Here is a 72,089-nt window from a genome sequence, read left to right as displayed (position 1 = left end):
AGGACCTCCTTCCTTTGGGCCTCCGACAGATCAGGGTTTATCACTGCTTGGTCTATGGTATGAGGAGTGGCCATGGCTAGGGATACTGCTACTGGGGTTCTGGGAGGGGGACCTAACCATTTCTTCAGGATGTTGATGTGATAAATTTGAGTCCGGGAAGGTGTTATCTTTAGTGCATAAGTGGTTCGTCCAATCTTTCTCACTATCGGGAAGGGTCCTTGCCACTCTTTGCGTAGTTTGTGGGTGGAAGTGGGAAGGAGAACAAGAGCCCAATCACCGATGTCCAATTCTCTCCACTTCTTTCCTTTATCATAAAAGAATTTCTGTTTCGCCTGGGCTTTTTCTAGGGTATCATAGGACAAAGTCCTTAGTTTATGTAGCCTGTTTTTCAACTGTTGGGCATAGTCCATTAGCTCTTGTGCATCCTGTGCTCCTTCCTTTTCCCAACTGTCTTTTGTTATCTCCAGCAAGGTGCAGGGTTTCCTCCCAAACAACAGTTCAAAAGGGGAGGCTCCCAAACTACTCTGGTGTTGACTCCGTAACACAAAGAGGGTCAGTGGGAATAATTGATCCCACTGTTTCCCGTGCCCTGACAGGAGTTTTTTTAATGTGGTCTTAATCAGGCCGTTGTAGCGTTCAACCAACCTGTCGGTTTGCGGGTAGTAAACCGACGTGCGCAGGTGTTTCAACTGCAAAATAGCGCAGACCTGTTTCATGAGTCGGGAGTGGAATGGTGTACCCTGATCAGTGATAAGGTCTTTGGGAAATCCCATTCTAGAAATGAGTTCTACCAATTTCTGCGAAATGGCGTTAGTGGTGGCAGCCCGTAAGGGAAACGCCTCGGGATAGCGGGTGGCATAGTCCACCACTACCATCACGTACTGATATCCCCTATGAGACTTAGGCAGGGGCCCTATGATATCTACTCCTATTCTTTCAAAGGGTTTTCCAATGATAGGAAGTGGAACAAGCGGAACCTTGGGCGGAAGGTAAGGATTGCGTTTCTGACATATTTGACACTCCTGGCAGTATTTCTTTACTTGGGCGTATACTCCAGGCCAATAGAAGTGTTGCACGATAGACTCAGTTGTCTTTTCAGCCCCGGAGTGACCAGCCAATAGGTGGGCATGGGCGTAGAACATTACTTGCTCACGAAATTCCGCTGGTACAAGCAACTGAGGAGTAGCTTTGTCACTGCCCACCCTGTACAAGAGCCCTTCCTTTTTTAGAAAACACGGGTATGTACGTTGTCCCTGCCCCTGAGCGTCCTGGGCATTCTGCCAGGCCGGAGCCAAAGAGGCATCATTCAACTGGGCAGCCCTGAAGTTGGAGTCATTAGCCCAGGGTTCTGTGATTAGCAACCCGGGGACAGCCTTGGTTGGTTTACTCTTGTATAAGGCTTCTGCCATCAGAGTAGGGAAGCATTTATTGTCAGTCCCTATTATAAGGGGTTCGGGTAAGTCCGGGAGGACTCCTACCTCACACTGAACCTGAGTCCCTTTTTCTGTGATGATGTTTACCCTAGCTAGGGGATATGTGCGTATATCTCCATGCACACACTTTATTCTAACGCTGCGATTCAGGAAGACAGAGGAATCAGTTAGGGAACTGTTTTTCACTACAGAGTGGCGACAACCTGAATCTAACAATGCCCGAATAGGGCGGTCATCAAGGAGGACACTTACGTAATAGGCTGGTCCGGTTTCCTGGGCATAGAGGATGGCACGTGGAACATATCCCACCTCCATCGGTTCTTCTTCTTTCTCTTTCCTTTTTCGGCAATGTCTTGCGATATGACCCCATTCCCCGCATTCGTAGCACTGAGGTCCGGTTAAGACTGGGGGTTCAGGTCTTAACGGTCTGGGTTTTAAGGGCGGAAGGTCAGTAGAGCCCTTGACGGGTTTCTTGTCGACTCTTGCGAGGGCTTTATTGGTATTAGGTTTTTCTATTTCCCTGAACGTTGGACGGATTTGAGCTCGGGCATATGAATTGGCCATCTCGATGGCATGTTTAAGTGTCAAACCTGCGTGTTGCCTGAGCCATCTCTGTGTCCCATAGGGCAATGCGTCAAGGAACTGCTCTAAATAAATTTTATTCATTACATCGTCTAAGTTGCCATCTTGAGGTTTCAACCAACGGTCAGCGGCTTCTTTTAGTTTATAAAAGAGCGTCTTAGGTGAGTCATTTGCTTGTCCTCTCTCTTGTTTAAACCTTATTCTGTGACTTTCGTCGTCGACCCCTAGTCTGTCTAAGACTATTTGCTTCACGTGTCCATAGGCAGCGGTGCCTTCCTTATTTGCGAGTTGATAAGCCGCCTGGGCTTCACCAGTTAAAAGGGGCGCCAAATAAAATGCCCACCTTTCCCCGGGCCAGGCGCTAGCATGGGCTTCTCTTTCGAAGTTCAGAAAAAACGAGACAGGGTCGTCTCCTGCCACATATTGTTGTAGGGGTACCACTGCTCCTGGGGGCGCGGCAGCTCTTTGTTGTCCTAAAACAGTGAGGAGCTGGGTTTGTCCTTCTGTGAGCTTAGTGATGTGGTCCGCTTGCTGTTGTATGGCGGCGGCGAACGCGGCCCTATCGTTGTCTGCCTGCTCGGTTGACTGTCCAATGGCCCATTCAAGCTTGGCCTGTCCCTCTGACATCTGGGTAAGTATGGCCTCCATCTGTTCAGACGGATAGCTCCTATCTGGCTCGCCACTTGTAACCTTTGGGTACAAGGAGGGACGGAGCCAAAACTAAGGTTAGGGTCAATGTTTGTTTATTCACAACAGAGCAGGTAGTTCATTAAACAAAAAGAAACACGTTGGATGTCCTAGGGGGCTTCGTTCTTCACAGTGCACCTCCTCCTTGACCTCCTGGGGTACTCCTTCCAGCTTACCCACCATAAAACAAAAGAAACAAATGTGCTGTTAGTACACAGCACCTAGTAGCAACTGATATGGGAAGGGGTTGTGAGGAAGTACGTTAGTGAGTCTCACAGCTACCACCACCAATGTAACGTTCAGCCCGAAAGTGTAGTGCAAAAGACTACAACCGACTCCTCGCCTCCCTCCTACCCGGTCCCTCCCCGCTTGAACCAGAGCAAGGCACGCAAACGTTCACGCACCTGGCTTAGCCACGCGTCCTCCTGCGCGTGGCTCGGCGATAAGCGATACCGGTGGCCTCCTGGCTTTTCCTGGTCGTCCTTTTACTCCGGCTCTCCTCGCTCTGGGATGGCTTCCACCTTCTCCGTGTCGCCGTGGCTCCTCCCGACCTCCGGACCTTCTCTCGGCGAGACCGCTTCAGCTCCCGGGTACTTGCTGTAGACACCGCTTACTCTTGTCTCGTCCTCCGGGTCCTTTTCCGCTGCGCTCCTTCCTTCGTCCGTCGCCGTGCAGTTCCTGGACGCGAGCCGACTGGCGTCTTCTGTGTCTGCCTTTCTTTCCGACGAGGCCGGTTCCGATAGGTGTACGTGACGCTGTGTCACAGGGGCGGAGCTGGCCTCATCGTAGGTCAAGCAATTGTTAAAGGGGCCAGCCCAGTCCTGTTGAGGAGAGGGAAAGTCCGTTACAGGACAGCTCTCGACCTGCTGACAGATGCATTTCTGCCTTCCAAATGAAAGACAATCTGTAAAAAATAAGTCATTTTGAAAAATGACCGATAATTCTCATGCTCATTTTGGGAATGTTCAAACATCTACTGTTTCTAAACTCTATATTTTGTTCCCATTTCAGAAATACATAGGTGTCTTTCATACCGATTTTTCCATGTATACATTTTCCCAGAATAATTGCTATATACCCCGTACATAATAAAAAACCATTGCAAGTCGCTTCTCAGTTTTTGGCTCTGGGTTCGTCGGGATCTTGGTGAACCTACAAGTCCTATATATCCCCACAACCAGTAAGGTCCAGCGAATGTAACGGTATATTGCTTTCAAAGAGCTGTCATAATTAGAAGAAGTTAAAGGTTAAAACGTTGACACAAAAGGCTGTTTATTTCAACTAATTTTCAATGTTTTCTATATTTAATTGTTAGTTTCTATAAAGAAACCTTGAAGGATCTACACAAATGACCCCTTGCTAAATTCAGAATGCTGTCTACTTTTATAAAATGTATAGCTTTCCAGGAACCATTATTGCTTTCATACCCATTTATACCATTAATTGGAAGGAGGTTGAAAGTGCAAAAAATAGCAAAAATAGGCTTTGTCCCAGAAAAATGCCAAAACTGTGTAAAACATGTTGGTTGTCTGACAAAAGTTTGTCATTCCCTAAAAGCTGGGAAAATGGTAATTTCAGCCCCACAACCCCTTTTTTGATACCATTGCAAGGAAAAAAACAGACGCTTTTATTTGCAGCACTTTTTTCCCATTTTTCAGAAACAAACTAATTTTTGCTGTATTTTGGCTAATTTCTGGGCCCCCTCCAGGGAAATCCACAAACCCAGGGTACCTTTAGAATCCCCATGATGCTCGAAGAAAAGGACACAAATTTAGCGTGAATACCGTATATGGTCAAAAATGTACAGGGGCCTAAGCGCGAACTACCCCAAATAGCCAAAAAAGGCTTAGCACAAGGAAGGGAAAGGCCTAGCAGTGAAGGGGTTAAGTATTAATAGACGAAAGAACGTGATATCAGTAGCGAAGTGCACAATGAGTGATCAGGAAACATTGGCTCTAATCTCAGCTTGACCAATTAGTGTGATTCTTGGCAAATCAGTTAAGTTCTCTGCACTTATTCCCCGATTGTCAAATTTATACCACCTTGAAGTAATTCATTTTAAGATGTGTGGTATTCAAAATCTTTTTTTATAGAGCTAAATAAACAATAATGTTTATCTATTATCAATAATATTTCCATACATACTGTGCGCATGACAAACTTGTGTGCCATTCTTGATTCACTAAAACCATCATTGATTGGACAGGGAGTTCATGAATATTTGTAAATTCATGTTAAACTGTAACTTTTTTTGTTCTTTAATTTGTTGATTTCTTCTTCCCACAAAACTTGCTTTAGAGAGCGTACAGCAATCACAATACTCCAGCAGACCATTTTTACTGCTATTAACACCCCTGCTCACCAACCTGCAGCCCCACTAACCATACAAGATCACAATGGCGTTACAGCTAAAACATGAGCTGGTTCCAAACATTAGCCCACTTCTCATTTTCTTGGAACAATCACACACCGACTCTTTTCTGCACTCAAACAGCGTCATGTGCATGCTCTACCATGCCACCTTGCCCTACCAGTTGGGGAGAAACTCGTCTACCATCATGTAACCCAAATCCATTGATTATCAGCTGCAGAAAGCGAAACTGCACAATCCTGACCTCCCTGGAAGATGATCCAACAGGGTTGATAAAGCCGCTATCAAAAGCTCTTCCTCTTGTGTACTAACCAGATGTACATTGTTCAGTTACTAAAGCCTTGGTCTACAATGGCTGATAGCAACTGATTTGAGGAAGAGAAGTGGGGAGCTACGATGAGAGATGAACTGAAAGCAGTTGATAGGCAGGTAAAGTCTGCAGGATTGCATACAAGTTAGTGGCTGAACTGTGTAGATGGCAAAAGACCACAGTGTGACCACTGCAGAGACTGAAGAGAGCATAGTTCCCTCAGAGACCGGACCCCTTAAGTGCTTCCCCTGCTTCCAGTCCATTATCTAGCAGCCATCCATGTAACCAGGGACAGCATCACAGTAGCTCTTAGAAGGTTGGAACTTGCAATGGAGCTGCAGATGGTCATGAACATAAGGGAATTTGTGAGAGAAAAACATCAGTTTAAAAGAAGAAAGACAAGCCAGCAACCAGAGAAGTCAGAGATGAAGCGATGAGACTGAAGAAAAAGGACACAGAGGAAGAATTGAAGCAGAAGTATGACAAAAGCATATACAAATATAAGGTGGAAGGAGATTTTGGTAGGGAAACCTGCCAAGACAGTATGGCACAACATAAAATTCAAGAAATACCACATTTAAAGAAATGTGTCAAAAATACACAAACGTCTAAAGTTGTTGATTGTTTACCAGTTTGATTGACTGGATGTTAATATGTGCTGTTCTCTATCACAAACTGCTACACAAGGTGCCGGCCTGTCTGTGTCCTCCTAATTTAAATAATGTAACCCCTTGAATTGTTTATGCTTTTCATAAGTATTCCAGGAAATGGAAAAAACATTAAGCATTGTTTTGTCTGGAGGAGGACCCTAGACAGACAGGCACCAATAGAAAATATACACCACGGTTAAAGGTAAAAAGCTGGCCTGCTGTCTGAACTTGGTAGGAAACATAGTGGGGTCACAGGGAGTATAAAGACCTCCCCAGATTGCGTTTAAAAAACACATGGATGGGGGTAAACACAAAAAAGAGTAAATCCCCACTTTTTTTTTTTTTCCCAATCTGTTTTTATTGTGAACACAGCGATAAGCCTACAACCCCTCATCGGGGCCGGCCGCGCAGAGAAAAATCGTTAATAGGAGCAGGTAACCAGGGGAGGTGAAGCTTTTAACACAGCGCCCTGCCTACAACCCCTGGGAGGGCCGGCCGCGTGGCTTAAGGGAGCAGAAAGCAAGAAGTAGCCGTGTGCCGGCAATGTGCCACAGTACGGGGGAGGCGCTTATGGAAAGGAGAGCAGTGGTGTCACATTTTCAACGGCCCAACAGGGACCAAACTGCCCCAAAGGGGGGCGGAAGCCAGAGCGGCAAGGCAAGAAGAAAGTGAAAGTCGGAAATGGGGGAGCAGGGGTGGGGTGGAGAGGGGCCAGGGAGGTGTGCCTGCGTTCGTCTACAAGGGGCCTAAGACGCAAACCAGTGCTGGGGGGGAGCGACTATGGGCCTAGCCTGCTCGGGTCGGCAGGGACAAGGGCGTCCTCAAACAGTTGCAGAGCACGGAGCCTGGGAGGCATGTGGCGGGTATAGCTGATGGAGCACAGGTGACGCACAAGAGGTTCCCACACCGCCTTGAAGCACACCCCCCCTTGACTGTATCCGAGCCGTAAGTAGTTCCATGGTCAGGACCTGCCAGAGACGCACGAACCAGGAAGCTATCGGCGGTGGCTCGGCCCTCTTCCAGTACAGGGCAATGAGTTGTTTGGCAGCGCCTAGCATGTGGAGGGTGAGGATCCAGTCGCTGCGCGTGAGTGCTTTAAGTGTGGGGGGTCGTACGCCTAGCAGTAGTGTGCAAACCTCCTCAGGGAGGGGGAAACCCAACACCTCCTTAATGTGACTGAGGACCTCCTTCCAAAAGACAGCCAGGGCAGGGCACGACCACCAGATGTGTATGAAGTCGCCAGTCGCAGCGCCACACCTCCAGCACAGCGGTGAGGAGGCAGGGAACATTTTGCTGAGCCGCAGGGGGGTGTAGTACCATTGTGTTAACATCTTGTATGCGTTCTCCCTTTGCGGGATGCTGCGGTAGGATTTGGGAATGTCGTTCCAGAGTCTAGACCATTGAGACGGCGTGATGTCAGTGCCAGTGGCAGTCTGCCACTGTCTCTGGTAGGGGTGTGCAGGTGGAGCGGCGGGATGCTGCAAGATATTGTAGATTTGGGAGATGAGCCGCTTCAGTCCCCCAAGGGAGCGAGCCAGCTTCTCAAATGGAGTGTGCTCCCTGGAAGCAGCCTGGTACATATCGTCTCCCGTGGTCCAGTGGCGCAGCTGCGCGTACTGCAAGCTGGCGGTGCAAGGGAGGTTGAATTCTTCCCTGCAGTCCGGCCACGATTTAGGCGACCCACCAAGAAAAAGATCTCCTGCAACCCTACAGTCACCCTGGGTCCAGTTCTCGAACGCCCGGGTCCGAGCAGCAGGAGGAAAGTGCGGGTTGCCTGCAATGGGGGTGTGTGGAGAGGGGAACGTGGTCAGACCTTTGGACACTGCCACTTTGTCCCATACCTCAAGAACCGTCCTCGTGGGGACCGCCATGTATGCACTTCTGGAGCGCGCCACCCGCGGCAGCCAGGGCAGGTCCCAGATGGTGCGTCCCGTAACCACTCGGTCCATGTGGAACCAGTGTTTGTCGCTTTCGCGTGCACCCCATTCGATCACGAACCTGAGGTGCGCCGCCCAGTAGTAGTGAAGGAGATTCGGGCAGGCGAGGCCGCCCCTGTCTCGTGGCTCCATGAGGACTTTTTGTGAGAATCGGGGCCGTTTGCCCCCCCATATGAAAGACGTGAGGTCGCGTTGGAGATGCTTAATGCAGTGGACCGGTATTGGGGTGGGGAGACACTGGAAGACATACAGAATGCGGGGGAGGACTGACATCTCGACCGCGTTGAGCCGCCCCAGCCAGGAAACCATCAGGGGCTTCCATTTCCGCAGATCCGCCAGTACTTCCTTTCGGCAGAGAGCCCAATTCCGCGAGGACCACGAGTCGAGGTGGGGAGTGAGGTCCAGACCCAGGTACTTGATGTGGTCATCCGCCCAGCGGTAGGGCGTGGCCCCCTTCAGGAAGGAGACTTCCTCTTCGGGGATAGTGAGATTGAGCGCCCAAGATTTGGTGTGGTTAATTTTAAGGCCGGATGCCCGCTCGAACAGCGTGAGGGCGTCATGTACCGCAGGGAGAGAGACCCGAGGGTTCGTGAGAGTAAGGATCAGGTCGTCCGCGAAGAGCGCCACCTTGTTGGCACGTCCCCCGTGGGGGATGCCGTGGATGTCAGGTGCACGCCTGATTAGCTCCGCCAGCGGTTCGACCGCCAGGGCGAACAGGAGCGGCGAGAGCGGGCATCCCTGCCTCGTGCCCCTGTGGATCGAGAGCGGCGGTGTCAGTTGGCCGTTGACCCGGATCCTAGCCTGTGGCCCGATGTAAGGGGCCATGCACCTGGAGATCATGGTGGGGCCAAGACCCAGCTTCTCGAGGACCGCCCTCAAAAAGGTCCAGTCGACCCGGTCAAACGCCTTTTCCGCGTCTAGCGAGAGGAGGCAGGCCGGGATCTTCCAATGATGTGCCTTTCCCACTAGGTGCGCCAACCTGCGAACATTGTCGGCCCCCTGGCGGTCCCGTATGAAGCCCACTTGGTCCGGATTCACCAAACCCGGCATGTGCGGATCCAGCCGTTTGGCCAGGATCTTGGTGTATATTTTGAGGTCGGTGTTAAGGAGGGCGATGGGACGGTAGGAGGCACACAGATCAGGGTCCTTCCCAGGTTTGGGGATCAAGGCTATTTCCGCCATGCCCATGTCAGGGGATGGGCCAGTGGCGTCAGAAAAGGAGCCGTAGAGGCGCAGCAGATGCGGACGGAGCTGTGTCAGGAACAGGCGATAGAAGGCCAGTGGCAGGCCGTCCGGCCCCGGGGTTTTCCCCACGGGGAGGTCCCCGACCGCCTCTGTCACTTCCTCTTCCCGTAGGGGTTCCTCCAGTGAGGCTGCACATGCCGGGGACAGCGGGGAGCCCCCGAGGTTCGCGAGTACGGCCTCCCGTGCCTCCGCAGAGGTGGGTTCCTCAGCATAAAGAGAGGAGTAGTAATCAACAAACGCAGCTTGCTTGGCCCTTTCAGAAGTGACTCGGGTGCCATCCGGTCGCTTGACATTGGCAATGTGGGCCCTAGCGGCGCGCGCCCGCAGCCTGCCTGCCAGCAGGCGACCTACCTTGTCCCCCCCCTCATAATACCGTTGCTTGAGCGCCAGCAGGGAGAATTCCGCCTTGTTAGTGCGTAGTGCGCGGAGTTGCCCCCTGAGATTGGCAAGGGTTCTCTTCGTCGCCCGATTGGGGGCGTCCCGATCTCGGGCCTCCGCCAGCTTGATCTCACTGGCCAAGTCGGTTTCCAACTTGTACGCCTCCTTCCTCCGCACCGCCGCCAAGGAGGTGATGTGGCCCCGAATGGTGGCCTTAAAGGCATCCCACACCGTGTGAAAGGGCAGGTCAGGGGTGTCATTAACGGTGAAATACGAGTCTATGGCGTCACGGATGCTGGCGACGTCCTCTGGGTCGCGAAGAATAGTCGGCGGAAGCACCCACCGACGTTCGCGAGGGGCACGGGTCCGAGGGTCCTGCAATAACAGCTCCACGTGGGCGTGGTCCGACAGAGAGATGTCGGATATAGCGGTAGCCAAGGAGTCTCGGGCTAGTTCAAGGGAGGTAAATAGATAGTCGATACGGGAGTACGTCCGGTGGGAGTGTGAGTAGAAGGAGTAGTCTCGGGTCCCCGGATTGTGATAGCGCCACACGTCTACAAGACCCAGGTCCGTGAGCTGTGTCTTGAGGGTAGAGGACATCGCCCCTGCGCCGTTAAGGGGGCCGCCCGCGCGGTCCAGCTCGGGGTCCCATACAAGGTTGAAGTCGCCGCCCAGGATTGTAGCAGCGTCGCCCATTGGGAAATGTTCCCGCAATAGTGCCTGGAGATATTTGTCCTGCGACTGGTTGGGAGCATACACACATCCCAGAGTGAGCTTTGCACAGCCTATCTGTACCGTGGTTCGGAGGAAGCGCCCGTCAGTGCTTTTGAAGGGCTTCCCGGGTCCCCGCCTAATACCAGCCCCACAGAGAATTGCCACCCCCGCTGTCTTGGTGTCAGAGGATGCCCAGAACTGTGTGGGGTATCTAGGGTGTGCCATGCGCGTGGTGTCCCCTCTGAGGAGGTGTGTCTCCTGGAGGAGTACTATGTCAGGGGAGTGGTGCAGGAGGTAGCGCCATATCTGCCTTCGCTTATTGGGAGAGTTGAGCCCCTTGACGTTGAGGGAGAGGACCTTCAGGGGAGTGGGGAGGTTTGCTGTCATAGCGCTAAGGCAGGTGGAGGTCGCGCAAGTCCCGGCCTAGCGAGTCCTCCCGCAGGCGGGGCAGCAGAAGCGTCAGCACATCGCCCGCGCAGCAACCCCCGCAGGACCCACCATGCCACCCCTTCGCAAGCGCGGGGAAGGAACAGGAAGAGAAGGACGCGCAAGGGGGAAGTAGGAGGAGAGGAGAGGAGGAAAGAAGAAAAGACACAGAATAGAAACAGAATCATAACAGGCCAACGGGCCCAAAGTACAGTGTCCCAGGTACCAGACATCCTCTACCCAAGGGTTTGGACGAACTCAGGAATGTCACTTCCTACGGGACAAAGGGAGGGAGCGGAGATCTGGAAAAGTAGTGTGTAGACAAGTCGTCTCAGAGCCCGTCCACCCCGCTGCCTCAAAGTAGTTCGGGGGGTGCACTGGGCCGTGGGGTCCAGTCAGCCCGAGCAGGCGCCTACAGGGCGCTGAGGCTCAGCAATGTGGTGTTCGGTCAGGAAGGGGCGAAGGGTGCCAGCCATGTGTGGAACAGTGGGGTCAGGCCACCGTGGTAGATGAGGGCGAGGCCAGGCGCCCAGGTGGTGAGCGTGTGTTCAGGGTAGCTCGAGGTATAACAGCAGTGATCAGCGTCCGTCCGGCGTTGAGGGGCGATCCCCACCCTCCGAGCCAGAAGCAAAGGGCTGGGAGGCCAGCTCCTCGCGATCGCCCTCGAGGGAGCGGATGTGTGCTATGATGTCCTGCTTGGTCTGAGAAGTAGAGAGTGCGTCCACCGGGGGGGGCCTCCTGCGGGGGCGCACAGTGGACCAATCCGGGCGTGGAGGGGCCCTCTCCGGGCGGGAGGGGCGAGCCGGGCTGTGGTCCGGGGACTCCGGCATGCCTAGCAGGTGTGCCGCCTCACGGTAGGATCGGAGAGTCCTACGCTTGCCCTCCCACTTGAAGATGAGAGCAAAAGGATGGCCCCACTGGTAGGAGACATTGAGGGTCCGGAGTTTCTCGGTGATCGGGCGGAAGACCTTCCTTCTATGGAGCGTCGTGGGGGCTAAGTCCTGATAGATCTGGATCCTGTGGCCCTCGTACTGTAAGTCCGGGTTGTCCCTAGCTGCCTTCAGGATGGCCTCCGTCTCGGTAAAGTAGTGGAGTCTAGTGACGATGTCGGGCAGAAGGCCCGCTTTCCCTCCCGCTCCGAAGACCCGGTGTGCACGGTCGAGGCGCGGCGGGGGGGCGTCCTCCTCGCCCCACACCGCCTGCAAGAGCAGGGCCACGTAGGCCATGGTATTAGTCCCTTCTTCTCCAAGTGGCACACCCCGTATGCGGAGGTTGTTGCGTCGCCCCCTGTTTTCCAAATCCTCCTGCTTGATCTGAAGCTGGATGTGTTGTTCCTCAAGAGTCGCCACTCTCTGCCAGATCTGCTCCAGGTCTTCGGTGCGGGAGTCGACCGTTTTCTCCAGGCCGTCGACTCGATCGCCGAGGTCAGTGACTTCCCTGCGCAGTTCCTTAACGCAGGTGTGGACCTCCGTTCTGAGGGATCCGATTTCTGTCTTCAGATCAGCCATGAAGGAGGTCATGAAGGCCTGCGTCACCGGTGGAGAGTCGGCTGGCGGCAGGGGCTTACCCCCCGATGCTGCTGGGGGGCCCCCGGAAGGTGATGGGGAGCCCGCTTTGCCCCACATAGAAGCTACTGACGCCCCTCTGGTCGTCGTGGACGGAGGGTCCGATTTGGTCCCCTTGCCGCGAGTCATGGTCCACTCGAGGCGTCGCAGGGCAAGTCCGTTGCGGGGTCCGTCTGCCGGCAGGGCGCGGGGCGCACTCAAGATGGGGGGTCCTGAACGTTGCAGGGCCGCTGGAGCGGGAGCAGGCAGCGCCACCGGTGAGGCCAGGCAGCGACAAGGCAGGGGAGGCGCGTGGTGCGCAAGGACACAGTTGACCCACGGTAGATCGGGCCTGGGGCCCACAGGTGGTAGCCGCCGGAGATCCCTGGTAAGGCGCAGCCCCTATGTCCCACCAGGGTCAGGGCCAGGTCTCAGCGTAGCGTCCGGTCTGCCCCTTAGCAGCAGCCAGAGGGTGTCCAGGGGGCCCCCCAGGTGTCCCAGCTCCCCAACTGCGGGAGGCCCAGCGCCGGGAAAAGTAGAAGGCCGAGGTTCTCAGGGTTCCCGTGCAGGCGCGGCAGGTGTGCCCGGTCTGCGGCCCACCAGGCTTGGCGGGACCGGGCCTTAGCGAGGGGGCGGCCAGAGGGCACAGCTAGACGATGCGGGGTCCACCAGGAGGCAGGGCCCGCCTGCACGCAGCAACCGGACTGCTCCCCAGGCCGCTGTCAGTATGCGCAGGGTAGACGAGGGCACCCCAGCAAGGTTCCTCCGTGAGTGGGGCAGCCCTCCGCCGAGGGGAGAAGAAGGCGGGAAGGTCAACCGCCAGGCCCCGCAACTGCCGGACCCCCCGGGAAGGCAGCCGGGGAGGGAAAGAGGTCAGCGCGCTGCAGCTCACCGGATGGGTCCAGCGCCGGGCGACGGTGCAGAAGCTCGTGGGCAGGGGCCACCGGCCAGTCCTCGTGTCAGGGCCTACTGGCCTTGTCAAAGCCGGGAGCTCGCGTAGATTCGGCGTCCAGACCGCCGCTGCTCCAACAGCTCCGGCGCGACTCCGCCGGCGACAGGCTGCCCCTGTGCTGTGGCCAGAGAATGTCCAGGGGGGCCCCCCAGGCGTCGTAGCTCCACAACTGCAGGAGGCCCCGGTGCCAGGGAAAGCAGAAGGCAAGGGTCAGCGGGGTCCACCAGGGCTCAGGGTCCGCTTGCACGCAGCGATCAGGCTGTTCCCCAAGTCGCCGCCAGAAAGTTCAGGATAGCCGATGGCGCGGCGCAGCTCGCCGCCAAGGGGAGAAAATGGCGGGAAGGTCAACCGCCAAACCCCGCAATTGCAGCCAGGGAGGGAAGGAGGTCAGCGCGCTGCGGCTCACCGGGTGGGTCCAGCGACGAGTGGTGGTGCAGAGGCTCGTGTGCTTGGGGCACCGGCAGGCCCTCGCGTCCGGGCCTGCGTCCCTCGTGGAAGCCGGGAGCTCGCGTAGGTTCGGTGCCCAGGCCGCCTCTGTGTGCTCCGCTCGGGGCAACCCGGCTCCGTTGGCTCCGGCGCGGTTCCGCCGGCGACAGGGCGACTCCGCTGGGGCAGGGAGTCCACAGATGGGTTCAGGGGTGTTCCGGTGCCTCGCCCGAGGCGCTGTGCCGGGCCTCACCCCGGGAGCCAGTCGAGACGTGTTGCAGAGGGACCACGAGAAGATGGCGGCCAGCGGCCGACCGTGGGGGTCCCGGATGCCGGAGCCGCTACCTCTGGAAGCTCCACAGCCGCCGCCCGCCGCCCAGAGAAGACACCAGCAGGATCGGTGGCTCACGGGGGGGACCCCAGAAGTGGACGACCCCCCGAAACTACGCTAAAACAGGCCAAAGTAAGCAGCGGGGCGACGGAGCTCAAGCGAGACACGTCCGCTCACATCGCTGTCTCGGCCACGCCCCCCCAATTCCCACTTTTTAACCCCTTAGCTGCAAGTACCTACTCCCCGTGCTAATCCTTTTTTGGCTATGTGGCGTAGTTTGTGCGTAATCCACCGTAACTTTTTGTCCACTTAAGGCATCCATGACAAATTAGCGTCCTTTTCTTCCAACATCCTGCGATTTTTAAAGGTACCCAGGATTTTTTGGGGAAAAATAGGGAAAAGTGCTGCAGAAGAAAGTGTATGTTTTATTCCCTGCAATTGGTATCAATGAAGTGTTTGCGGTGCTAAAATTACCATCTTTCCAGGTTTTAGAGACAGGCAAACAATTGTCAGAAAACCAACATTTTGTACAGAGTCATGGCATTTTACCGGGACTTAGCCTATATTTCCTATTTCATGTGCTTTCAACCTCTTTTCAGTTAGTGGTAGAAATTGGTGTGAAACCAAGAATGGATCCTGGAATGCTATACATTTCTGAAAAGTAGACAGAATTTTTAATTCAACAAAGGGTCATTTGTGAAGATCCTTCAAGGTTTTCCCATAGAAACTAACAGTTGAAATAAAAGAATATTGAAATTGGATTGAAGAAAACAGCCATTTGTGCATAGTTTTTCATGTGTAACTTCTTCTAAGTATGGCAGATTTTTTAAATGGACCCTTCTGGTTGCAGGGATATATATGACTTGTAGGTTCACCAAGAGCCCGAGTTATCCAGAGCCAAGAACTGAGCTGCCCTTGTAGTGTTTTTTCATTGGGCACCATGTATACAATTCATTTGGTAAAATATAAAGAGTGAAAATTATGTATCAAGGAAACCTATGTATTTCCGAAATGGTAATAAAATATGGACTTAGAAGCAGTGGTTATTTGCACATCTCTTAATTTGTGGGGACCCATACTACCATGTGAATTTGAGGACCGTTTTCAAAATTACTTCTTTTGTACACACTGTATTACATTTGGAAGGGAGAAATAAATACCTGGGTAGAGACACACATGCACCACATCCTGGATTCCCCTGGGTGTCTAGTGTCCAAGAATGTATAGGTTTGCTTGGTTTCCCTAGGTGCCGGCTGAGCTAGGGCCACAAATCAACAGGGAGGCACATTGCAAAAAAAGAGTCCGCTTTTACTGGAAAAATGTGATGTGTCCACGTTGCCTTTTAGGTTGTTTCCTGTCGTGGGCACTAGGCCTACCCACAGAAGCGAGGTACCATTTTTATCAGGAGACTTGGGGAAATGCTGGGAGGGTGGAAGTTTGACGCACCTCCCACATTCGAGACCTTTCCATTACCGAAATCTGAGGAAAACATGTTTTTTTTATACAAAGTTTGAGGTTTGCAAGGGATTCTGGGTAACATAACCCAGTGAGAGCTAGACAAGTCACCCAATCCTGGATTCCTCTGTGTATTTAGTTTCTAAGAATGTATGGTTTGCTAGGTTTCCATTGTTCCCAGCTGAGCTAGGGTCTAAAATCCAGAAGTTAGGCACATGGCAAAAAAAGGGTCAGTTTTCACTGGAAAAATGTCATGTGTCAACGTTGTGTTTTGGCCTGTGTCCTGTCACGGGCGCTAGGTCTACCCACATTAGTGAGGTAGCATTTTGATCAGGAGACTTGAGTAATGCTGGGTGGGTGGAAGGTTGTGGCTCCCCGCAGATTCCAGAACTTTCCATCAGAGAAATGCAAGGAAAATTAGCTTTTTTGACAAAGTTTGAGGGTTGCAAGGGATTCTGGGTAACAAGTCACCCCATCCTGAATTTCCCTGGGTGTCTAGCTTTAAAAAAAGTACAGGTTTGCTAGGTTTCCCCAGGTAAAGGCTGAGATAGGGACCAAAATCTACAGCAAGGCACTTTGCAAAAAAAAAGGTAAGTTTTCACTGGAAAAATTTGATTTGTCCATGCTGCATTTTGGGCCATATCCTGTCGTGGGCACTAGACCTACCCACACAAGTGAGGTACCATTTTTATCGGGCGACTTTGAGGAACACAGAGTGGTAGAACAAGTGTTATTACAAATTGTCTTTCTATGCATTTCTGCCTTCCAAATGTAAGACATTGTACAAAAAATAAGTCATCTTAAGAAATGTCCTCAAATTCACATGGTAGTATGGGTACCCATAAATTCAGAGATGTGCAAATTACCACTGCTTCTAAATTCCGTATTTCGTTCCCAGTTCGGAAATACATAGGTTTCCTTGATACATAGTTTTCACTCTTTATATTTTACCAAAGGAATTGTATACATGGTGCCCAATGAAAAAACACTGCAAGGCGCAGCTCAGTTCTTGGCTCTGGGTAACTCGGGCTCTTGGTGAACCTACAATTCCTATATATCCCTGCAACCAGAAGGGTCCATTTAAAAAATCTGCCATACTTAGAAGAAGTTACACGTGAAAACGTATGCACAAATGGCTGTTTTCTTCAACTCAATTTCCACATTTTTTTATTTCAACAGTTAGTTACTATACGAAAATCTTGCGGGATGTTCACAAATGACCCCTTGTAGATTTTAGAATTCTGTCTACTTTTCAGGAAAGTATAGCTTTCCGGAATCCATTCTTGGAAGCACTTAAGGGATCAGTCTCCGAGGGGACTATGCTCTGTTCAGTCTCTGCAGTGGTCTCACTGTGGTCTTTTGCCATCTACACAGTTCAGCCACTAACTTGTATGCAATCCTGCAAACTTTACCTGCCTATGAACTGCTTTCAGTTCAATTGTCATCATAGCTCCCCACTTCTCTTTATAAAATCACTTGCTATCTACCATTGTTAGAACGAGGCATTAGTAATTGACCAATGTACATTTGGTTAGTAGACAAGGGGAAGGACTTTTGATAGTGGCTTTGTCAACCATTTTGGATCATCTTCCAGGTAGGTCAGGATTATGCAGTTTCACTTTCTGCATCTGATAATCCATGGATTTGGGTTACAAGGAGGTAGAAAAGTTTCTCTCCAATTTGTAGGGCGAGGTGACATGGTAGAGCATGCACATGATGCCGTCTGAGTGCAGAAAAGAGTAAGTGTGTGGTTGTTACATGAAATGGAGAAATGGGCTAATGGTTGGAACCAGGTTGGTGAGCAGGGGTGTTAATAGAAGTGCAAAATGGGCTGCTTGATTATTGTGATTGCTGCACGCTCTCTAAAGCATTGACTACACTGCAAGTTTTGTGTGAAGAAGAAATAAATGAATTAAAGGACATTTTTTACAGTTTAACATGAATTTACAAATATTCATGAACTCCCTGTCCTAACAATGATGTTATTAGTGAACCAAGAATGACACACCAGTTCGTCATGTGCACAGTATGTATGAAAATACTATTAATAATAGATAAACATTATTGTTTATTTAGCTCTATAAAAGAGAGGGTTTGATTAACTCACATCTTGAAATGAATGACTTCAAGGTGGTCTGAGATTTGACAATCAGGGAACGAAGTGCAGAGAACTTAACTGATTTGCTGAGAATCACACTATTTGGTCAAGTTGAGATTAGAGCTAATGTTTCTGGTCACTCTCAGTGCATTTCACTACAGATATCACATTATATCCCCTATGAATACTTAAGGGTATCGTTTTAGGTTAGATTCTTTTAAGAGTAAAATTAGTACAGAGACTTTAGTAAATATTCAGTAAAATGCTTCTGCAAGGCAAGGAGAGATCTAAGTAGTCAAACTTTGCAAATAAGAAAAGTTTATCAAATTTACTACACCTTGCTGACAGAGTTTTCATGCAAAAAAATAATTTGAGAAATCTTCTTGCCACAAAGAGTAGAGTTTTTTGGGCCCTTGCTCCTAGAAAATCCACTTTTACCTGATTTTGTTTATGTCTTCGAAGTTAGCTTCTCAACCTTCTACCACATACACCTCAAGGGAGAGGAATTAATCCATCTCTATAGCCACCCATTGACACTAAGGGATGGGCTGTCTAGCCTCTCCACTTTCATGGAAGGCTGGCAGTGTTTCAGAGAGCGGCCTTCTACTTTCAGCACTTTAATCATGAGAACCTTAGAGTTAGCGCGATGCTATCTACCCTCTCTGCTTCCAAATGGACCCGTAAAATGCTGACAGAAAGATTTATTCAACTCCATAATAACCATGATTATCAGAGAATCTTGATTAGGTTCTCTACAGTTTCCACTTACACTCTATAAAACCGAAGTGAAATTTTATGCACCCTTTTGGATCCACTGAATAGCCCTGAGAGCGATGTCTCTCTTCACATCCTCCACCCTCTTACCCACCAAAGCTTCCAGGAAGAGGCGTCTATATTGCCCACTTCCACCGAGGAGCCTTAATCCTTAGAGAGGGTGTCTAACCTCTCTAACTGTACCCAGAGATCTCACATATTCAATGTATTGTTTACTCTGTCCACTTCCATTGGAGTTTTGCAAAAGCAAAGTCAGAAGGCAGAAAGATAGATCTGTTTAAAGCAATGGTCACTGGAACCCTCAGGAGCAGAGTCTATCATATCCAGTTATACCTAGATTCCCGAAGTACCTTAGGGAGCAACTTTTAAGCCTGTTTCAATCAAAGAAGGCACCATAAACTTCACAAATAGAGGCTCTCTACCTTCTTGCTACTGCAGAGTGACAATTTTAACATGAGAGACAAGCTACTTACTTTCTACATGTCCACCTTCGGATCCTCAAAACCCAGTAAACCTGTCTGCCTTCACCATCACCAAATAACTTCCAGTTCCTGCTGAAAGGCTTCCTACACATGCTTTTCCCACCAATGATCCTTAAACTACATAAGCCAGATCAGTCAGGTCAACATTCATGTGGAGGCACTAAAAACCTCAAAAAGGCTGTTTAGGCTTCCCTATTCCAAACAGGCACCCTGAGCAACTCATAAAAAGACTATTTCCTGTAGTTCTACCCAGAGGTCACAAGGATCTCAAAGAGATGTTGTCTGCCACTTTCACTTCCACTCAGAAACTCTAAACCATCACAGACAACCTGTGTACACTCTCTACGTTAAACCAGAGACTCTCAGACCTTCAGGAAGAACCTGTCAACCCTTCTGAATTGCGGTCAGAATAATCCACAGTCCATTTCAAACCACCGACCTTGGAACTGAGGGGCATAAGTTGTTTGACGTCTTCATGCTCATGTGTGATGCCAGCATGTCACAAAGAGGTTTTGTACTTTCTGCATTTTGCCAGGGATATGCTCAAAACTTAAGTGAAAGGTTTTGTATTTTCCGTAAAGTCCCCACGCTAAGCGTAAAGCCCTTAAAGAGACTACCTCTGAGATCAACTCTCATAAGTTGGACTTTAAAACCTGGATGTCACCATATACCATTTCCACCTATCCATAATGACGCTCAACCTCAGAATAAGACAGCACACACTTTTAAGTTTTACTTCAACAGAAAGAACTTCAGACCCTCCTCTTTAACTTGTATCTTCAACCCCTTTTAGTTTCCCTCCGCAAATCCCCGGTCACCATTTTCAACTACGCAGACGACCTCCAATTAGTTTTTCCCATTGACTCCCTCCCTTCCTCCCGCATCAACTTTCAGTCCATCATGCTGACCATCGCAGAGTGGATGTACCACAGCCAATTAAAGTTGAATCCCACTAAAACTGAGCTCGTTCTGGTGGGGGGTCCTACTCACCCATGGAATTCCACCTTCTGGCCAACAACTCTGGGGACGGCACCTACTCCTGTGAGTACAGTGAAAAGTCTGGGGGTGATCATCTCGGAAGATCTTTCAATGAGACCGCAAATTAACTCTGTCACCTCAGCCTGTTTTTTCCACCTCAGGCGGATCCGCAAAATCAGCAGGTTTCTCACCAGAGAAGCCCTGACTCAAGTCATCATTGCGCTTATCACCTCCAGGCTCGACTATGCCAACATGCTGTACGCGGGGATTCCGGCTCGCCACCTCCACCGACTGCAGCTGGTGCAGAATCAGGCTGCGCGCCTGATCTTCCGCCAGCCTAAACATCAGCATGTCACCCCCCTCCTCCGTAGTTTGCATTGGCTTCCTGTCTCCAAACGCTGCACCTTCAAGCTGGCATGCTCAGCCTTCAAGGCCCTTTCGGACACAGCCCCCGCGTTCATTTCCTCCGTCTTGACTCGTCATATTCCCTCTAGAGCTCTCCGCTCAGCATCTCTCAACCTCCTTGTGGTCCCCAGATTCAAACGGAAAAAGCATGGCGGTTTGAGCTTCTCGGTTCTGGCCCCTTCTACTTGGAACTCCCTGCCACCCTCACTTCGCCTATGCCCCCACTATGACACTTTCCGCAGACTACTAAAAACTCTGCTCTTCCAATCTGCGTACCAATAACTCCTTTGCCCGGGTCACCGCTATTGTCAATGAGCGCCATGAAACCGCTGGTGAACGTGCGCTATATAAATAATTTTAACGTAACGTAACGTAACCATGAACGAGAGAATGCTTGTTCTCTCCACTTTGAGTCAAATATGCTCACCATTCACACTTACACTCAAAGACCCCCACCCAATGGGGAGAAGAGGGAGGGTCCTATCCAGTGCCACTCAGTGGTGCTTGAACTCTCACACAGGGAGTTTCTATACTCTGCACTCCAGTCTGTAGGCCCTCATCACAGAAAGTTATTTTATACTTTCTTCACTATAAAAATAAGACACAAACACGGATTCTCTAAACCAGTCAAAGAGAGAGCCCTTCTTCCCACTCCACTGCCATCCAGTAATTCCAACAATCCTAATAAGGCTTTTTTTACCATATCCGCTTCCACCTACGACCCCATAAAAGCAGACTGGCATATTACCTCTTCCCCAGGTCCTCTGAATTATCCTTATAACCATACTTACCCATAAGACCTGACAGTAGAGGAATAGAGGGCAAGAATGGGGCCATAATATCGACAGGGTGATCAGGCTGAAGGGCAAAATGAGACAGCAGGGGCTTGAAGGGGTAGGAGGACAGGTCGTAGAAGCCATGGGAAGACAGTGTACAGGAAGAATTAGGAAAATCTATAAAACCCAGGTCTAGTCAAAGGAAGCGAAGAAGTGTACTAGGTGACTCGCTTGAGGTGTAGATATGGAAGCAAAAAAGAGGGGATATAAAAAGAAAAGTATCATGGGTTTCCCACATGCAAGCAGTTATAACTGACACTTACCGATGCAACATAGTGCTTAATCAGCAGTGCCAAAATTAACCATGCAGAGATAGAAGTGTTCTCAGTGTCTATTGTCAGTTACACTCGACAAAATTTAATTTCCGAAACGATCAACACCTTAAATAGGGTGTCAGTCCTATCAAAGTCTAAATAGAGAGCCTCAAATCCTTTGAAAAGCCATCTATCCTCTGCCATTTTATCCAGAGATACACAACACAGCAATTTAGATAGGTGTTTACTGTCTCTACATTTCTACTAGGACACCTTTATAATTATAATAGAAAGGCTAGACAGATTTTTATTTTCTACCAAATTGCATTTAAACCTTTTGAGAGACTGTCTATCATATACACTTAAACCCACGTGCAGTAAAAAAACTCAGGGATTGCTTGTCTATTTTCTCTTCGAAACAGGGAAAAATCTTCATGTCACAGGGAGGGTGAGTGACAACCCGAAACACTGGGTGAGCTGACTACCCTTTACCCTCTATGCTTCTATGCTCTAGAACACAACAAAATTCAGACATGTCATTCCAGTGCCCCACAAACCTTGTAGAGCGCGTAGGCTGTCTCTCTTTCCACTACCATACAAAGACATTCAAAACTTTAGAAACTTTATCTACCATCCCCTCTTCCAAAAAGGCATTCTAGATACCTGTAAAATAATTTTTTACTTTTTCTACTTTTAACTTACGTTCTCCACTTTCACCTGGAGACTCTCAAAACCTCTGATGGTGGCTGTTAAACAACCCCAGGGTGACAATGACATTTCATGATCGTTAAGGAAAAATTAGTAAAACTCACTTTGTGTTATCTTATATAAAAGCTGAATGTGAGGCACCAAGGCACTTTCACGTCTTGAGTAGGGAGTTTGGCTACCGTCCTGCTTTTCTATTGTGCAGCCACACAACTGCAGCAGAGGTTGTCTACCTTTTCCACTCATCCTGAAACACTACAATCTCTACAGAGACTCTCTATCCTTGCCACCAACACTCAGGGTCACTTAAACCTGCAGAGAGAGCCTGTCTCATCTTGACTCTCTCGCTTGGTGACCCTGAAAGTCTGCACATCCTTACCACTACCACTAAGTGACCCTTAAAAACTGAAAGAGATATTTTCAAACTTTCCTTAAGGTAGGTCCTCAAAACATTAAAAAGTGGTGGTTTACTCTTTTTATGTTTTTTCAACTGTGTGTTTTTTTAACGCATTCTTGAGAGTTATTTATACTCTCTGTGACCCCGCAATGTTTTCCACCAAGTTCAGACAGCAGACCAGCTATTTACCTTTTATTGTCTTGTTTATTTTGTTCTGGTGTCTGTCTGTCTAGGGACCTGCTGTAGACAAAACATGCTTAATATTTTTTCCTATTTCCTGGAATACCTATGAAAAGTGTAAACAATTCAAGGGGTTACACTATTTAAATTGGGAGGACACAGACAGGTCAGCACTTTGTGCATCAGTTTATGATAGAGAACAGTACATATTAACATCCAGTCAATCACACACAACAGAATGAACTGGTAAACAATCAACAACTTTAGACTTGCCTGCATTTTTGACAGATTTCTTTAACCTGTTTGCAGCGATTCCGCGGCAGTGCGGCACTTCCACAAAACAGGCGGGGCTGCGTCGGCCGTTGGACGTGCACAGCACTACGAAGGTAGTGCTCGCGACATCCAACGGCAGCACTTAAGCGGTTAAATGTGGCTCCTTTTTACATTTATATTGTGCCTTACAGTCTGGCAGGATTCCCCACCAAAATCTTCAATCATATATTTTTATATGCTTCATTACATACTTCTGCTTTAATCCTTCCTCCGTGTCCTTATTCTTTGGCCTCATTGCTTCTTCTCTGAGGTTTTTTTTTGCTGGCTTGTCTTTCTTCTTTTAACCTGAGGGGACTATACTCTCAGTGTTCCCACTTCTCTTCTTAAAATCACTTGCTATCTGCCATTGTTAGAATAAGACTTTAGTAACTGACCAATGTGCATATGGTTAGTAGACAAGTTGAAGTAATTTGCAAACCTGTTGGATCATCTTCCAGGTAGATCCGGATTGAAAAGTTTTGCTTTCCGCTTCCGATAGGCAATGGATTCGGGTCACATGGAGGTAGACGAGTTTCTCCAACTGGTAGGGTGAGGTGTCATTGTAGAGCATCCACATGATGCTGGCTCAGTGCAGAAAAGAGTTGGTGTGTGGTTGTTCCATGAAAAAGAGAAGTGGGCTAATGTTGGGAGCTAGCTCATGTTTTAGCTGTAACGCCTTTGTGTTCTTGGATGGCTAGTGGTGCTGCTGGTTGGTGAACAGGGGTGTTAATGAAGGTTAAAAGGGCCTACTGGAGTATTGTGATTGCTGCACACTCTCTAAAAGCATTGTCTTCACTGCAAGTTTTGTGTGAGGAAGAAATACATTATTTAAATGGACAAACAAATGTGACAGTTTAACACGAATTTACAAATATTCATGAACTCCCGGTCCTAACAATGATGTTATTAGTGAACCAAGAAACTCACACCAGTTTGTCATGTGCACAGTATGTATGAAAATATTATTAATAATAGATAAACATTATTGTGTATTTAGCTATATAAAAGAGAAGTTTTGATTAACACACGTCTTGAAATTAATTACTTCAAGGAGGTCTGAAATTTGACAATCATGGAATATGAAGATCATGAGACCTTAAATTATTTCCTGAGAATCACACTATTTGGTCAAGCTTGGATTTGAGTCAATGTTTCTGGATCACTCTCTGTGCATTTCACTACTGATATTGCGTTCTCTCCTATTAATACTAAAATGCATTGTTTTATGTTTGATTCTTTCAAGAGTAAAATGAGTACACAGACTTTAGTAAATATTCAGTAAAATGCTTCTGCAAAAATATTCTGGATTTGGTAGGTTTCCCTAGATGCCCACTGATCCCAGGACTAAAATCACAGGAGCCCCCCTTGCAAAACCAGGTCGTTTTGTGATAAATAATACTGATGTCTCCACAATACATTTTGGGCCCTTCCCTGTTGCAGGTACTTGGCCCAACCACACAAGTGCGCTAGCATTTTTATCGGGAGACCTGGGGGGAACGCTAGGTGGTAGGAAATTTGTGTCAGTGAAAACTGACCTATTTTTTGCAATGTACCTAGCTTCTTTAATTTGGACTCTAGCTCAGCCGGCACCTCGGGAAACCTAGCAAACCTGTACATTCTTTGAGACTAGACACCCAGAGGATTCCAGGATGGGGTGACTTGTGTGGCTCTCACTGGGTTCTGTTACCCAGAATCCTTTGCAGACCCCAAACTTTGTAAAAAAAAAAACAGTTTTCCTCAGATTTCTGTGATGGGAAAGGTCTGGAATGTGGGGGGAGCCACAAACTTCCACCCACCCAGCATTTCCCCAAGTCTCCCGTTTAAAATGGTACCACACTTGTGTGAGTAGGCCTAGTGCCCATGACAGAAAACGGCCCAAAATGCAACATGGACATATCACATTTTTCCAGTGAAAACTCACCCTTTTTTTGCAATGTGTCTAGCTGTGGATTTTAGACCCTAGTTCAGCTGGCATCCAGGGAAACCTAGCAAACCTGTACAAATATGAAAATCTAGACACCCTGGGGAATCTCCGATGGGGTGACTTGCATGATTCTCACCAGGTTCTGTTACTCAGAATCCCTTGCAAACCTCAAACTTTGTTAAAAAGAAACTAAAAAAACAAAAAACATTTTCCTCACATTTCTGTGATGGAAAGTTCTAGAATCTGTGCTGACCCACACACTTCCACCCTCCCAGCATTCCCCCCCAAGGCTCCCGATGCAAATCCCAACTCACTTGTGTAGGCAGGTCTAATGCCTGCGACAGGAAACAGCACAAAACGCAACGTGGACAACGCATTTTCCACTGAAAACTGACTCTTTTTTGCAATGTTCCTCGCTGTTGATGTTTTAGGCCCTAGCTCAACCAGCAAATAGGGAAACCTAGCAAACCTGTAAATTTTTTAAAACTAGACACCCACGGATATCCAGGATGGGATGACTTGTGTAGCTTTCACCTGGTTCTGTTATCCGGAATCCCTTGCAACCCTCAATCTTTGTGGGAAAAATAAAACATTTTCCTCACATTTCTCTGATGGAACGTTCTGGAATCTGTGGGGAGCCACGAACTTTCACCAATCCGGTGTTCCACCAGGTCTCCCGAAAAAAATGCTAACTCACTTGCGTGGGTGTGTCAAGTACCCATGACAGGGAAGGGCCCAAAACATTTTGTAGAGATATCAGAATTATCTTTCACAAACCGACCTGGTTTTGCAAGGCAGGCACCTGGGTTTTAGTCCCGGGCTCAGCAGTCATCTAGGGAACCCTACCATATCTAGACATTTCTGAAAACTAGACACCCGGGGTTTCCAGGGAGGTGTGGCTTGCATTTTTTTTTCCTAGTCCTCATTGTGCTATAGTGTTAGTAAGGAATTGTCGGGCCCCTTCTCTCTTTATCCTATTCCTTCACTGCCTCAGCTTCACATCTGGGCAGTTCCCCTGCGAGGTTAGAGAGGGTGGGATCCCCTTATTTCCATTACTTTTACAGTAGATTTCTCCGAGGGGGTTGAGCTAGCCATCTTGGCTACTCTGGCAGGCTTTCGCCTGATCTAAAATTGCCATCGCATAATCATTGGACATTGAAATAATGAGCAAACCATGACCATTGGAATTTCTATTGGAATTTCAAATATCTTAAGTGCATTAGCTAGTTTGGTAGTCTTCCCATATCTCCCAAAATGTGTACTTTTTACTAGGTGGTCTTTTTTTATCCAATTTATATATTCTTAATATCGAGGCCAGCCATTCTGCATGAAGAGGTGGAACTGGACTTACCCACTTCACACAAATCTCTCTTCTGGCCAATAAGATCAATAGGAATAACAAATTCTCTTGCTTTCTTGATAACCTTTCTGAGATATTGAAACCCACTACCCCAAAAATAACTAAATCAATACACACAGTCAGGTGTCTTCCTAGCGCCCCATTTAGTGTCCTACCCACTTCATTCCAGAAACCGTCGAGCTGGGGCACTGCCGAAACATGTGTAGATCATCGGCTTTTTCCAGTCCACACTTTGGGCAGTTCTTCACTGTGGCCCCGTTGAATTTGGAAAGCTTCTTCGGGGTCCAGTAGGCTCTATGGGTGGTGAATAAACGATTCCTCTTTAAGGCAGCAATGTTACAATAGACCAACATTTATCCATAGATACTTGCCAAGAGTTATTTATATCCAGCGTCGGCAGTTCTTTCCCCCAGGTTCTCTCTGGAATCTGGAATTTCTCCTCCCCCGCTGAAATGAGGGCCCAATACCAGTGGGAAATTTCTTTATGGAAGGGTTCCTTTTTCCTCATCTCGGTCTCTAGAGTTAGATTACCCCTTCTGGTTTCTTTCAATGATTTTGCCCAGCTTGAAAGTTGGTAAAATTTCAATTTTGCTAAAGAAGCATTTGTTGTTAATGATAATATCTCCCAGTCAATTATTTTGTTTTACGACATTAGATGGCCCCACTCTTCTATCCCAGCTATTTTCAAAGGGAGTGCAAGTCTGCCGTTAAGGCAATCTGGTGTGCCTGGTGACTCCCATATTGGGGCAAGGTCGCTGAAATACGGTATGTCCAGAATGCACCTTATGTGATACCATAATTTTTCTGCAGATTGTAAAGTCTTTGGCTTCACTTTTTTTTAAATATTTCGGGTGGCTGAATTTATAAAGAAAATGACTGGTTCCTTTAGTCATTGCTTGAAGATATGGTGGGTAGTAATTAGATGTGTTTAAAAGCGACCTACTGAGTTTAAATTGATCAGGACTGGCGATTCCCCCCAGCTCTTTTCTCCTTATTCTGCTCCATGCAATTCTGGATCCTTTCGAAGACCATATAAAACTTGTAAGTTCCCCCTGAATTTTCTTTATTGTATCTCTCTTAAATTCTAACGGGATGGCACTGAAGGCAAAGGTGAATTTTGGGATAATTGACATTTTAACTATATTAGACTTTCCCAGCAGTGTCAGTGGTAATCCCCCCATACTTTTAGCAACTTTCTTACCTCCCTTTCAATCCTGTGGATGTTAATTTGTGCCACTTTATCTAGGTCTTTTACAAGATCGATGCCCAAATATCTGATTTTATCCTTATTATAAGGACTGATTGTGTGCTCATTCCAGCTCATGGTTTCTGTTTTAGATTGATTGATTTGGTAACCGGAGATTTTCCCGAAGTTGTGCAGAGTGTCTTCTATTGCACTGAAGGACCCATTCAGGTCCCTAGTGAAAATCATTAGGTCGTCTGCATATAAAGCAACCTTTTTGTGCCAACCTTGGTATGAAAAAGGGGATATAGAGGGATGATTTCTAAGTTAATCTGCCACCGGTTCAATATATACATTGAAAAATAGGGGGGAAAGGGGGCACCCCTGTCTTGTTCCTCTTTTTATCTGTATATTCTCCGTAAGGTTGCAATTGATTAAAATGTTGGCCCTAGGAGAGCTATGAATCTTTTTAGACATACCCTGGAAATTTTCCCCCAGATTGAATTTTTCTAACACTTCGTTTAAATATGCCCAATTGACCCTATCAAACGTTTTAGCTGCGTCTATAGTGATTATGGATAGGGGAAGATTTTCATTAATAGCTAGGTCAATTGCCCCGATAAGTTCATGCGTTAGATCTTGTAAGTGTCTTCCTGCCACGAAGCCCTTTGGATCGATGTTAATCAATGAACCCGCTATTTTCCCCAATCTTTTTGCCATAATTTGCGTGTAGATCTTGTAATCGCAATTCAAGACAGAGATTGGGTGGTAGGATTCACATTTTCTAGGATTTTTGCCTGGTTATAGGAGGATAGAGATCGTTGTATCGTTCCACGAATCTGGAAGTTTACCTTTTCCTGAGAAAATTGTATTAAAAAGAGCTGTTAATGATGGAACCAGCGATTCTCTCAGCTTTGTACAGAACGCATTCGGGAGAGAGTCTGGGCCTGCTGCTTTGCCCCTCTTGAGATTTTTTATAGCTTCTTCAACTTCTTTATTTGTTATTTCTGCATTAAGTTCTTCTCTCCCCTCAATGGGTAGGGTTGGGAGGTTCTGAGCATCTAGGAACAGCTTTCTTCTTTTGTAGGATTACTATCTTCCATGTAGAGGTCTGTAAAAAAAGCTGCAAACTCTTGTCTTATTATAGTCTCCTCTGAGCTGGGACTTAAGGCATTACGTGGGTCGATGCTAGCTATTTTATTTCTAGACTGGTCCGTCTTGGTTTTCCATGCTAGCATCTTTCCACATCCTTCCCCGTATTCATAGTGGGCCAGCTTGCTAGCTTCCCATTTTTCTCTTACTCTATCTTCCATAATTTCTGTTAGAGATTCTCTTTGTTTTAGTCTGTCTACCTCCAAAAGCCCTTTTCTGGAAGGTGTTGTTTCTGCTGATATCTGTAAATCGAGAGCTTTGATGTAACTTTCTAATTTCTGTTTAATCCTCTTAGATTTATACGCTGCCAGGCTAAGGATTTTTCCCCTGATTACTGCTTTATACGCATCCCATGCGATTTGTACTGAGACGCCCGCTTTATTGTTTTCGAAGTAGAAATCCGTCTCTTGCCTGAGCTGCTCGATAATCTGAGGGTCTGAGAGGATGGTGCGATCCATTGTCCACCTTGATCCAGAGGTGTTACCCTTAAATTGTACTGTAATCTGAACAGCAGAATGATCCGAGAGGTGTGCTGGAATATGTTCAACCTTCTGAGTTCTTTCTACTAGACACTGGTCTACCAGGAAGTAGTCAATTCTTGATTGTAAATCAAGTTTTTTATTCTGAAATGTGAAATTATATTTCTTTTCACCTTTCCCCTTCCAGATATCCGCTAGACTTAGATCTCTTATGCATAGCTCCAACCATTCCCTCATTTTTGGCAAGCTTGTTTGTTTCCTTCGATGGAACCGATCCACCTTTGGGTCGAAGATAATATTAAATTCCCCTCCTACAATTATTGGGGAGGAAACCGAGAGCAATTGTGTATATAAGGTTTGTAGGGGAGATGGATCATCCGTATTTGGACCATAGTAGCCCTCTACCGTGAAAACATCACTGTGTATTCTTACTTTGGCCACTACACCCATCTGCCCTTTGGATCCGTTTCCGCTGATTCCACTCTTGCTTTCAGAGATCTTTTAAATAGGATGGCAACCCCCTTGATAACACAGTCTTGGTCTGTGCACACATATGCGTCTACCCAAAGAGTATTTGAAAACAATAGACAGCGAAATTATAATTCTCCAAGAAACTCACCTTCTAAAACGAGAGTGGGAGGTGTGGCTTGCATGGATCTTCCAACTTTTTCCTACCCAGAATCCCCTGCAAACCTACAATTTTGCTAAAAAACACATTTTCCTCACATTTTGTGTGGGAAAGTTGTGGGATTACCAGGCCAACACAACTTTCCTATCACCCAGCCATACAAATGCTACCTCTCTTGTGTCGTTGGGCCAAGTACCTGTGACAGGAAAGGGCCCACAATATATTGTGGAGATTTATCAGAATTATCTATCACAAATCTACCTGTTTGTACAAGGGGGACACCTGCGTTTTTGGTACTGGACTTTGCGGCCTTTTAGGGAAACCTTGCAAATCCAGACATTTCTAAAAACTAGACACCCGAGGGAGTCCAGGGAGGTGTGGCTTGCATGGATTCCCTTTGTTATCCTACCTATAATCCCCTGCAAACCTCAAATTTAACACAAACAAAGAAAAATCACATTAGCCTTACAATTCTGTCTGGGTTCACTTTGCCGGCACAGTTTTCATACCACCCAGCGTTCCCCTTAGTCTGCCGATAAAAATGATACCTCACTTGTGTGGGTGTCCAATGTAGAGTCAGCTTAAATACGTATATAAACTAAAATATAGCTCTTAGAGCTCACTGTGCTATCCCCTCAATCTTTACGTTTTTGGTCCTTCCCAGTCGTAGTCCCTTGGCCTACCCACACAAGTGAGGTATCATTTTACTCAGGAGATCGAGGGGGACATCGGGTGGTAGGAAATTCGTGCCGGTGCGGAGATGCCACACAGTAATGTGAGAAAAATTGGATTTTTTAATCTAATTTGAGGTTTGAGGATGCTAGATGACAAGTAAATTCTTTGGGTATATGAGGTGATCACACAGGACGTAGCATGATTGAGAGTACACATCCAGGAGATAGCTTCTATGCAGCATAGACACTTTTCATAATTGAGTAGAACTTTGTTACCAAATTGTCCTGCCACATTTGCGAACTTTGACACATTGCAGACACCCAACCCTGACAAAAAAGTTTATACCAAGCCCATACAGCACTGTGCAAGTGTGTAGCGACCAATAATGACTCTCCTAAAGGTTTTGGGTGTCAAACAGTGAAGATTAAAGGGATTATTGTTTGGATTCATTGTTTACGGGCTTTCAGGGTCGTATCATAGCACTCTACTGAGCCTTGAAATCATGCATGGTAATTGGGTGCACCAGAATGGAGTCAGAACCTGACCTCGGTTGGGTCGAAACTGATTCATCTTGATGTTGGACACAAGTCAGCAGAGGATTCACTTCTGGAGCTGGCAACATCTGGACCTGCCAATCATGCCTCACAGTAATATCTGATGACTCTGCCCCCGGATTTCCGGGGGCAGAGTCAGCACAAGTAAAGGGAATCCCTACGAGCCGACTAAGTGAAATTGTCTCGAGCCGCCCGAGGATACATACAAGATATTACTGTGAGGCACGATTGGCCTTTTTGTTAAAAAAGAACCAGTGAGGGGGACGTGGCCGGCGATCAACCAAGATGGCCGCGTTCTAGTGGGACTCCGAGGGTGAGACCATAGCCCAGCATTAATCCGGTCAATTATCCTGTTTTGAAGCGCCCCAGCCTGCTGAATCCTGTAGCGGAGGTGACTCGACAAGCAGCGGTCCCACTCCGAGCTCGCTACGACACTGGAGCCCGGAGATACGTCGAGCGAGAGCCCGCGGCCTACATCCGCGCCAAAAGCACCGGCCTCAATTGGAGAGGACTGCCGGAGAAGCGCCATAGACTGTCCCTGAACGGGGGCGCGAGGCGGAGCTAAGACGCCTGGAGGCGGGTGAGTGGTGTCCCGACTGCTCCCCCCCTCCCCCCACCCGGCTTTGCCCCTCCGGCAACCACACGAGCAGGGTCCCCGCTCCCCTTTGCCGGAGGGCCTGGGATCCAGAGGTCGAGGGACCGCTACTGATTCCGGGACCAGCCCCGGCCGGACCCGCGCCCTTGGCGGCTCGCTGCGGCGCGCACAAGCAGGAGGACCATCCGTGCCCACACCGGCTGCCGTGGCCCACGTCTACTCCAGGGCCCCCCCCCCCTAATAAGAAGTGCCTAATCGACCACCGGGAGAGCCTGGACCGGGGGTCCCAGAGGGGCGCTTTGACGACGTGTGGGGAGAGGGGCCTGATTTCATTGCTTGGAGTCCTGACCCATACTAACCCTTCACCTACTCTGGTGTGTCCCGGGGCAGCGCCCCCACACAGACACATCATGAGCGGCAGGGGTAATTGTGGGACCCAGCAGAGCAAATTGGAGAAATTTGCCTACACCAAAGACTTTCCCCCGCTGACGGAGCAAAAGCGGAACAGCGCTAAGGGCGCGGAGGGCGGCGCGGTCCCGGCCATTACGCTGGAGGACATCATGGCGGCCCTGGCTCAGGTCCAAACCACGGTTGGTTCAATCTCGACGGATGTCACACTGCTGCAGGCGGACCTACAAAAAATGTCATCGAGGGTTTCAGCGGTGGAACAGGTCACTACGACCCTCACCTCGGACACGGCGTCGCTGCTTAAAAGGGTGGCGCAATTGGAGAACGATAACAAATTCCTAGCAGACAAGATGGACGACCAGGAAGGGCGCTCCAGGCGCAATAATATCCGCCTTATTGGTCTGCCGGAATCGGAGGGGGGGCCTGCCATGGACCTGTATGTGGAGGACCTCGTGAAGAATGTGTTACAACCGAAAGGCCTCTCCAAGTTCTTCTCGGTGGAGCGGGCGCACAGGGTCCCGGGGGGACGTCCACGCACCGGGGCACGTCCAAGACCTGTTGTAGCGCGCATATTCAATTTTAGGGATCGCGATGCCATCCTACAAACGGCAAGGATCGCGCCGCCCATACGGATACAGAACTCAGACGTGTTAATTTTCCCTGACTACACGACGGCGGTGGCGGCTAAACGGAGAAATTTCATCGAGGTGAAGAAAACTTTGAGATCTCGTGAGTTGCCTTATTCCATGCTTTTCCCGGCGCGCCTCAGGGTGGTGGCTGATAAAAAGACTTGGTTTTTTGATACGCCGGAGGAGGCACACGACTGGCTCGAGGGATGGAGACCGGCGGAAGGCTCTGGCAGACAGGCTAACAGGCGCCGAAGGCAGGGACAAACCGACGAAACTGACCTAACCGGACAAGAGGAGACGGCCGAGTCCGGCCCGACTGCAGACTCTGGGGAATGACTAGTGCGGCCTTAAGGGAAGTACCTCTAATTCTTTGTTATGAACTATAGCCGGTGAACCGAACTCTGTATTAATGTTGTTCACCTTCCTTGCTATACTACTGAGACTTCACGAATGAGCTGGGACTCTGAAACTGTTAGGGGCTACTTGGTCCTCCTTGGATACTCACCCCCCCTATGCTCCTGTAAGCAACGTTGTTTTCTGACGGGGATCGTAAGCACTCTGCTGAGTTGGGGTTTGGAGTCCGCGAAGCAGGGAGGCAGGGAGGGGGGAGGGAAGGGGGGTATGTTTGAGGATGTTCGTTATGTTTTTTGTTAATGCGGTACACCGAATCACATTGAGCGGCATAATGTCTGGGACCACAGACGCGATTCTTTGCTTAATTGACACATTGATCCAAGATGATGGGGGTTGACACGCACACAGAGCCGCGGGGCGGTGGGGCTAGTATGACGCCAACTCTGTCGATCCTCTCCTGGAATGTCCGGGGCCTGGGGGACAAAATCAAGCGAGGGCTGGTCCTGAAAAGCATTAAAAGGGAAGGGGCTGCAGTAATCCTCCTACAGGAGACGCACCTCACTGGCGCGGCCACTAAAGCCATGGACAGGTGGGGTTTTAAGATGGTGGCCCACTCCGAGTTCATCTCTGGGTCCAGGGGAGTCGGCGTTCTAGTGAAGAAACAATTCCCCCTACTCATACATTCTACTAGGTCAGATGCGGCGGGTAGGTTTGCCGCTATAAACGCACAGTGGGAGGGAAAACCCATTAACATTGTCTCCGTCTACATTCCGCCTGCACTACAGGCAATGGCCCTAACAGACCTTAGCGCATTCATACTAGGACTTCCTGAGGGGGATTTGCTTCTAGGGGGTGATTTTAATTTGGTAGCTGATAGCCTAATGGATAGGGTCCCCCCGAAATTGGCTCCAGCTGGCATAACACGACTGGAGGGCTTCCTGACAGCTATGGGATTGGAGGACCTTTGGAGGAAATACAACCCCCAGGCCCAACAGTACACATATCATTCCAGCGTCCATGAGACTTTCACTAGGCTTGACTATTTCCTCAGCTCACCGGGTGGCCCTGGTACTGTGACCAAGGTAGAAATAGGGCCGTGTGGCATCTCAGATCACTCTCCACTACTGCTTACCTACACACATCACCAACCCACACGGCGTCGGATTTTTCCAGTCCGCGCTGCATACCTCCATAATCATAAGATCAAGAAGGAGCTGAGGGTGGGAACCAAACAGTACTTCCGAGACAACGCGGGCTCAGTGTCCTCCGCTGCCATTCTGTGGGAGGCCTTCAAAACAGTGATTAGGGGGTGTGCAATAGTCTCCATTACAGTGCTTAGGCGGGAGGGGCGAGCGGAACTGTTAGCCCTGGAAACAGCTATGGCTGGGGCAGAGGCGAGGCATGCGGCGGACCCAAACCCCACTACAGCGCAAGCTTTACACATAGCACAGCATCGTCATAAAACACTCCTGACAGAAGAGGTCAAGCTGCAACTGTCTGCCACACGACACAAAATTTACGAGATGGGCGACAAAGCAGGCAAGCTGCTGGCTTGGCTGGACAGACGTGACGGGCGGGACAGGTGGATAGCGCAACTGACGATAGAGGGAGGTGACCCCATTAGAGATCCCAGTACAATAGTGCACGCGCTTGCTAGTCACTACGAAACGGTGTACGCGTCGGCGTCCACAATCTCAGAGGACGAGGCATACACCTACATCAAAGATCTCAAAATGGCAACACTGTCAGAGGAGGAGACTCAGGCCTTAGAAGCAGACTTGACGACCGATGAGATACAGCTGGCGATTAGAGCCCTGCAGACGGGTAAGGCACTGGGACCCAATGGAATACCAGTTGACTTGTACAAGCAACAGGCGGACACGCTTGCACCGCACTTGCTGCACATGTTCGCGGAAAGCTTAGAGGCGGGAGAACTCCCGTTAGATCAACGCACGGCCACAATTGTGGCAATTAAGCATGGGCGGATTTTGAGGATCCACGATTCACGGATTTGCGTATTCACGGATCGTGGATCCGCAAAATCCGCGTATTTGCGGATTAACGGAATTGGGGCGGGGCTTACATGCGAGTGCACATGCCGCTTGTGTGTATAAAAGGTCAGAGACCGATCAGAGCAGCGGATGAAGAAGATACAGAAGCTCCTGGCCACAGGAACAGCACGAGGATTGCGCTCGGGAAAGTCAAGGATGCAAAGGCCTCCGTCCAGCATCACAGCCGATTTTCGATGGTATATTTGGGAAGAGGGCACAGCTGCCCAGCCTTGACAACGCTCATGATTGTTTTTTTGGGCCGATGAAAGAGTCACTGAATTTAAGCTTCAACTAGGGCCATATTTATTCAAGAAGACGCCACCGTTTTGTGCCATACCTCGTTGGCTAAATGTATAGTGCTTTCACTACACTACACTACAGCTGCCTAAAGTGCCAGAGAGTTGTCTACAGCGACCAGGTGTGTGTTACTATGCAATAGCGCCGAAGGGCGCAGGGGTCCCTTGAGTGAGCTATAAAAGCTCCTGGCCACAGGAACAGCACGAGGATTGCGCTCGTGAAAGTCAAGGATGCAAAGGCCTCTGTCCAGCATCACAGCCGATTTTCGATGGTATTGTCGTGTATTTCTATAGGTTCTGAATCAGTCCCCCTATTCCTGACCCTATTCTGGTTAAACTAACTATCAAGTTAACTAACAGTCAGCCCATGAGGCAAGAAAACCCCCATGATGCAGATACCGTTATCTGACGCAGTCACACTACGGCACAGGAACGTGTTATCTGATTAGGTCATAACGCTTGAGATCTAATTAGACAAGCGACATTCCTCCAGCCCCTGATAAGGCATACGACGTTCTCATAACAAATCAAACCTATGACAACCTGGACAATCCGTGCGGCCATTGTTTTGATTTCACAGAGAACTTTAGTAAAGAATGTGCTAACGAGCAAGTCGTATGACATCTTTATTGACGTACCTATGTCCATCCTTACGTCAATCTCGGCACCTTTAAGGTATAAATATTGCCGACCTTGCCCTATGCAAACACACGCGTGGTGACAAGACGGAGCAGCCATACTTGCCGAAGCCAAGAGCAGAAGCAGACCCCGCTGGCAGCAGCCCCGCCTTCCTGACGCGCTGAGAGACGCGCTGCTATCTCAAGCCGAGAGACCCAGCACCGGCGTTTCTGGGCAGCCCTCGCAGGCAGCCTGGAATATCGAGAGCAGAGAAAGAGATACCATTCCTCATTCATCCTAACTTCCAGGTACAGAACTGAATAACCCCTCACAGAGAATTCTTTAGTTATTCACTTGGCAAAAACAAACTTAACTTAAACTGTAACTTTCTATTCCCGCCCACGCATTAGACTTAGGTCAGGTACACGGGGTAGGCGTATTTAGAAACACCAGTTGAGTACGTTTAGTCAAATGTATATATGTATGTAAATATATTTTAATCATTTTAAACATCATATGGCTCAGAAACCATATCAATGTTTTTACAGTATTATTTTATACTATTGCTTTTAATGTATGCACTTTACTTAACTATAAGTATTGCAATAATATCGATCCATTTCTCTTGTACGAGAATGAGACTGATCAATAAATAACATCTTTTATTGAACACGCCCGTCTCTTCCTTTTCTCTACATTCTGATGAGACTAAGAATGCACGTACTGACTGAGTAAAATAATTGCCTTGTGCTCACACGACTCTTGAGATTGACTCTTGATTAGGGGAGAGCAAAGTTGTCATGTTCTATGGTTGTCAGAAACTAAATCCCTTCTTGTCTAATCAGGGGAGTTAATTCCTTCCTTGAACATTCGAGAAAGTTTCTAGCGAACTCTGAGCTTAGCTGGCAAACCCAAAAATTAAGTCTAGTATCGACAGTAGTAGACCTAGTTAACGTCTGGCCTAGGCCTTTACTGCTGTAGGTACTATTCCAATGCGCAGAGCCTATTGGGAAAATAGGAGCTACACTACATGGCGCCCAACGCGTTTGGAAAGGGCGATAAAACTAACGTAAGACATTTAGAGTAACTCAGTCGTGCTTTCTCACTCAGACCCCTTTTTCCATTATACTCCAAAGACGTCTGGAGTGGGTGAAAGGTTATATCCTCCAAAACCTCGCAGGAGGGAACTCCTATGTATGGTTCTTGGTATAGTCAACGTTGAAGGATAAAAACAGTTCCAAAATATTGTGCATCTAATCTCTGTTTCCATAAAGAAACCTGATCTGCAAATAGACATAATACCATCCTGTCTGTAAAATGGCAGAGAGTGATGATGAAAGAGAGGCAGTTAGATTAGCAACTGAACTCGCAGATGCTGATGCTACCATGCAAGCAGCAGACGCGGAAATAATACTCATTCCGGTCATCAAAAGGAGATCTATAACTCTAAAACTTATAGAAAATGGACTGACACCTAGAGGTGGCACAGTCATATTCGTAATCGAGGCACACGAATATCGGCAGACAGAGGTATACTATTCATGGATACATTTTCCAGCAGTAAATGCTGTAACAAAGTACTTCCACTATTACAAAGTAGAGGAACCTCCTGAAACGTACACTCCTTTCGAGGAGGTGGAAGTACCACTCAAATTCCAAGAGCATTTGCTCTTATTTGATGGCGCCCTAAAACACAATAATCACATTACAAGGCTCGGTCCTTTAGGTAGACCAGGAGCAACGTGGCCGGTCTTGGCCGGATACACACCACACCCAGACATCGAAGGAATGTCTACAGCAGAGCTGTTAATACAGCTAAAACAACTACTAAAAATTCATAGACAATTAGTTCAGTATGTAATGCGGACTTCAACAATTCAGCCAGCGATTAAACTTCCACAGCTGACCCCTCACCAGGGGAACACAAATAAAATTACACCACAGAACATCCAATCCTGCCTAGGTAAAGTTCCAGCTAAACGGGAACAGATACCATTCTGGTTGGCACAGAAAATTACCCAAATAGAGGCGGTGTTTCCTGACACCACCCCATTAGAAAAACACAGGATTCTGACTATATGTCTCCCAATGGGAATCGCACCACACATTGAGGACTGTGACACTTGGGGTACAGTCTTTGCTTCCATCTACACAAAAACGCACGGTGTTCCATCCATTTCGGTAATACCAGATGTGCTAAAACAAATTCAAGATGAATACGGTCCAGAACCTGCTTTAACTCTTGGTATGAAATTACTAAAAGACTTCAAGCAGGTCTCGGCTATATTATTAGCCAACATAAAAGGTGAAGCAGCAAACGTGGCGATCTGCCATAGGTTAAAAGAGACAGATATAGCAGACTAACCAGCTGAAATTGCCAGAATCATAGAAAAATCCTATGAAGAACTAGGCAGAGATAGTCTAGGTGGAATACCAGTAAAACCGCAACTGACTACAAGTCCAGAAAAAATATTTTTTAATAATAATAATTCACCAAAAAAGAACTGGGATGGAAATAAACAATCCAATCCTAAAGAAAAGAAATTCCAGTAAAGAGGAAGGTCTCCCAGGCGAAGAGAGAAATCTCCAAACCAAAGACAGAGGTCACCGCAGAGTGACCCCTCTGGGAATAGATATAACCTTAGAAATAGGGATAATATTAAAAAACCTGATAGATATCAAGACATTGATACACGTCCCTCTAAATCTTTTCAGAATTCCTCGCAGAAATCGGAAAGAAGAGGACGATCAGAAGAGCACGCCAAGTCCAAAGACAAGGAACCTGCTCAGCTAAAAAAGAAATTACAATTTCCAAAAAAGAAGGTAGCCAGTATCAAGGTAGTTAACAATGCCGAGAATACTGAGGACACAACTGAAAAACGGAGAATGGGCTCAGACAATGCTAGACAGCGCAGCAGAGGTGAGCATAGCTCGCAAAGTCCTTATGAATCATCTGGAGACAGTGGACACGAATGAATACCTTCAAGTGGAAACTGCAGACACCAGAGTTAGCCAGCCCCACAAGATATACGAAATAACATTACGTATAGAGGGAGATAAGACTAGGAAAATTAGGGGACTATTTTGGGATAACCTCTCAAAGGGTTATGACAACCTTCTAGCTGAAAAAGACTGGCCACCAGAGTTTGTCAGGGAGTGCCCTCATGGCGAAGAAGTAATTATGCCTGCCTTCTCGAATCAAATCCCGATTCATAAAAAATACACACTTGCTAGAAAGTGGGCAGTGGCCTTAGCACCTGCTTTATATAAAAATCATGCAGGATGGGATGAGGATTCTCCTCCTCACAAAATCCAGTTAAAATCACAACCTACTGCACAAAGACAGTACCCAATTAAGCAAGAAGCTAAAAAACAAGTAAATGAAATACTAGATCAGCTAGAATACCAGGGGGTGATTGAAACTTGCACCTCACAAATGAACAATCCTTTGTTTCCGGTCTCCAAACCAGACAATTCATATCGTCTAGTTTTGGATTACCGACACCTTAACACATGTTGCAAAACCTTTGCAGTGCAAAACTCACACAGTGCTGCACTAATGAATAACATAGTGCGCAAAAAATACAAAACAACCTTGGACATCTCCAATGGATTCTTTTGTCAAAACATAGCACCAGAGAGCAGATATTTAACTGCATTCTCAGTAAATGGCACTCAAAAACAATTCTGTCGGTTAGCCCAGGGGTACAAGAACAGCCCGGGGGTTTTCTCAGCGAGAGTAACAGAATTACTACAACTATATGATGATGAAGCATTATCTTATGTCGATGACATTTACTTAACAGATGATGACTTGGAGACTCACTTGAAAAGGGTGAACACCATAATACTTGGGTTCGCTGCAGAGGGTTACAAATTCAACTTCAAAAAGTCCAGAATTGCCCATCTGACAGTCCTATTCTTAGGATATGAGTTATCAAGTGAAGGCAAAAGCCTGGCAGACAATTTCCTAGAGAAATGTGCCGTAATCCAAGCCCCTAAAACACTAAAAAACCTACAGTCAATTCTAGGCTTCCTAAATTTCGGAAGAACATACATTGCAAATTACGCAGAAAGGGTCAAACCCCTTTATGATCTAATTAAACCAGACTTTAAAAGATCCAATTGGACTCAAACACACACAGAAATTTTGAGATCCTTACAAACAGACATGCTAATTAAAACAAAATTAGAAACACGTGATAACACACGCAACCTTGTGATCCGAGTCATCCCAGGGAGATGCGGATTCACATACCTGACCTCTAATGAGGGAGAAAAGGTACCAATTGCATTTAAATCACACATGTACACAGAAGCTGAACAGAAATTCAGTAATACAGAAAAAATCATTCGTGCAGTTCAAACCGCAATAGCTAGAGAAAAAGACATAGCTGACGGTAGACATATCACAGTCAGAACAGCAGAATCAGCCTTTGAGGCACTAACAACACCGTGTAATTTACCAACAACAACATTGAATCCGGAATGGATACAATGGGTGAATTCAATCACAACGGACAAAGTATACTACTACTTTGATCCAGAACTAGAAGAATTAAAAAATCTAAAATATGAAAAGACGTATCCTCTGCCAATCGACATTCTGCCTCTACGACATTACGCCTGTGTAATCTATACAGACGGACATGCTCAACCCTCCGTTTGGGGAGAACATGCATACAATCCCACATGTGAGATTACAAAAGAAGTGTGGCGCGGAGGTAAACTAAGACCTCTATTAACAAAATCACACTCAGTAGAAACTAATTCAGAACAACAAACTGAAATAATCGCATTGAAAATGGCGCTAGATAATGCGGATCGCGAATTCCCGACACTTATAGTGTCAGATTCATATTACTGCGTCAAAGCATATAACAAGGATTTGCAGACATGGATTCAGAACGGTTACAAGGATGACACAGATGCACCAATAAAGCAGAGACTGCTCTGGGAACAAATAGCTCTTTTACAAAAAGAACTACCAAAGACTCACGTGACTCACTCACTGAGTCATCAACGTGATGGCGTTCACGTTGTAGGGAATTCATTGGCTGAAACAGCCGCAGCGGCAGCCACTAAATCGGCTCCCGTAGATCGAAAAAAGCGTACATTAAAATACATTGACGGTGAAACATTGCTGGCGGTGAAAACGTCATCAAAAGGCGACTGCTCAGCGTTACCGATCAACTATCCACTCAATTATACATACATAATCGATGCAAACTCCGTCCCTTTTGCTCGAATCCCTGGAGTGGGGGATAGAGTGATTCCAAACATGGACAGGAGAAGCTTGTTAATCGCAGACGCACACATGGGCGAGGGTCTCAGACACCTTAAATTAAAAGATTCTCTGGAAGAATTACAATCACGGTACTGGTGGCCAGGCATGAGCCTGCACTACACCATGTTTGTAAAAAACTGCCCAAACTGCAACAGAGATCGCAGTGGGGAGAGAAGCAGTTTAATACCTCGTCGTATCAAGGCAGATAATATCACCAGTAAAAAGAATGGCTTGCGATTAACATATACAGGCTAGTTTCCACTTATAATGTAGATCCACAGCACTCGGCTGACGTCCGGACTATTATACAAGATTTGCGAGTCTAAATGGCATATACGCTAAGAGCATGCTACGTTCGACCATTGTTTTCACTCAGGCAATCCAGCCTGGGGGGGAAACATGGCCGAATGAGCACAGCCCAGCGGGAATCTTCTCACTTCCTTCCTGAGGGTACTGGATGGTGTAAAGAAAAAACCAAGGCAGAAAGCAATCTATAATGGAAAGGATATTAGGTTCGGGAGCTGGGTGGGTCAAACATCTAATAAGTGTCCAACGTAGTCTAAATAACTTGCCAAGAAATTCTCTGAAGGGATTCAGTCCGTACGAATTATTATTCGGAACTAGGATGTTGATCTCTGACCTTGATAGTCAGACTTCAGTGGTAATAGAAAAAACCTTTGATGTCAAAGACCGTTTGGCTATTTTGCAGGACTTAAACAAAACAAGAAAAGACCTGAGCAACATACAGTTGAAACAACAGCCAACAACCACTGAAGAATCACCACCTGTCCCAGCAAGACCTGTCTGGATTCCAAAAGTCGGGCATCTAGTCAGGGAGAAGATCGCGGTAAAGAAGGAATTTGGGCCTTCATACAGAAAAGCAGTTCCTGTCTTGTCTGTCAACGGGACAAGATCAGTTGTACTACCGCCACTTGCTGGAAAAAAGGAGAACCGAGTTGTATCCATCGACCTGGTAAAACCACAACATGTGGCCGATAACAAACAGTAGGCCAAGTGGACTCCCAATAAGTAGCAGAACACCAAGGTTTGCTACCAGTACAGAGGTCCTAACAAAGAGGCTCATCACATTCGAAACGCCTACAGAAGAACAACAAGGACTATGCAACAATGCAATAGAACTAAGACCTCTGAAAACCCAAATAAAAACATTTAGCAGAGACACACCAATCTACAATGAAGTACCAAGTGACAATGCAAGAAACAAAAATCCTGAAGCAATTGGAACAATTGACAGAACTGCATCCGGGTACTTCATCAACTTCGATGATTCCTCTGACGGCTTCAGTGAATCAAAGACACAGCCATCATCAAAATCCTTTAAAGACAAAGCGAAGGGACTTTTGAAACAACTGAAAGAAACATATCTGGTTTCTCCATGGATTGAATTTTGGGTGGGTTTTGGTGCATTTATCCTCATACTTTGGCTCATCATGGTATTTACTTTGGGACGCTTCATTGAGGGAAAATATGCTAAAATGGACACAGCAAGTCAGAACATCAACTTGGTCCTCAAACCACACACATCTTCACACGTCGAGAAAAGAGAACTTTCTTCAGCCAACTTCACAGCCAATCCTATACCTGGTGGGGTAGCCTGGGACAACACTGACTATGAAATTTATGGTCCGGTCGAGATCCTGAAATATCCACACCAAATCAAGATCTCCTTGAGTGAATTTGCAAAACCGAACTCATTTGCTGATGATTGGGACTTCGAAAGTATTAACAACATGATGTCTGACTTAGTAATGTCTGCTAAATTTACAAAACATGATTATTTGCAAGGTTCTACAAATTATGATAGTATGTATTGCTATAACCATTATGGTAACCATTTTTTGCATAAATCTGCACAACCTAGAAATGTTTTAAATTATAATCAATGGGAACATTGTGCTACACCTCCAAAAGGGAGCTCTAGAACCGTGTATGACAAATATTCATATTTTTCAGGTTTTAACATAAGTAATGCTGAAACATTTTATTTTAAATTGTCAAACAAGACAGGGATGAAAACCATGATAACCAACACAAAATTGATATATTCAGATTCATTCTTTGAAAAAATGAATACTTTTGGATTTGATTATTGGGACAAAAATGTTGATTTGAAAAGTGTTTGGGGTACAAAAGAATGGCAAGTACAGGGTATAGAAGCTTTGTTTAGAGCCTGCATGATCCCAGAACAAATGATATTTTTAAATGACACTGTTCAACAAACCACCTGTCTTGGCTTAGCCAAAATCAAAGATTTAATTAAACCGTCTATTCCAAAGCCAACAATGTTTAGCAATAGCTCTGATACAGATGAAGAGATAGACGTAAACCATATATTAAACCAAAACAGAACACATCCTGATTGGAAACAATGGTTGATCTGGCCCACAGATACAAATTACTGTCAAGATAGATTCCTGAATAAAACACAGGGTTTCAAAATGACCAGGCCAGACCCTAGATATCCCCAAAGACATCACCCAGGGATAATAACAACCTACAGTGTGGGCAAATTATGCCTTCAATGGCTACAGACTTCCACACTGCCTGAAATTAAGCAACACCTAACTTTACTTACTGATGGTGCTGACTTGCGTGATTTCATACTGGGACCACGCAAACAGCGTCAAAAGCGTTTCATAGCAGCCTCTGTATATGCAGCATACAATGAGGCCTGGAAGGTTACTCAAATTGAGACAGCAGAAAGAATACGGGAAATTGACCGTATTAATTTGGAAAAATCACTTTCTGTAGTGGACAATGGGTTAATGACTCTGTCCTCCAGAATTTTTTCATTGGACAGCATTGTGTCTTCAGCAATCGATATACTATCGCAAGACTTACTGTTATTACAACATGGTCAGTCACAATTGTGTTCTATTGTACAGCTTGGCTGGACGTTACAAAATCTGCGTTCAGGCTATGTGCCTTGGCGTTTAATCAACACAACGTCACTTTTCCAAATCTTTAACCTTACTGATAGACAAATCGGTATGGCGCAAAAGGGTGCTGATTATACAATCTTGAGCATTGAAAAACTAGAAAGATTACCAATGACAATGTCAGAACGACCTGTCAGTGAATGGATAATCCACGGAATCACAAATATTCCAATCTCAACCTTCAGGTTTCAATACTGCCAAAAATATATACAGGCTGGCATGTACGAGAAATTGGGAAAGGGGTACCTTAAAACAACTTGGAACCTGCCCTATTCACATGCATGTGTCAGTAATAAAGGACAGAAAGTGTTTCTTAGTGGCAACAATTGTGCTATGTCACTAAGCGGCACGCTTCTGTGTAACGGTATTAGTTTGCACGGAGCCTGTGAAGGGAATTCATACAACCTTTCATGTCACCAGCAAGGCGCACCTGCAACTGAAATAGAACCATTCTTTCAAAGACTCTATAATGGGAGTTACATTCTTATTGTAGACCGCAGATGTTGTAGTCTTATGCCCGGGACTCCTTATCTAGTCACTACAACGGCGAAGGTCAAGTGCTGTGGACGTTCTTTATTCCCCAGCTCCTTTCCAGACAGGGAGTCAAGGGCATGGCCCAGTTTGAAAATTACTTCTATTCGAATAGACACTTTAAGCAGAATGAAAACTGTGCTTCTTCAGACGCCTACAAGGCTCACGTCATCAAAAGAAACGTATGATCTACAAGTCGCAAGGACGACTGCGGAGATACATACATTATTATCAACTAATTCCCCCGTACATTTCGCGGAAATCCTAAGCGAAATCTTAAATATTTCTGATACCACTGGGGTCTCAAAAGTATTTAAGACAGTATTTTCGATGGCATTAACACCATTCAAAGCCATACTGGGTATTTTTCCAGATTTCGTCCATTCGATTTTTGGCGGACTTCCCCTGATCCTGGGACTAATTGCAGGAATCCTATTCCTAGTCCTTATTTTTCGTTATGGCAACCCATGTCACAGATCAAACTCTCGCGACAATGGAAGATACGATCCTAGCCATTGGATACCGGGACCGGATATCAAAAATCCTGGGACTCTCCCGGCTTAGAGACCTAAACATGACTTGGTTTCTATCATTTCGACCAATGTGGCAAAGGTGTGTTTTACCTGTACTAAGGTGTCTGCTATGCGGAGAAGAATGCGTGTTAGACACCTGTCTGACGCTACAATCGGATGCGCCGGTGGATGCAGATATATATGTATGTAAATATATTTTAATCATTTTAAACATCATATGGCTCAGAAACCATATCAATGTTTTTACAGTATTATTTTATACTATTGCTTTTAATGTATGCACTTTACTTAACTATAAGTATTGCAATAATATCGATCCATTTCTCTTGTACGAGAAAAGAGACTGATCAATAAATAACATCTTTTATTGAACACGCCCGTCTCTTCCTTTTCTCTACATTCTGATGAGACTAAGAATGCACGTACTGACTGAGTAAAATAATTGCCTTGTGCTCACACGACTCTTGAGATTGACTCTTGATTAGGGGAGAGCAAAGTTGTCATGTTCTATGGTTGTCAGAAACTAAATCCCTTCTTGTCTAATCAGGGGAGTTAATTCCTTCCTTGAACATTCGAGAAAGTTTCTAGCGAACTCTGAGCTTAGCTGGCAAACCCAAAAATTAAGTCTAGTATCGACAGTAGTAGACCTAGTTAACGTCTGGCCTAGGCCTTTACTGCTGTAGGTACTATTCCAATGCGCAGAGCCTATTGGGAAAATAGGAGCTACACTACAGTATATTTGGGAAGAGGGCACAGCTGCCCAGCCTTGACAACGCTCACGATTGTTTTTTTGGGCCGATGAAAGAGTCACTGAATTTAAGCTTCAACTAGGGCCATATTTATTCAAGAAGACGCCACCGTTTTGTGCCATACCTCGTTGGCTAAATGTATAGTGCTTTCACTACACTACACTACAGCTGCCTAAAGTGCCAGAGAGTTGTCTACAGCGACCAGGTGTGTGTTACTATGCAATAGCGCCGAAGGGCGCAGGGGTCCCTTGAGTGAGCTATAAAAGCTCCTGTCCCCAGGAACAGCACGAGGATTGCGCTCGTGACAGTCAAGGATGCAAAGGCCTCTGTCCAGCATCACAGCCGATTTTCGATGGTATATTTGGGAAGAGGGCACAGCTGCCTGGCCTGTTAACTATTTTACGATGGTGCCGGCAATCCTAAAATAGTTACTAAATTAGCTTCAACAGAAAGCTCGAATAGATAAAATAAAGCAGATGCACGAGCGCCTGCTTGATTTTATCTATTAGTGCTTCCTGTTGAAGCTAATTTAGTAACTATTTTACAATGGCGCTGGCAGCTTGCCGGCGCCATCGTAAATTAGTTACAACAACAGGCCAGGAAGGCTTGAACTTTTGGCCTCGGAATCCGCCGCTCGCGGATTGCGAATTTTCGGTAAATTCGCGAGAGTTCGCGGATCTACCGAAAATTCGCAAAATCCTCGAGCATAGCGGATTTTGCGCTCATGCTTAGTGGCAATCCTACAACCGGGGAAACTAGCTGACCACTGTATGTCATACCGCCCAATTTCCCTTATTAACGCGGAGGCTAAAATACTCGCAAAACTGTTGGCGCAGCGCCTCACGCCCCATCTGTCTAAACTTATACATAAAGATCAGTCCGGCTTTATGCCGGGCAGGAACACGGCGCTCAACCAGTGACAGTAGCTGCACAAGTTGTGTAAGTACTCATCCTTTGATTTGGTCCTGAAGAAAGCCCCTTAGACCCGGCTGGGCACAGTGGGGCTGAAACATGTCGGCCTGATTTTATCAGACAGTATAGAGGATCTAGTAACCTGATCCATATCTACACACCAGCATTTTATTGATCCTGAATCATCTTTTTTGTAATAAATCGATTAACTTGAGATGAAGCAGAGATTTTTAATTCACATTCTTCTATTTTTGAGCACTTAAAGACACTATATCTGGACACTACTATGTATCTAGTGGTTACCTCAGGGTGGAGGTGAGCATACAACAAAGAAAGACCCGATGATGATGCACCAACGCATCGTAATTGGAGGAGAACCAAGATATACCGCCTACCAATTACGTATGTGTATGAGGGTTTTTTATTAAGAAACAAAAAAAAACTGGAAACGTAGTTACAAGTGGTCCATTCTCCCCCATCTTGATTTTTTGTTAAACTGAAGATAACCACTTTTATCTGATCACATTCCTTTCACAGCCAAAAAAGACTATCCCAGTAAGAAATGTAGAGTCTGTTCCCAAAAAGGTATGCGGGAGGAGAGTCGTTTGTACTGCCCCGATTGTCCTTCTAATTTTGGGCTGTGTGTGCCCACGTTTTAAATTGTACCAAACGCAACAGTGTTTTTGGGTGCAACCGTGAGCGTAAAAGTAAACTGACTGGTCTGTATTGTTTTATACTTTTTGTTCAGATTTCACGGTTGGTATTTGTGTGATGTATTTAGCTAGAGCTCTTGTGTTTGTAGTTATAATTTTGTATCTACTTTCAATTGGTTTGTGTTTTCTTTTTTGTTAAAAGAATTGTGATGGCAGTGTGCGTGGAGTGGTACTTCGTCGACGGTGTGTATGGACTGGCTCTTGGCTGGTGGTGTGCGTGGACTGGCTTTTGCCTGGAGGTGTGCATGGACTGGTGTTTGGCTGGCAGTGGGCGTGTGCTTGGCTGGCGGTGTGCATGGACTGGCGCTTTGCTGGTGGTGTGTGAGTAGTGACTTGCTGCTGGTCACTACACACACTGCTAGCCAAATGCCAGTGCACACACTCCACCAGCTGGTGTGATTGCTGTGTCAGTCATGAGGGGATATGAAAGTGATGGGCCCTTGAATGGCACGGTCTGTTGATGAGTGTTGTAATATGCTGGGCCCATGGCTGGTGGTTTGAATGGTGTTGTGGGTGTCACATATGAAAGGTGTGTGAATGGCCTGTAAAGTGGTTGGTGCCTTGTTGCTGCTTTACAGCTCACCAGCTGTGAGTCATTGGTTCAATTTTGGACCTTTTAATAATTAACAGTGTATTTTATTTTTGTGAAATCTCTTGTAAATAAAATATAAATGTTGAAACTTTCACTCACCCTCGTGCCAAATCCAACCAGTATGTTTGTGTACCTGAGGAATAGATGGCTGTGCAGTAATATTTGTTTTTTCTGTATTTCTCTGCCATGGTGCACATTGTCCTAGGAAAAATCTACCAACTCTAGATATACCCAGGGGAATACAGGGTGTTGTGCCTCTTGTGGATCACAACACGTTTTCTTACCGACAATGCCCTGCAAACCTTAAAATGTAACTGGAGTCACACATTTGCCTTTCATTAATGTGCCATATTCTTCCGGAATCAGAAAGAAATCACAAATGTCCTACCACCCAGTGTTTTCCGAGGTCTCCCGATAAAGATACTACCTCACTTGGGTGGTTGGGCTAGGTGCCCGCAACAGAAAAGGGCCCAAAGAGAATTGTGGAGACATCAAAATTATCTATCACAGAACTACCTGGTTTTGCAAGGGAGTCACTTACGTTTTTGGTCCTGATCTCGGCGGCCATCTAGGGAAACCTACTAATTTCAGGCAGGTCTAAAAACTGACACCCAGAGAAGTCCAGAGAAGTGTGGGAAAGCTGTGGGATCACCGGGCCGGCACAAATTTCCTGCCACCCATAGTTGCCCCAGGTCTCTTGATAAAATTGCTACCTCACTTGTGTGGGTGGGCCACGTGACTGCAATAGGGAAGGGCCCAAAATGTATTGTAGAGGCATCAAAATAATCAATCACATAACAGTTCTGAAAACTAGACACTTTGGGGAGTCCAGGGAGATGTGGCTTGCGTGGATCCCGAACGTTTTCTTATCCAGAATCCCCTGCATACCTGAAATGTAGCTAAAAAAAAATCATCTTTTTCCCACATTTCTGTGTGGGATCACAGCGCTGGCTCAAATTTCCTACAAACCAGCATTCACCTTTGTCTCTCAATAAAAAAGACACCTCACTTGTGTGGGTGCCCAAAGCAGAGTCAGCGTAAAAAAGTATTAAACAAATTGCACTTATCAACATGCTGTGATGCCCCCTCAATCGCTACACGTTATTGGACCCAACCTGTCATAGGCACCTGGCCCATCCTTACTTATCAAGATGCTGTGATGCCCCATCAATCTCTATACGTTATTGGCCCCAACCTGTCATAGGCACCTGGCCCACCCTTACATATGAGATATCATTTTACCGGGATACTAAGGTAAACGCTGGGTGGTAGGAAACGTGTGCCAGCATGGTGATCCCACACAGAAATGATGTGAGGACAATGTGATTTTGTTAGCTACATTTTAGGTTTACAGGGGAGTCTGGGTAAGAAATTTAGGGAATTCACGCAAGCCATATCTTACTGGACTCCCCGGGTGTTTGGTTTACAGAAATGCTTGATTTTGGAAGGTTTCCCTAGATGGTCGCTGAGCCCAGGACCAAAAACTCAGTCCCCCCCCCCCCCCCCCCCCCCTTGCAAAACCAGGTTGTTTTGTGATCGACAATTTTGATGCCCCCACAATATGTTTTGGGCCCTTCCCTGATAAGCGCAATTGGCACGCCCACACAAGTGAGGTAGCATTTTTACCAGGAGATCTAGGGAAACGCTGGGTGGTAGTTAGTTTGTGCTGGCCCAGTGATTCCATAGCTTTCTCCCACATAAATGTGAGGAAATGTGATAGTTCTAGCTAAATTCGAGGTTTGCAGGGGATTTTGGGTAAGAAAACTTTGGGGGATCCATGCAAATCACACCTCTCTGGACTCCCCAAGCTGCCTAGTTTTCAGAAATGTCTGGGTTAGGTAGATTTCTCTAGATGGCAGCCAAGCCCGGGACCAAAAACGCTGATCCCCTCCTTGCAAAACCAGGCTATTCTGTGATCGATAATTTTGATGCCTCCACAATCCTTTTGGATCCTTCCGTGTCTCAGGCAGATGGCCCACCAACACAAGTGAGGTACAGTTTTTATCAGGAGACCTGAGTAAATGCTGGGTGGTAGGAAATTTGTGCCGGCCTGGTGTTCCCACAGTTTTCCCACAAACAAATGTGAGGACAATTTGATTTTGTTAGCTAAATTTGAGGTTTGCAGAGAATTCTGGGGAAAGAAAGGACGGGGGATTTACACAAGGCACATCTCCCTGGACTTCCCCGGGTGTCTAATTTTCAGAACAATCTGGTTTGGCAGGTTTCTCTAGATGGTCGTCGAGCCCGGGACCAAAAACACAGATGAGCCCCTTTCAAAACCAGCTAGTTTTGTGATAGATCATTTTGATGTCTCCGTAATATGTTTTGGGCCATTTCCTGTCGTGGGCACTAGGCCTACATGCACAAGTGAGGTACCATTTTTATCGGGAGACTCAGGGAAACACAGATTCGTAGAACAAGTGTTATTTCCCATTGACGTTCTCTGCATTTGTGCCTTCCAAATGTAAGACAGTGTGCAAAAAAGAAGTCATTTTGAAAAATGCTCTCTAATTCACATGCTGGTATGGTTACCCATAAATGTGCAAATAACCACTGTTTCTACACTCCATATCGTGTTCTCATTTCAGAAATGCATAGGTTTCCTAGATACCTATTTTTCACTCTTTAAATTTTACCAAATGAATTGATGTATACCTGGTACAGAATGAAAAACCATTGCAAGGTGCAGCTCGGTTATTGGCTCTAGGTACTCAAATAGTTGCACGGCTGGGGAAATTCATAGAACTAATTTGAGCTGCACTGTCCATGAAAATAGAGCTTCATAAAGAAAACAGTCGGCCCGAAGTATGGGTGCCGCGGACATACCTCCCATTTAAAAAACAATGTACTTTGTACTCAAACTGTATAGCCAGAATGTGACACTGTTTTTAAGGTTTTAGGCTCCACCAGTTCGTAGTAACAAGCAGGGAATTTACCTTATTTGTTTTTAGATAATTCTTTTATATTGTTAGTATATTGTAATGATTTTAAATAGTCGAACAATAAAATACTTTTCACTTTCACTTATTGGCTCTAGGTACCTCAGTTTCTTGGTGAACCTACGAGCCCTATATATCCTTGCAACCAGAAGAATCCAGTGCATATTATGGTATATTGTTTTTAATAATCTGCCATAGTTAGAAGAAGTTACAAGTGAAAACAGTCACAATAGGCTGTTATTTTAAAACCTTGAAAGATCTACATAAATCACTCCTTGCTAAATTCAGAATTCTGTCTAATTTCCAGAAATGTATAGATATCTGGGATGCACCATTGGTTTCACACCCATTTCAAACACCAACTGAAAGGAGGTTGAAAGCACAAAAAGTAGGAAAAATGGGCCATGTCCCATTGAAATGCCAAAACTGTGTTGAAATGTTTGGTTTTCTGACAAATGTCTGGCTGTTCCTGAAATCTTGGAAGATGGTGGTTTTAGCACCACCAAACCGTTGTTGATTCCATTAGCATGCAAAGAGACAGACATTCTCTTTTTTGCAGTACTTATTTTACATTTCTCCCTCAAAAATCAAAATTTTGCTTTATTATGGTTAATTTCACAGTTCCCTTCTGGGGAATCCACAAACTATGGGTACCTTTACAATCCCCAGGATGTTGGAAAAACAGGATACACATTTGACGTGGATACCTTATGTGGACAAAAAGTTATGGGGGGTCTAAGCACGAACTACGCAAAATAGCCAAAAAAGGCTGAGCACGGAGAGGGGCGTAGCAGCGATTAATGAAGGACAAAAGGTTTTTCGGTTGGATTCATTCTGTGGGATTAGGGTGAAATTGATTTTGGGGGACGCCCTTACCTGTTTGTGCCGCCGTAGAGCTCCGGACCGCGGGCCGCAGACTGCCAGGAAACTAGATCTCCCAGCAGGCAGTGCGTTCCCATGAGAGGAGCGGCGTAACCCATCGACACCAAGCCAACACCGGGACATACATTTGGCAGAGGGCTCCCGCGGCGCGGGACGACCTAACCTGTTTGGACAGCCTTTCTTTGTTGCCTGCCCTCTTTCCTTTCGGGACTCCACTGGGGAAACTGTTTGTGCCGCCGTAGAGCTCCGGACCGCGGGCCGCAGACTGCCAGGAAACTACATCTCCCAGCAAACAGTGCGATCCCGCGAGAGGAGCGGTGTGACGCACCGAGACCCAGCCAACACCGGGACATAAATTTGGCAGAGGGCTCCCGCGGCGCGGGATTCCATTACCTGTTTGGACAAAGAAAAACCAAAGGTGGTGATGGACGGAGCGTTGACAATACAAACACTCACCCCCAGTCAACTGATCTGGGTTTAATCCATCACTGTTCTTTAGCTCACTCCGCCACCCCAGTTCAGACATGGCCATATGCAAATCAGTCTGACCTGTGCCTCATGGGAACAGTCCAGCCCGAACTGCCAAGCCATGTCTTCCCTGGACCGGAATCAAGCTTCCCAGGACCGGTTTCTGGCATTACAGCCGTCTTCAGCCAGGCATACTTGACTCCAGTGGCAAAGTGAGCAAGTGACTCACGTCTGAGCATACCCTGCCAACTTAGGGCGAACAAAGAAAAACCAAAGGTGGTGATGGACGGAGCAATGACAATACAAACACTCATCCCCAGTCAACTGATCTGGGTTTAATCCATCACCGTTCTTTAGCTCACTCTGCCACCCCAGGTCAGACATGGCCATATGTAAATCAGTCTGACCCTGTGCCTCATGGGAACAGTCCAGCCCGAACTGCCAAGCCATGTCTTCCCTGGACCGGAATCACGAATTCCCAGGACCGGTTTCTGGCATTACAGCCGTCTTCAGCCGGGCTTGCTTGACTCCAGTGGCAAAGTGAGCAAGGGACTCACGTATGAGCATACCCTGCCAACTTAGGGGGAACCAAGAAAAACCAAAGGTGGTGATGGACGGAGCATTGACAATACAAACACTCACCCCCAGTCAACTGATCTGGGTTTAATCCATCACCGTTCTTTAGCTCACTCCGCCACCCCAGTTCAGACATGGCAATATGCAAATCAGTCTGACCCTGTGCCTCATGGGAACAGTCCAGCCAGAACTGCCAAGCCATGTCTTCCCTGGACCGGAATCAAGCTTCCCAGGACCGGTTTCTGGCATTACAGCCGTCTTCAGCCGGGCTTGCTTGACTCCAGTGGCAAAGTGAGCAAGGGACTCACGTCTGAGCATACCCTGCCACCTTAGGGCGAACAAAGAAAAACCAAAGGTGGTGATGGACGGAGCGTTGACAATACAAACACTCACCCCCAGTCAACTGATCTAAGTTTAATCCATCACCGTTCTTTATCTCACTCCGCCACCCCAGTTCAGACATGGCCATATGCAAATCTGTCTAACCCTGTGCCTCATGGGAACAGTCCACCCCGAACTGCCAAGCCATGTCTTCCCTGGACCGGAATCAAGCTTCCCAGGACCGGTTTCTGGCATTACAGCCGTCTTCAGCCGGGCTTGCTTGACTCCAGTGGCAAAGTGAGGCTAAAGAACGGTGATGGATTAAACCCAGATCTTTTGACTGGGTGTGAGTGTTTGATTGGTTCAGATGCTCCGTCCACCACCACCCCCTTTTGTACCGCTTTTGGCCGCCATAAGTGTGGCAGGGTATGCTCAGACGTGAGTCCCTTGCTCACTTTGCCACTGGATTCAAGCAAGCCAGGCTGAAGACGGCTGTAATGCCAGAAACTGGTCCTCGGAAGCTTGTTTCCGGTCCAGGGAAGGCATGGCTTGGCAGTTCGGGCTGGACTGTTCCCATGAGGCACAGGGTCAGACTGATTTGCTTATAGCCATGTCTGAACTGGGGTGGCAGAGTGGGCTAAAGAACGGTGATGGATTAATCCCAGATCTTTTGACTGGGTGTGAGTGTTTGATTGATTCAGATGCTCCGTCCATCACCACCCCCTTTTGTACCGCTTTTGGCCGCCATAAGTGTGGCAGGGTATGCTCAGACGTGAGTCCCTTGCTCACTTTGCCACTGAATTCAAGCAAGCCGGGCTGAAGGCGGCTGTAATGCCAGAAACCGGTCCTTGGAAGCTTGTTTACGGTCCAGGGAAGGCATGGCTTGGCAGTTCGGGCTGGACTGTTCCCATGAGGCACAGGGTCAGACTGATTTGCATATAGCCATGTCTGAACTGGGGTGGCAGAGTGGGCTAAAGAACGGTGATGGATTAAACCCAGATCTTTTGACTGGGTGTGAGTGTTTGATTGGTTCAGATGCTCCATTCATCACCGCCCCCTTTTGTACCGCTTTTGGCCGCCATAAGTGTGGCAGGGTATGCTCAGACATGAGTCCCTTGCTCACTTTGCCACTGGATTCAAGCAAGCGGGGCTGAAGACGGCTGTAATGCCAGAAACCGGTCCTCGGAAGCTTGTTTCCGGTCCAGGGAAGGCATGGCTTGGCAGTTCAGGCTGGACTGTTCCCATGAGGCACAGGGTCAGACTGATTTGCATATAGCCATGTCTGAACTGGGGTGGCAGAGTGGGCTAAAGAACGGTGATGGATTAAGCCCAGATCTTTTGACTGGGTGTGAGTGTTTGATTGGTTCAGATGCTCCGTCCATCACCACCCCCTTTTGTACCGCTTTTGGCCGCCATAAGTGTGGCAGGGTGTGCTCAGACGTGAGTCCCTTGCTCACTTTGCCACTGGATTCAAGCAAGCCGGGCTGAAGACGGCTGTAATGCCAGAAACCGGTCCTCGGAAGCTTGTTTCTGGTCCAGGGAAGGCATGGCTTGGCAGTTCGGGCTGGACTGTTCCCATGAGGCACAGGGTCAGACTGATTTGCATATAGCCATGTCTGAACTGGGGTGGCAGAGTGGGCTAAAGAACGGTGATGGATTAAACCCAGATCTTTTGACTGGGTGTGAGTGTTTGATTCGTTCAGATGCTCCGTCCATCACCACCCCCTTTAGTACCGCTTACCTGTTTGGACAGCCTTTCTTTGTTGCCCGCCCTCTTTACCATTGGGACTCCACTGGGGAAACTGTGCCGCCGTAGAGCTCTGGACCGCGGGCCGCAGACTGCCAGGAAACTACATCTCCCAGCAGGCAGTGCGGTCCCGCAAGAGGAGCAGCGTGACCCACCGAGACCCAGCCAACACGGTACATAAATTTGGCAGAGGGCTCCCGTGGCGCAGGACACCCTTAACTGTTTGAACAGCATTTCTTTGTTGCCTGCCCTCTTTACGTTCAGGACTCCACTGGGGAAACTGTTTGTGCCACCGTAGAGCGCCGGACCGCGGGCCGCAGACTGCCTGGAAACTACATCTCCCAGCAGGCAGTGCGGTCCCGCGAGAGGAGCGGCGTGACCCACCGAGACCCAGCCAACAACGGGACATAAATTTGGCAGAGGGTTCCCGCGGTGCGGGAAGCGCGCGGGCTCGCCCGGGCCAAGGGTGGGCCCGTCCTTGCCCGTCTGAGACCGGTTGAGGCTGGGCTGGGCCCATTCTCTTGGTTCTTGTATCCTAAAAACAGTTAGAATCTGACAGTAAGCACTTATGTATGCCTGTTTATTAAGTAAACTACCGGGACTTTCATTTTTCTTTCGTTTGGCCTTGGACTGGATTGTAACTGATTGTGATGCAACTATAAACATACATTAACTGAAGAGTGTTTGTAGATCTCTTTGAAGACAGGGGGCGGGCTATTAAGCAAAATCCATATCCAACATATTTTCACAGATATTGCATTAAACTTGGATAACGAAAATTAACATTGGAAAAAGGAAAATGCCTAGCCCAAAGCCTAGTGCAGGAAAGAAAATCCACACAGAGTCCCAACAAACTTTATTGAGCTACCTTACTGGAGCAATGGGGGCTCTGGATAAGCAGATTTGCTCAGTGGAAGAATCTCTTGAAGCAGGCACCTCACGGCTAAATCCCGAATTAGACTATTCTGAGGTCCTGGATAGTTCGAGACAAATCACAACGACAAAAGCGCCCCCAAATGGATGTATCCAGCACACCCCTGAGGGAATTATTTTAAGTGATTCGGATTCCTCCCTACACCACCCCAAATGAAACATAAAAATCCCACCCCTGCTGAAAGTACAGCTGTTGATAAAATTACAAGTAACAGTGGTAAAAATATTCATATAGACATTGTACCCATAAAAGCAAAACATAGTCACCAAGGAAGAAAAAAGGTGGGATCAAGAAAAGCCTCTTCTAAGGCCAGAGATGAAACTAGCAAAAATCTTGAGGTACATAGTAATGATATAAAGAATCTAACAACCCTCACAACGTCTAAAGTTGTTGATTGTTTATCAGTTTGATTGACTGGATGTTAATATGTGCTGTTCTCTATCACAAACTGTTACACAAGGTGCCGGCCTGTCTGTGTCCTCCCAATTTAAATAATGGAACCCCTTGAATTGTTTATGCTTTTCATAAGTATTCCAGGAAATGGAAAAAACATTAAGCATTGTTTTGTCTGCAGCAGGACCCTAGACAGACAGGCACCAATAAAAAATATACACCATGGTTAAAGGTAAAAAGCTGGTCTGCTGTCTGAACTTGGTAGGAAACATAGTGGGGTCACAGGGAGTAAAAAGAGCTCCCCAGATTGCGTTTAAAAAAACACACGGATGGGGGTAAACACAAAAAGAGTAAATCCCCACTTTTTAACCCCTTAGCTGCAAGTACTTTCCCCCCCTGTGCTAAGCCTTTTTTTTGGCTATGTGGCGTAGTTTGTCCACCGTAACTTTTTGTCCACTTAAGGCATCCATGACAAATTAGCGTCCTTTTCTTCCAACATCCTGCGATTTTTAAAGGTACCCAGGATTTTTGGGGGAAAAATAGGGAAAAGTGCTGCAGAAGAAAGTGTCTGTTTTATTCCCTGCAATTGGTATCAATGAAGTGTTTGCGGTGCTAAAATTACCATCTTTCCAGGTTTCAGAGACAGGCAAACTATTGTCAGAAAACCAACATTTTGTACAGAGTCATGGCATTTTACCGGGACTTAGCCTATATTTCCTATTCCATGTGCTTTCAACCTCTTTTCAGTTAATGGTAGAAATTGGTGTGAAACCAAGAATGGATCCTGAAATGCTATACATTTCTGAAAAGTAGACAGAATGGTGCCCAATGAAAAAACACTGCAAGGCGCAGCTTAGTTCTTGGCTCTGGGTAACTCGGGCTCTTGGTGAACCTACAAGTCCTATATATCCCTGCAACCAGAAGGGTCCATTTAAAAAATCTGCCATACTTAGAAGAAGTTACACGTGAAAACGTATGCACAAATGGCGGTTTTCTTCAACTCAATTTCCATATTCTTTTATTTCAACTGTTAGTTTCTATACGAAAATCTTGCAGGATCTTCACAAATGACCCCTTGTAGATTTTAGAATTCTGTCTACTTTTCAGGAAAGTATAGCTTTCCGGAATCCATTCTTGGTTTCACACCAATTTCTACCACTGACCGGGAACAGCACATATTAACATCCAGTCAACGGAACTGGTAAACAATCAACAACTTTAGACTTTTGTGTATTTTTTACACATTTCTTTAAATGTTGTACTTCTTGAATTCTTTGTTGTGCCATACTGACGTGGCAGGTTTCTTCACCAAAATCTCCTTCCATCTTATATTTGTATTTGCATTTCTTTCATATTTCTGCTTTAATTCTTCCTCTGTGCCCTTTTTCTTTGGTCTCGTCGCTTCATCTCTGTCTTGTTTTTTTGCTGGCTTGTCTTTCTTCTTTTAACCTGATGTTTTGCTTTCACAAATTCTCTAATGTCTGTGACCATCTGCAGCTCCATTGCATGTTCCAACCTTCTTAGAGCTACTGTGATACAGTCCCGGGTGACTGCTAGATAAGGGACTGAAAGCAGGGGAAGCACTTAAGGGATAAGTCTCCGAGGGGACTATGCTCTCTTCAGTCTCTGCAGTGGTCTCACTGTGGTCTTTTGCCATCTACACAGTTCAGCCATTAACTTGTATGAAATCCTGCAAACTTTACCTGCCTATGAACTGCTTTCAGTTCATCTGTCATCATAGCTCCCCACTTCTCTTTATAAAATCACTTGCTATCTACCATTGTTAGAACGAGGCATTAGTAATTGACCAATGTACATTTGATTAGTAGACAAGGGGAAGGACTTTTGATAGTGGCTTTGTCAACCATTTTGGATCATCTTCCAGGTTGGTCAGGATTATGCAGTTTCACTTTCTGCAGCAGATAATCCATGGATTTGGCTTACATGGAGGTAGACAAGTTTCTCTCCAATTTGTAGGGCGAGGTGACATGGTAGAGCATGCACATGATGCCGTCTGAGTGCAGAAAAGAGTAAGTGTGTGGTTGTTACATGAAAAGGAGAAGTGGGCTAATGTTTGGAACCAGCTCATGTTTTAGCTGTAACGCCTTTGTGATCTTGGATGGCTAGTGGTGCTGCAGGTTGGTGAGCAGGGGTGTTAATAGAGGTACAAAATGGGCTGCTGGAGTATTGTGATTGCTGCACGCTCTCTAAAGCATTGACTACACTGCAAGTTTTGTGTAAAGAAGAAATAAATGAATTAAAGGACAACATTTTTTACAGTTTAACATGAATTTACAAATATTCATGAACTCCCTGTCCTAACAATGATGTTATTAGTGAACCAAGAATGACACACCACTTCGTCATGTGCACAGTATGTATGAAAATATTATTAATAATAGATAAACATTATTGTTTATTTAGCTCTATAAAAGAGAGGGTTTGATTAACTCACAACTTGAAATGAATGACTTCAAGGTGGTCTGAGATTTGACATTCAGGGAATATGAAGTGCAGAGAACTTAACTGATTTGCTGAGAATCACACGATTTGGTCAAGTTGAGATTAGAGCTAATGTTTCTGGTCACTCTCAGTGCATTTCACTACAGATATCACATTATTTCCCCTATGAATACTTAAGGATATCGTTTTAGGTTAGATTCTTTTAAGAGTAAAATTAGTACAGAGACTTTAGTAAATATTCAGTAAAATGCTTCTGCAAGGCAAGGAGAGATCTAAGTAGTCAAACTTTGCAAATAAGGAAAGTGTATCAAATTTACTACACCTTGCTGAGAGAGTTTTCCTGCAAACAAAATAATTTGAGAAAGAATCTTGCCACAAAGAGTAGAGTTTTTTGGGCCCTTGCTCTCAGAAAATCCACTTTTACCAGATTTTGTTTATGTCTTCGAAGTTAGCTTCTCAACCTTCTACCACATACACCTCAAGGGAGAGGAATTAATCCATCTCTATAGCCACCCATTGACACTAAGGGATGGGCTGTCTAGCCTCTCCACTTTCATGGAAGGCTAAGCAGGGTTTCAGAGAGCGGCCTTCTACTTTCAGCATTTTAATCATGAGAACCTTAGAGCATTAGTGCGATGCTATCTACCCTCTCTGCTTCCAAATGGACCTGTAAAATGCTGACAGAAAGATGTATTCAACTCCATAATAACCATGATTATCAGAGAATCTTGATTAGGTTCTCTACAGTTTCCACTTCCACTCTATAAAACCTGAGTGAAATTTTATGCACCCTTTTGGATCCACTGAATAGCCCTGAGAGCGATGTTTCTCTTCACATCCTCCACCCTCTTACCCACCAAAGCTTCCAGGAAGAGGCGTCTATATTGCCCACTTCCACCTGAGGAGCCTTAATCCTTAGAGAGGGTGTCTAACCTCTCTAACTGTACCCAGAGATCTCACATATTCAATGTATTGTTTGCTCTGTCCACTTCCATTGGAGTTTTGCAAAAGCAAAGTCAGAAAGATAGATCTGTTTAAAGCAATGGTCACTGGAACCCTCAGGAGCAGAGTCTATCATATCCAGTTATACCTAGATTCCCTAAGTACCTTAGGGAGCAACTTTTAAGCCTGTTTCAATCAAAGAAGGCACCGTAAACTTCACAAATAGAGGCTCTCTACCTTCTTTGCTACTGCAGAGTGACAAATTTAACATGAGAGACAAGCTACTTACTTTCTACATGTCCACCTTCTGATCCTCAAAACCCAGTAAACCTGTCTGCCTTCACCATCACCAAATAACCTCCGGTTCCCGCTTAAAGGCTTCCTACACATGCTCTTCCCACCAATGATCCTTAAACTACATAAGCCAGATCAGTCAGGTCAACTTTCATGTGGAGGCACTAAAAACCTCAAAAAGGCTGTTTAGGCTCCATATTCCAAACAGGCACCCTGAGCAACTCATAAAAAGACTATTTCCCGTAGTTCTACCCAGAGGTCCCAAGGATCTCAAAGAGATGTTGTCTGCCCCTTTCACTTCCACTCAGAAACTCTAAACCATCACAGACAACCTGTGTACACTCTCTACGTTAAACCAGAGACTCTCAGACCTTCAGGAAGAACCTGTCAACCCTTCTGAATTGCGGTCAGAATAATCCACAGTCCATTTCTAACCACCGACCTTGGAACTGAGGGGCACAAGTTGTTTGCCGTCTTCATGCTCATGTGTGATGCCAGCATGTCACAAAGAGGTTTTGTACTTTCTGCATTTTGCCGGGGATATGCTCAAAACTTAAGTGAAAGGTTTTGTATTTTCCGTAAAGTCCCCACGCTAAGCGTAAAGCCCTCAAAGAGACTACCTCTGAGATCAACTCTCATAAGTTGGACTTTAAAACCTGGATGTCACCATATACCATTTCCACCTATCCATAATGACGCTCAACCTCAGAATAAGACAGCACACCCTTTTAAGTTTTACTTCAACAGAAAGAACTTCAGACCATGAAAGATAGAATGCTTGTTCTCTCCACTTTGAGTCAAATATGCTCACCATTCACACTTACACTCAAAGACCCCCACCCAATGGGGAGAAGAGGGGGGGTCCTATCCAGTTCCACTCAGTGGTGCTTGAACTCTCACACAGGGAGTTTCTATACTCTGCACTCCAGTCTGTAGGCCCTCATCACAGAAAGTCATTTTATACTTTCTTCACTTCAAAAATAAGACACAAACACGGATTCTCTAAACCAGTCAAAGAGAGAGCCCTTCTTCCCACTCCACTGCCATCCAGTGATTCCAACAATCCTAATAAGGCTTTTTTTTACCATATCCGCTTCCACCTACGCCCCCATAAAAGCAGACTGGCATATTACCTCTTCCACAGGTCCACTGAATTATCCTTATAACCATACTTAACCATAAGACCTGACAGTAGAGGAATAGAGGGCAAGAATGGGGCCATAATATCGACAGGGTGATCAGGCTGAAGGGCAAAATGAGACAGCAGGGGCTTGAAGGGGTAGGAGGACAGGTCGTAGAAGCCATGTGAAGACAGTGTACAGGAAGAATTAGGAAAATCGATAAAACACAGGTCTAGTCAAAGGAAGCGAAGAAGTGTACTAGGTGACTCGGGTCTCCCCTGTATATATGGAAGCAAAAAAGAGGGGATATAAAAAGAAAAGTATCATGGGTTTCCCACGTGCAAGCAGTTATAACTGACACTTACCGATGCAACATAGTGCTTAATCAGCAGTGCCAAAATTAACCATGCAGAGATAGAAGTGTTCTCAGTGTCTATTGTCAGTTACACTCGACAAAATTTAATTTCCGAAACGATCAACACCTTAAATAGGGTGTCAGTCCTATCAAAGTCTAAATAGAGAGCCTCTATCCTCTGCCATTTTATCCAGAGATACACAACACAGCAATTTAGATAGGTGTTTACTGTCTCTACATTTCTACTAGGACACCTTTATAATTATAATAGAAAGGCTAGACAGATTATTATTTTCTACCAAATTGCATTTAAACCTTTTGAAAGACTGTCTATCATATACACTTAAACCCACGTGCAGTAAAAAAACCTCAGGGATTGCTTGTCTATTTTCTCTTCGAAACAGGGAAAAATCTTCATGTCACAGGGAGGGTGAGTGACAACCCGAAACACTGGGTGAGCTGACTACCCTTTACCCTCAATGCTTCTATGCTCTAGAACACAACAAAATTCAGACATGTCATTCCAGTGCCCCACAAACCTTGTAGAGCGCGTAGGCTGTCTCTCTTTCCACTACCATAAAAAAACATTCAAAACTTTAGAAACTTTATCTACCATCCCCTCTTCCAAAAAGGCATTCTAGATACCTGTAAAATAATTTTTTACTTTTTCTACTTTATCTTACGTTCTCCACTTTCACCTGGAGACTCTCAAAACCTCTGATGGTGCCTGTTAAACATCCCCAGGGTGACAATGACATTTCATGATCGTTAAGGAAAAATTTGTAAAACTCACTTTGTGTTATCTTATATGAAAGCTGAATGTGAGGCACCAAGGCACTTTCACATCTTGAGTAGGGAGTTTGGCTACCGTCCTGCTTTTCTATTGTGCAGCCACACAACTGCAGCAGAGGTTGTCTACCTTTTCCACTCATCCTGAAATGCTACAATCTCTACAGAGACTCTCTATCCTTGCCACCAACACTCAGGGTCCCTCAAACCTACAGAGAGAGCCTGTCTCATCTTGACTCTTTCGCTTGGTGACCCTGAAAGTCTGCACATCCTTACCACTACCACTAAGTGACCCTTAAAAACTGAAAGAGATATTTTCAAACTTTCCTTAAGGTAGGTCCTCAAAACATTAAAAAGTGGTGGTTTACTCTTTTTATGTTTACTTCCAACTGTGTGGGTTTTTTTTAACGCATTCTTGAGAGTTATTTATACTCTCTGTGACCCCGCAATGTTTTCCACCAAGTTCAGACAGCAGACCAGCTTTTTACCTTTTATTGTCTTGTTTATTTTGTTCTGGTTTCTGTCTGTCTAGGGTCCTGCTGTAGACAAAACATGCTTAATATTTTTTCCTATTTCCTGGAATACCTATGAAAAGTGTAAACAATTGAAGGGGTTACACTATTTAAATTGGGAGGACACAGACAGGTCAGCACTTTGTGCATCAGTTTATGATAGAGAACAGTACACATTAACATCCAGTCAATCACACACAACAGAATGAACTGGTAAACAATCAACAACTTTAGACTTGCGTGCATTTTTGACAGATTTCTTTAACCCGTTTGCCGCGATTCCGCGGCAGTGTGGCACTTCCACAAAACGGGCGGGGCTGTGTCGGCCGTTGGACGTGCACAGCACTACAAAGGTAGTGCTCGCGACGTCCAACGGCAGCACTTAAGGGGTTAAATGTGGCTCCTTTTTACATTAATATTGTGCCTTACAGTCTGGCAGGATTCCCCACCAAAATCTTCTTCCATCATATATTTTTATATGCTTCATTACATACTTCTGCTTTAATCCTTCCTCCGTGTCCTTTTTCTTTGGCCTCATTGCTTCTTCTCAGAGTTTTTTTTTTTGCTGGTTTGTCTTTCTTCTTTTAACCTGAGGGGACTATACTCTCAGTGTTCCCACTTCTCTTCTTAAAATCACTTGCTATCTGCCATTGTTAGAATAAGACTTTAGTAACTGACCAATGTGCATATGGTTAATAGACAAGTTGAAGTAATTTGCAAACCTGTTGGATCATCTTCCAGGTAGATCCGGATTGAACAGTTTTGCTTTCTGCTTCCGATAGGCAATGGATTCGGGTCACATGGAGGTAGACGAGTTTCTCCAACTGGTAGGGTGAGGTGTCATGGTAGAGCATCCACATGATGCTGGCTCAGTGCAGAAAAGAGTTGGTGTGTGGTTGTTTCATGAAAAAGAGAAGTGGGCTAATATTGGGAGCTAGCTCATGTTTTAGCTGTAATGCCTTTGTGTTCTTGGATGGCTAGTGGTGCTGCTGGTTGGTGAACAGGGGTGTTAATGAAGGTAAAAAGGGCCTACTGGAGTATTGTGATTGCTGCACACTCTTCACTGCAAGTTTTGTGTGAGGAAGACATCCATTATTTAAATGGACAAACAAATGTGACAGTTTAACATGAATTTACAAATATTCATGAACTCCCGGTCCTAACAATGATGTTATTAGTGAACCAAGAAACTCACACGTCATGTCCACAGTATGTATGAAAATATTATTACTAATAGATAAACATTATTGTGTATTTAGCTATATAAAAGAGAAGTTTTGATTAACACACGTCTTCAAAATAATTACTTCAAGGAGGTCTGAAATTTGACAATCATGGAATATGAAGATCATGAGACCTTAAATGATTTGCTGAGAATCACACTATTTGGTCAAGCTTGGATTTGAGTCAATGTTTCTGGATCACTCTCTGTGCATTTCACTACTGATATTGCGTTCTCTCCTATTAATACTAAAATGCATTGTTTTATGTTTGATTCTTTCAAGAGTAAAATGAGTACACAGACTTTAGTAAATATTCAGTAAAATGCTTCTGCAAAAAATTCTGGATTTGGTAGGTTTCCCTAGATGCCCACTGATCCCAGGACTAAAATCACAGGAGCCCCCCTTGCAAAACCAGGTCGTTTTGTGATAAATAATGCTGATGTCCCCACAATACATTTTGGGCCCTTCCCTGTTGCAGGTACTTGGCCCAACCACACAAGTGCGCTAGCATTTTTATCGGGAGACCTGGGGGGAACGCTGGGTGGTAGGAAATTTGTGTCAGTGAAAACTGACCTTTTTTAGCAATGTACCTAGCTTCTGTAATTTGGACTCTAGCTCAGCCGGCACCTAGGGAAACCTAGCTAACCTGTACATTCTTTGAAACTAGACACCCAGAGGATTCCAGGATGGGGTGACTTGTGTGGCTCTCACTGGGTTCTGTTACCCAGAATCCTTTGCAGACCCCAAAGTTTGTAAAAAAAAAACAGTTTTCCTCAGATTTCTGTGCTTGGAAAGGTCTGGAATGTGGGGGGAGCCACAAACTTCCACCCACCCAGCATTTCCACAAGTCTCCCGTTTAAAATGGTACCACACTTGTGTGAGTAGGCCTAGTGCCCATGACAGAAAACGGCCCAAAATGCAACATGGACATATCACATTTTTCCAGTGAAAACTCACCCTTTTTTTGCAATGTGTCTAGCTGTGGATTTTAGACCCTATTTCAGCTGGCATCCAGGGAAACCTAGCAAACCTGTACAAATATGAAAATCTAGACACCCTGGGGAATCTCCGATGGGGTGACTTGCGTGGTTCTCACCAGGTTCTGTTACTCAGAATCCCTTGCAAACCTCAAACTTTGTTTAAAAAAACCAAACAAAACCAAAAAACATTTTCCTCACATTTCCATGATGGAAAGTTCTAGAATCTGTGCTGAGCCACACACTTCCACCCTCCCAGCATTCCCCCCCCCCAAGGCTCCTGATGCAAATCGCAACTCACTTGTGTGGGCAGGTCTAATGCCTGCGACAGGAAACAGCACAAAACGCAACGTGGACAACGCATTTTCCACTGAAAACTGACTCTTTTTTGCAATGTTCCTCGCTGTTGATGTTTTAGGCCCTAGCTCATCCAGCAAATAGGGAAACCTAGCAAACCTGTACATTTTTTAAAACTAGACACCCACGGATATCCAGGATGGGATGACTTGTGTAGCTTTCACCTGGTTCTGTTATCCGGAATCCCTTGCAACCCTCAATCTTTGTGGGGAAAATAAAACATTTTCCTCACATTTCTCTGATGGAACGTTCTGGAATTTGTGGGGAGCCACGAACTTTCACCAATCCGGTGTTCCACCAGGTCTCCCGCAAAAAATGCTAACTCACTTGCGCGGGTGGGTCAAGTACCCGTGACAGGGAAGGGACCAAAACGTTTTGTAGAGACATCAGAATTATAGACATCAGAATGATCTTTCACAAACCGACCTGGTTTTGCAAGGCAGGCACCTGGGTTTTAGTCCCGGGCTCAGCAGTCATCTAGGGAACCCTACCATATCTAGACATATCTGAAAACCAGACACCCGGGGTGTCCAGGGAGGTGTGGCTTGCATTTATTTTTTCCTAGTCCTCATTGTGCAATAGTGTTAGTAAGGAATTGTCAGGGCCCCTTCTCTCTTTATCCTATTCCTTCACTGCCTCAGCTTCGCATCCGGGCAGTTCCCCTGCGAGGTTAGAGAGGGTGGGATCCCCTTATTTCCATTACTTTTACAGTAGATTTCTCCGAGGGGGTTGAGCTAGCCATCTTGGCTACTCTGGCAGGCTTTCGCCTGATCTAAAATTGCCATTGCATAATCATAGGACATTGAAGTAATGAGCAAACCATGACCATTGGAATTTCTATTGGAATTTCAAATATCTTAAGTGCATTAGCTAGTTTGGTAGTCTTCCCATATCTCCCAAAATGTGTACTTTTTACTAGGTGGTCTTTTTTTTATCCAATTTATATATTCTTAATATCGAGGCCTGCCATTCTCCATGAAGAGGTGGAACTGGACTTACCCACTTCACACAAATCTCTCTTCTGGCCAATAAGATCAATAGGAATAACAAATTCTCTTGCTTTCTTGATAACCTTTCTGAGATATTGGAACCCACTACCCCAAAAATAACTAAATCAATACTTACAGTCAGGTGTCTTCCTAGCGCCCCATTTAGTGTCTTACCCACTTCATTCCAGAAACCGTCGAGCTGGGGCACTGCCGAAAAAATTGTGTAGATCATCTGCTTTTTCCAGTCCACACTTTGGGCAGCTCTTCACTGTGGCCCCCTTGCAATTTGGAAAGCTTCTTCGGGGTCCAGTAGGCTCTATGGGTGGTGAATAAATGATTCCTCTTTAAGGCAGCAGATGTTACAATAGACCAACATTTATCCATAGATACTTGCCAAAAGTTATTTATATCCAGCGTCGGCAGTTCTTTTCCCCAGGTTCTCTCTGGAATCTGGAATTTCTCCTCCCCCGCTGAAATGAGGGCCCAATACCAGTGGGAAATTTCTTTATTGAAGGGTTACTTTTTCCTCATCTCGGTCTCTAGAGTTAGATTACCCCTTCTGGTTTCTTTCAATGATTTTGCCCAGCTTGAAAGTTGGTAAAATTTCAATTTTGCTAAAGAAGCATTTGTTGTTAATGATAATATCTCCCAGTCAATTATTTTGTTTTACGACATTAGATGGCCCCACTCTTCTATCCCAGCTATTTTCAAAGGGAGTGCGAGTCTGCCTTTAAGGCAATCTGGTGTGCCTGGTGACTCCCATATTGGGGCAAGGTCGCTGAAATACGGTATGTCCAGAGTGCACCTTATGTGATACCATAATTTTGCTGCAGATTTTAAAGTCTTTAGCTTCACTTTTTTTAAATATTTCGGGTGGCTGAATTTATAAAGAAAATGACTGGTTCCTTTAGTCATTGCTTGAAGATATGGTGGGTAGTAATTAGACGTGTTTAAAATCGACCTACTGAGCTAAAATTAATCAGGACTGGCGATTCCCCCCTGCTCTTTTCTCCTTATTCTGCTCCATGCAATTCTGGATCCTTTCGAAGACCATATAAAACTAGTAAGTTCCCCCTGAATTTTCTTTATTGTATCTCTCTTAAATTCTAACGGGATGGCACTGTAGGCAAAGGTGAATTTTGGGATAATTGACATTTTAACTATATTAGACTTTCCCAGCAGTGTCAGTGGTAAGCCCCCCCCATACTTTTAGCAACTTTCTTACCTCCCCTTCCCCTGTTGATTTGTGCCACTTTATCTAGGTCTTTTACAAGATCGATGCCCAAATATCTGATTTTATCCTTATTATAAGGACTGATTGTGTGCTCATTCCAGCTCATGGTTTCTGTTTTAGATTGATTGATTTGGTAACCAGAGATTTTCCCAAAGTTGTGCAGTGTCTTCTATTGCACTGAAGGACCCATTCAGGTCCCTAGTGAAAATCATTAGGTCGTCTGCATATAAAGCAACCTTTTTGTGCCAACCTTGATATGAAAAAGGGGATATAGAGGGGTGATTTCTAAGTTAATCTGCCACCGGTTCAATATATACATTGAAAAATAGGGGGGAAAGGGGACACCCCTGTCTTGTTCCTCTTTTTATCTGTATATTCTCCGTAAGGTTGCAATTGATTAAACTTTTGGCCCTAGGAGAGCTATAAATCTTTTTAGCCATACCCTGGAAATTTTCCCCCAGATTGAATTTTTCTAACACTTCGTTTAAATATGCCCAATTTACCCTATCAAACGCGTTTGCTGCGTCCATAGTGATTATGGATAGGGGAAGATTTTCATTAATAGCTAGGTCAATTGCCCCGATAAGTTCATGCGTTAGATCTTGTAAGTGTCTTCCTGCCACGAAGCCCTTTTGATCTATGTTAATCAATGAACCCGCTATTTTCCCCAATCTTTTTGCCATAATTTGCATGTAGATCTTGTAATCGCAATTCAAGACAGAGATTGGGCGGTAGGATTCACATTTTCTAGGATTTTTGCCTGGTTATAGGAGGATAGAGATCGTTGCATCGTTCCACGAATCTGGAAGTTCACCTTTTCCTAAGAAAATTGTATTAAAAAGAGCTGTTAATGATGGAACCAGCGATTCTCTCAGCTTTGTACAGAACTCATTCGGGAGAGAGTCTGGGCCTGCTGCTTTGCCCCTCTTGAGATTTTTTTATAGCTTCTTCAAAGTCTTTATTTGTTATTTCTGCATTAAGTTCTTCTTTCCCCTCAATGGGTAGGGTTGGGAGGTTCTGAGCATCTAGGAACAGCTTTCTTCTTTTGTAGGATTACTATCTTCCATGTAGAGGTCTGTGAAAAAGCTGCAAACTCTTGTCTTATTATAGTCTCCTCTGAGCTGGGACTTAAGGCATTACGTGGGTCGATGCTAGCTATTTTATTTCTAGACTGGTCCGTCTTGGTTTTCCATGCTAGCATCTTTCCACATCCTTCCCCGTATTCATAGTGGGCCAGCTTGCTAGCTTCCCATTTTTCTCTTACTCTATCTTCCATAATTTATGTTAGAGATTCTCTTTGTTTTAGTCTGTCTACCTCGAAAAGCCCTTTTCTGGAAGGTGTTGTTTCTGCTGATATCTGTAAATCAAGAGCTTTGATGTAACTTTCTAATTTGTAGATCTTCTGTTTAATCCTCTTAGATTTATACGCTGCCAGGCTAAAGATTTTTCCCCTGATTACTGCTTTATATGCATCCCATGCGATTTGTACTGAGAAGCCCGCTTTATTGTTTTCGAAGTAGAAATCCGTCTCTTGCCTGAGCTGCTCGATAATCTGAGGGTCTGAGAGGATGGTGCGATCCATTGTCCACCTTGATCCAGAGGTGTTATCCTTTAGTTCTACTGTAATCTGACCAGCAGAATGATCCGAGAGGTGTGCTGGAATATGTTCAACCTTCTGAGTTCTTTCTACTAGACACTGGTCTACCAGGAAGTAGTCAATTCTTGATTGTAAATCAAGTTTTTTATTCTGAAATGTGGAATTATATTTCTTGTCACCTTTCCCCTTCCAGATATCCGCTAGACTTAGATCTCTTATGCATATCTCCAACCATTCCCTCATTTTTGGCAAGCTTGTTTGTTTCCTTCGATGGAGCCGATCCACCTTTGGGTCGAGGATAATATTAAAATCCCCTCCTACAATTATTGGGGAGGAAACCAAGAGCAATTGTGTATATAAGGTTTTTAGGGGAGATGGATCGTCCGTATTTGGACCATAGTAGCTCGCTACCGTGAAAACATCACTGTGTATTCTTACTTTGGCCACTACACCCATCTGCCCTTTGGATCCGTTTCCGCTGATTCCACTCTTGCTTTCAGAGATCTTTTAAATAGGATGGCAACCCCCTTGATAACACAGTCTTGGTCTGTGCACACATATGCGCCTACCCAAAGAGTATTTGAAAACAATAGACAGCGAAATTATATGTCATACTCCCGCTGAGCGCCGCTGACATGCAGGGGACTACATCTCCCAGAATTCCAAGAGGAAGCAGGAAGTGATAAAGGAGACCTGCAACCTGTAGAGGGCGTCGGATATTCGTGGTTCTTCCAGGATTGTTTTGGCTTGCCTGTGGATGTTCCTGTTTTCCTGCCGATCCGCCTTGTACTCATCTGTTTTGCAATCAGACGGCTGTCTGATTAATTTCCACATCTTCGAATTGCCCTCCGTTGGGGAGCCAGCTTGGCTCATGCGGAGGACGATTGTTTTGCTTTGAGAAGGGTTAGGTCTTTAACCCGTTTGGTACCGCTGCGTGTTATGCGCCTCTGCTTCCTTGGAGAGCGCAAGTTAAACGTTTGGAATCTGCTGTGTTTGTAGCGCCTCTGCTTCTGTTGGGAGCGCGAGCCGTGATACTCACCTACAAGTGGGCTGTTGCTTCTTTTGCCCTCCGTTGGGGAGCCGCGTTCCAAGGCTCATGCGGAGGACGAAACCTCTACAAATACCCACCGTCGTTACCAGGCTTGGTAACCATCCTGTCAGTTGTTTTGGAAGCTCGGCGTCTTGCCACCCCGGATGGGGTTTCTTCATTGGGTTTATCTGGAGCACGGATTGAAAAGTCAAGTGGGTGAAAAACGATCACTGTTCAGTTCTTAGTGCATCTGGCCAGAGAATCCACAAGGTACTGTGTTATAGAGTTTATCCAGGGTGACGTTAACCCAGCATTATGTGTTTCATACGCAGACAGTAACTTTGGCTACGCCCCACTATCAAGAAGCCCCCTTTTACGCGCTGTTTAATGAGAAGGGGGTACGTACGCAATCTATATATGTGTTGGTTCATTCAATCACTGGTATATGAGTGTATTCAAGAAAAGTGTGTTTGTGTTCACAGGTGTGATTGGCGTGGTCCCTGTATATACTGAAGTGGATAAGGGTGAAGAGACTTATCTTCCCATGAGACCTGCTGTTCTTTATTATTTACAGGTATATAGATCTATGGTCAGAGTATCTAGCATTTATTGATTTGGTTATTGTGTATGAAACAAAACAGAAGAAGGGGTTCTTACCTTCCTTTTCTTTTGTCGTTTCAGATCTCCCTCCCTGCTGTTCCCTCCCCTTCCCCGCGGGCTTTATTGCCCCCGTCTGATCCTTCCTTACCCTTTGGCTATTATAGCATTCAGGGTTGGGATAGATCAGGAGGTGGCCTATCTTTTGCATCACGCTGATCCTGAGGACGTATCCGGATAACATTATAATTCTCCAAGAAACTCACCTTCTAAAAAGAGAGTGGGAGGTGTGGATTGCATGGATCTTCCAACTTTTTCCTACCCAGAATCCCCTGCAAACCTACAATTTTGCTAAAAAACAAATGTCCTCACATTTTGTGTGGGAAAGTTGTGGGATTACCAGGCCAACACAACTTTCCTATCACCCAGCCATAAAAATGCTACCTCTCTTGTGTCGTTGGGCCAAGTACCTGTGACAGGAAAGGGCCCAAAATATATTGTGGAGATTTATCAGAATTATCTATCACAAATTGACCTGGTTGTAAAAGGGGAACACCTGCATTTTTTGTACTGGACTTTGCGGTCTTTTCGGGAAACCTTGCAAATCCAGACATTTCTAAAAACTAGACACCGAAGGGAGTCCAGGGAGGTGTGGCTTGCATGGATTCCCTTTGCTATCCTACCTATAATCCCCTGCAAACCTCAAATTTAACACAAACAAAGAAAAATCACATTAGCCTTACAATTCTGCCTGGGTTCACTTTGCCGGCACAGTTTTCATACCACCCAGCGTTCCCCTTGGTCTGCCGATAAAAATGATATCTCACTTGTGTGGGTGTCCAATGTAGAGTCAGCTTAAATACGTATATAAACTAAAATATAGCTCTTAGAGCTCACTGTGCTATCCCCTCAATCTTTACGTTTTTGGTCCTTCCCAGTCGTAGGCCCTTGGCCTACCCACACAAGTGAGGTATTATTTTACTCAGGAGACCGAGGGGGACATTGGGTGGTAGGAAATTCGTGCCGGTGCGGAGATGCCACACAGTAATGTGAGAAAAATTGGATTTTTTAATCTAATTTGAGGTTTGAGGATGCTAGATGACAAGTAAATTCTTTGGGTATATGAGGTGATCACACAGGACGTAGCATGATTGAGAGTACACATCCAGGAGATAGCTTCTATGCAGCATAGCCACTTTTCATAATTGAGTAGAACTTTGTTACCAAATTGTCCTGCCACATTTGCGAACTTTGACACATTGCAGACACCCAACCCTGACAAAAAAGTTTATACCAAGCCCATA

The sequence above is a fragment of the Lissotriton helveticus genome, chromosome 9 (assembly GCF_964261635.1).
Source record: "Lissotriton helveticus chromosome 9, aLisHel1.1, whole genome shotgun sequence".
In the NCBI taxonomy this organism is placed as follows: Eukaryota; Metazoa; Chordata; class Amphibia; order Caudata; family Salamandridae; genus Lissotriton; species Lissotriton helveticus.
This window is presented reverse-complemented; position numbering follows the sequence as displayed.